The sequence below is a fragment of the Anolis carolinensis genome, chromosome 2 (assembly GCF_035594765.1).
Source record: "Anolis carolinensis isolate JA03-04 chromosome 2, rAnoCar3.1.pri, whole genome shotgun sequence".
Classification (NCBI taxonomy): Eukaryota; Metazoa; Chordata; class Lepidosauria; order Squamata; family Dactyloidae; genus Anolis; species Anolis carolinensis.
The window spans coordinates 110,473,485-110,545,573 of NC_085842.1; the positions used below are offsets into that span (position 1 = coordinate 110,473,485).

The 72,089-nt window shown below is 38.7% G+C and overlaps 1 long non-coding RNA gene across 1 annotated transcript; it reads right to left on the bottom strand.

Moving 5' to 3' along the window:
- Positions 1 to 1,709: 1,709 nt before the first annotated feature.
- Positions 1,710 to 18,506, bottom strand: LOC107982428 (uncharacterized). The gene is made up of 3 exons (XR_001729959.2): positions 17,509 to 18,506; positions 9,865 to 9,972; positions 1,710 to 3,443 (listed from the first exon to the last, which is right to left on the bottom strand). It is a non-coding gene; the product is annotated as an uncharacterized LOC107982428 (long non-coding RNA).
- Positions 18,507 to 72,089: the final 53,583 nt, after the last annotated feature.

A 72,089-nucleotide genomic window follows, 5' to 3' on the forward strand; every position in this document is an offset into this window, starting at 1 on the left:
TTTCATCTATCCAGTCAGTTTTCACAATTCCTCAAAGGTGCATAATCAGTCATCTCTCCATATGCACTGGCCTAATAACATGATGATTTTCATCTAGAAATTTTTCAAGAAATCAGAATGTAAAATGACTCTTATTGTAAGGTTTTATTTTATAATTAGACATAATTATTAACTAGTGGCCTGTATAGGATGCACTTAGTCTGGAGTGGACCATGAGATTTTAAGTGAAATAGATGCTTGTTCCTCTTTTTCTTTACATTTAGGTGAAGCCAAATGATTTTGGTATTTGAAACTAAGCAGATGCCTCTTCCTCTCATGCAGGTGAAGCCAACGGGTCTGACATCTGAATGTTAGTTCAACACACAGAAGGATGGCAGGGCAGGGCATGCCACCAATACAGCATTATCTTCCTGTGTCTAACCACTGCTTCCTGCTCTTTTGTGTCCTGGGGCAGTTGCTTCACTCAGTAGGGCATGCTCAGGCCTTAATGTGTAAGCCCTGACATTAGTTGTTTCGCAAGTCATGAAATTCTAAGATTTTTCTGAAGAGTCAATTTGCACATCCCATTTTGTTTAATATATCCCAATACCTGTGGGATCAGTAACCACAGTTTTAACAGTCTTTATCCAACAAAATATGTCTTCTTTAAGAATGGTCTAAATCCTCTAGGAGATTCTACGATGTACCAGCGGGTACCATAGAATCACCTGACAGAGGACCTAAAAATTCCTAGAGAAAATACCTTTAGGAATTTTCTAGGTCCTCCACAGATACTCTATGGTAATGTCATTTGGAAATCTTTTATTTTGGTAATTGCTATTATCCATGGTTTCCTATTTCCACAATAAGTTTAAGAATGTATCTCACATGGATATACATACTACATGAACATACTATGAAAATGCTTCATGTTTTTCCATAACGTTTTTGAGTAATATCCAAAACTTTCATTAAAGAACACCATTCAGAATATTAGCTATGGAAAAATAGCAGACAGTTAAAATGCTGTGACAAGATAATAGAAGTGCTTTATGAAGAATCCAGCAGAGAGCTAATTGGTTTAATTAAGGAGGAGAAACCTTCTGAAGTGGTTTTTAGGGATGAAATCATAGGCACACAAATAACTTTAATGTGCAGAAGTGTTCTGAAAACATCAGACAACCAATATACAATGGAGAAACTTTTCTGGGTGTTTTTTTTTTTGATTTGGTACACATTGAATAATTAACAAAATCTGTAATTATGAATTGCATTTTAAAAAACCAAGTGCGTCAGTACATTGAGGGATGCAGGCAAGTCACACATACATGTCTTGCAGCAGCAACACATGACTGAGTTCAGTTTACATTGAGGCAAAAGTTCCTCCTCTCAGCATCAGCATCTTTATATTGAGGCAGGTTTGTGCTGGGAATTAAAGCAAGGGTGATAATGATGTGTGTCCCCAGATGTTAGACTGGACCTCACAGCTATATTGGCCAGGGGCTATAGGAGTTGAAATCTAAAAATACCTGTATGCTTGTATGATTTCCAGCCCCTGGCTAAGGACTGCATCCCATGGGAGGGGGGCAGCGGGGGGGGGGGAATCATCGTAGTATTTGGTTCCATTCTGTTTGTAAGGAAACAGATAATATTTTCATGCAAGAGGATTACTTATAAGAAAAGGAGCATTGAGGCTCATTTCAAGTCTGCCTACAGGAATGCCTACTCTCAATGTAACTGAAAAGAACTAACACAAGCGAATCTGACAGTTCCCAATTCCATGTGTAAATAGGTGCGTTTAGCCACTTCCATGTGCTTCAGGTGCTCTGAAGGCAACTGCTCTCTGACTCCAGAATCCTCAATTACCAATGAATGGGCTACAAGGGATCATGTCTGTAAACTGTTTTAAAGTGTGTAGAAATGGGGTCCTGATGAGGTCCTAAATAAACAGAGTAAGAGGGCAGCCAGAAAGGAAAGCCAAGCAAGAACAGTATTGTTTAAAATATGGCTTTAGCTACCTTGAACCCCATTTGGAGAGAAAGGTGGAATATAAATGAATGGACTTTTAAAAACCTGGAAGATATATAAGATTTTGTTAAATTTGCTCCTCTTATCTTCTTTAAAAAGTAATGGAAGGAACTGAGATATCTAAATCCATTTTTTAAGTTTCAACTGGAATAGATCTATTGCATCAATTACCGAATGGAAAATCAATACTTGTCTAATTCCAACTAGAAATAGAGATTGTTTGATATAGTCACTTTCTCTACTTATAAGACTTTTTTTTACTGTTCTTCAGAGAAAAATAATAACTAAAGTATGAAGCCTAATCGGTCATTTCCAAGACAAAAACAGCACAACAAATCTATTACAGTAAAATAAAAGTAGTGTTGTCTCTATCTATTTCTTGGAGACATAGTTGTATCAGTATGAAGCCTGAACACCTCAAACTTAATGTACCTACTAAGAGGATGATAAGACTGTGTACCTCAAGCTACTTAGTTTTTAAGTTGCATTTTAATTAAATGCTTTTGAAGACTGCGGAGCCATTTTCAGCCGTGAGGTGATAGATTTTCCCAGCCACTGCATAGGTTTGCAGTCAATACAGTTTGAAGACAGATTGAAGCAATTTAAGGGAGAGAGTTAAAGGATTGCATATTCCCCACTGTTGTGTTATTAGCTGTCTTCAAGGCTTGAATTAAAGGCTTTGAATCTGTACAAATTTGAAAACTTCTATCTGAGGGACAGAGTAGTAAGTGTCTCCCACCCTCCCTGCTAATGTGGAACAGTTCTCTTTTATGGGCAAAGGCTTGGTGCGTGATGGCACATTTGGTACTTACTGCCTTCATGAGTCTCAAGATGGCTTACAGCTTGTTTTATAAGTAGCATTGTGCTAGGTAACTAGAAAAGTAGAGGAATGGGTGCCACGAGAAAACTCTCTTAATACTTTCAGATTTGTTTCTTTGTTTTTTGATGCAAATGCTTTGTTTCCCACTATTTCCCCTTTCCTTCGGGACTGACAAGCTTTAGACAATTAAGAGCATGTTTAATGCCATTTTGAGTAGCTGGCACTTGTAAAATCTTCATCCTTTAACTTTGTTCTTTGATATCTTTCCATCTCTTTTGTCTGCAATATGGGTCTAAAAGAAGTTTCCCTTGGGACTGGCACCATTGTTCCTCTGTCCAGGGTTGCAAACACTCATACATCTTAGTTAATTAAGAATGCTAGAAACAATAAAAATTACAGGCTTTCTCTAACTTTGAAGAGTGAGGTGTCAACTTACATTATTACTGAAGAACTGTATACTTCCATATGAACTTGCCTGTGTTTTGAGATCCTTAGAGAAAGGCCTTCTTTCAGTTTTATTATCCTTTGAGTCACATTTGATGGGGATGCACAAGGAGGCTTCCCCAGTGGTCACTTCCAGTGTTTCAGTCATTTTATTTATGTTTTCCCTGTGAATCTGGAAACAGAATAGACGTCAGTCACTGTAGAAGGCTGGATGTTTGTTGCCTTACTCCTTACATATGCCACACAGCCATTAAACAAGGGCATATGATATTTAATATTTTAATGGGAGCACAGCTATAAAGTGAAAAATGGAATTTGTAAACAACTGTTGTTGCAGCAAAAATGTACATCATTACAGTGTTTACTGTATGCATTCAAATGAAGGAAAATAAACTTTAGAAGGGATCATGATGGAACTATCATCTTTGATGGGTGGAATGGAAATCTTCATCAAGTGTCATGCAGTACTGTTTTGACCTATGTTATACAAGTACTTGTATCTATCTCCCAATCTAGAGGGAAGGATATGAACAGTCTAGTGTGGAGATGATCTGAACAGTCTGAGGAGGGCACCACTTAATAGAGAAACACCATGAAGGGACAAGGTTACAAAGCTTCTCTTACAGCATAGGTGCTGCATCTCAGGCTACATTACACAGAGGGCTACCTGAAGGCATGGGAGCCCACTGGGCAAAGCACCCTCTTTTTTGTGTATCTTTCTTTGTCAGGTTGTCCTGGCAGGGGTATTATTGAAATATCTGCTCTCCAAGGAATGATGAATAGTTGTTAAACACCATTTATATTTCAATATATACTCCCTGGTGATACTAGGTTAGAGGCACTGCAGGAAACCTAAAGAGTGATTTGACCCAACATTCTAGCAATGTTTCGTGTACCACGGCTGGGAGGAAACAAATCAGGAGACCCCAAGGGTGCTCACTTCACAGCTAGCAGGATTTGTAAGATTCCTGAATTCTATTGCATTGCACATGTGAATGTGGATGCAAAGGCAGTTCTGAAAACAGCAATGGTAGAATTGCATGCAAAGCATCATTCTGCCAGTGAAGAGAAAACATTATAAATCAAATACATATAGAACTTAACCATTTATTACAGATGTTGTTCAATTTTGGATGTGGTTCTTAACGAATGGTAAAGTCATGAATAGCCTTAGGACATTCCAGAAATGCAAGCAGTGTGACTAATGCAACGCTATATGAAGAAATAATTTTTGTGTTTCTACTTACCAGAACTAAGTTTATAAAATTCTTAACTTATATGGGCTTTAAAGGTTCTTGCTCTCAGGGGTATGCATGTATCTATGAGATGAATTTAAAGTGTAAAAATAATATATTGGTATGAAATAGAATGTTCAAACTTCAGATTTCCTTTCTTGTGCTTGGCATGGTTACTAAAAAATATAGGAGTTGTCTTTATTTAATTAGGAAAATATACAATTCAAAGCCATCCTTTGTTTTTTCCTTCCCTTTCCTCTGCTAATAACTACAGCACATTATCTGCTATTGGACTTCTGTTTCCCCTCTGGGCAGATGGATATTGAATCCCATTGAGGACAGCTTTTGCAAGATTGCATACCAATATTTGGGCTTTAGATTTTAAGTTGCCAATTTGTTGAGTCCTGCCTATTCCTCAAATCCAACTTGTCTAAAACTACCAGCCTTCTAACTTCTTCCTTTCCAAGCTATATATATGTGTTTCAAGCTCAGCATAAGCCTCTTGTTTTTTTTTCTACCGTCAGCCCTCCATATCCATGGATCCTGCATCCACTGATCCAACTGTAGCTTGAAAATATTAAAACAAATGAACAAGCAAGCAAGCAAGCAAGCAAAAACCTAAAAAGCACATCTTGATTTTGGCATTTTATATAATGGACACCATGTTGCTATGCTATTGTATATATTGGGACTTTAGTGTCCATGGATATTAGTATTCATGGACCATACCTCAGTGGATACCTGTGGTGGAATGAAAAATCATGCGTAGTTCACATTTGACCAGTCCACACACTGTCTTGCCCGAGAAAAGATATGCCACTCAGATGATCAGTAAAGAACAAGAGGTTTACTCTTCAAAATGCAATCATATGAACAGTTGCATTGACTCACATAATATCCTTTGAGAGAGATTCAAATAGTCCTTAGGTGTCAATGTAAAAGGTCTTCTTCCAGCAGCCCAGAAGCAAACCTCTCTTGGTAAGCTCTGGCACAGAAAAACTATATGTAACTGTTGCCAAAACTCCCAGGCTCAGTTAGCTTCCTAGGGGTAACCCAACCAATAAGCTCTGTGCTTTGCATTTTCAGCTAACACACTCACCAACTGATTTTACATGCTCTAACAATACCAAGAGTCCATTGACTTGTACTTGCTCTTGTTCCCTCTATCTTCCTTGTTCCAACTCGTCCCCCCCGCTTCAAATTGGCAGTACTGTGTCTGACCTATTTATCCTGAGCTGGTTGCCTTGAGAGACCATCTTCTATTGATCTTTACCCAAGGACCAATTTCACAGTGACTCCCAGGACATCAATCCACTTAGTGCTAAATTGCCCCTGCTCTCATCAGTATAAATTCTAATGAAATTCACCTTCACAGCTATTAACTTTCCTTAGTAACTGTACCTACACCCCCTGTTAGCATAGGTTGCAATTCTTATTGCAGTCTGAGGATTAATTTGATACACTTGCTCTTATGTTTGATTTCAGACTGTACTTAATAAAAGTGCAAGACATACAACCATCCATAGCTTGAAATGCCTGTCTTTTAAAATTAAATACACTAGAATCTCGCTTATCCAACATAAACGGGCCGGCAGAATGTTGGATAAGTGAAAATGTTGGATAAAAAGGAGGGATTAAGGGAAAGCCTATTAAACATCAAATTATGTTATGATTTTTATAAATTAAGCACCAAAATATCATGTTGTACAACAAATCGACAGAAAAAGCAGTTCAATGCACAGTAACATTATGTAGTAATTACTGTATTTACGAAGTTATCACCAAAACATCGCAATGTATTGACATAATTGACTACAAAAACACTGACTACTAAAAGGCAAACTGCGTTGGATAATCCAAAATGTTGGATAAGTGAAGGTTGGATAAGCAAGACTCTACTGTAATAATAATAGATAGTTTCTTCACTCAGCTTTAAACCTTTAAAGGAGGGGGATGACGTACTGATAATATGTAATAAAGCATGTTCTGTCCCCCAGAGGTTTGGTTTGCATTTTTTCACAGTTGCAGAAAATAGCACCTGTTTGCGTTTGTTCCAGGGTTGCTGCAGATTCTGCAGCACTCTGATAGTCAACCATTAGCAGAGTTTGTAGCCTGTTTGCAAAGCTTTGCTGCTTGCAGCCTGCAAATGTATCTTATTGTTCTGGAGACTGCCCCTTTTCCTGGGGAAAGAAGGCTCCATTTTGAGAAGCCTCTTGCCTTCTAGACTGAAGAAGAAAGAACTTAGATGTGCTTGTGTGGCCAAGCCAGGCCAACCCTGACAAAGCCATCGTAAGTACTGACCTGCCTTTAAAACCAGTGCTGAGCATAAATAGGGAAAGACCTGTTCTTTCTAAAAATAGTAGCTTAGCACTGGGGCAGAGAATATCTCAGGATTTCTCTGCCACTGGAGGAAGTTCTACCTACTTCGCCTCAAAAACTAGCTTGGAGCTTAGATAGTTATAGACCTGCTCTTTCTGATAGCTCAGGGCTAGGGTAAGAGGATCTCAGGATCTCTTCACCTTTGAAGGAAGTTAAACCAGCAACTAAAGGGGAAAAGAAAGAAAGGAACATCTGCAAGGTTTTATAAGTTGTTTATATTTGCAACCTTAACTACGTGTGCCAAGTCTGCCATAGACTTTGTGAAAATTTTGTTTGATTGTTCAACTTGAAGTGCCTTTGGTTACTGGGATTGCCAGAGCTTCTAAGGCCCCTCAGTTCACCTGGGCAAAGGAAGAAGCACATCTCAAAGCTTTAAAAGGTGCCTGGGTGTGGCGGCATAAAGCAACTGTATGTATAATATAGGGGATTGGTATGAGGGAGATGGTGAGCAAGCTTCAAGGATGCTGTCAGGATCAGACCAGTGAGCACAGAGCAAAGACAGTCACTATCACCACACACTTTATATCTCTGCCAAAACAACCATGCATATCCCTTCCACTGTGGTCTTTCTTCCAGCTCCCATATTTTCTTCATCTCTTCCCCTGCCCCCGTTCGTGTGTTCACTATTTCCCTCACTCTACCATGTTTTCTTTTGTTGTTTTTCTTTCTTTTAAAAATGCCAGATGTGCTGCAGAAGATACATGGCATCTTTATCATTTTTCAAGACAGCTTCTAGAGAGTCCATGAAGGATCAGAGGCCATTCTGGGAAAATAAATATGATACACATGAGTGCTGCTTTCTCTGTAGCATGCCCAACTTTTGCTAACAGTTAAAAGATTGCAAGATGATGGAAAAAATGTGTCTCTGTCTATTAAGGACAGAAGAATGAGTGAGAGACAGAGACAGAGGGCCAGGGTGAAGAAAAAGAATGAGGCCCACCTGCATTGCCATATAATCCAGATTATCAAAGACAATAATCCACATTATCTGCTTTGAACTGGATTATAAGAGTCTATCCTGCCATATAATCCAGTTCAGATCAGATAATCTGAATTTTATATGGCAGTGTAGAAGGGGCCACTGTCACGCCCAAGGCTACGGAGCACCAAGAACCAAACACGGAGGCCAATAACTATCTAATATCTTTATTAAGGAAATATATAAGAATAATAAAAACAAGTAGAAAATGTAGTCCAGAAGCAGACCTATCAAATGAGGTCAAATATAGTCCAGAAATGTTTTGTCCAATAAATGATATTAGAGTTCAAAGTTAAATCCCAAACCGAAACACACACTATTGCCAAGCAATAGTGTGGGGAAACGTCCAGGGTCTTTCAGGGTCCAAGGTAAAATCCACAACAAGGTACGAGGGCAAGACTTGATTCTTGGAGCAAGGTCCGTGGCTAGGAGCAAAGCGAGGCAATTCTTGAATACTTGGAAAGACAAGGCAGTTCTTGAATACTTGGATTGGCAAGGCAAGGAAGCTGGGGTTGCAGACTTGCGAAGTCCACACTAGACTGGAACACCAAATCACTCCTGAAGCTGCTCTGTTGACTCCGCACGGATCCAACCGTGCCAGGCACCTATATCTGGGTCTCGTTTTCCCGCCAAACAGGTGTCCAGCGTTCTCTTTCCCTAGAGAACGGAAAGCGAAACCCAGTTTTCTCCAGATGTGAGACTCCCTAGATTTTCCCAAGGGAAGCATGGCTAATCAGTGTCTTGTTTAGCTGCGATTCTCAGACTCCTGCGAATCTGCTCCCTTTCTCTCCTTTCCGCAGTATAGGACTGTCTCCTGGCAAAAGGAGGCGAGGATTGCTCAAGGTCTTTTTTAATTGCTTCTTGGGCAAAAAAATCAACATCGGGCATCTGAAAGGATTCCGGCTGTTGTTGATCCGGAGAAAACCCCATGTTTTCATCCTCATCTGCCACAGGGACACTAGGAGCGGGACTACAAGGCCCATGAGTCATCACAGCCACAGAGCACATACTGGGAATAAGGTTACGGAACCACAGATTCAACTTGAAATGATCAGAAATTTTGCTTCAGAAGCATTGTGAATCCTCCACATCTTGAATGGAGTCCAGGGATTGATTTTGATTTCTAATAAACTTTTGAAGCCATTACCATAAATGTGAAAAGCTACTGGCCTGTCAGCTAAAGGCCTGAACAGAAAGGTTTGGGAAATAGGGACAGGTGATAAATAGTCAAGAGGCAAGGAAACCATGAAAACTGCCACTGGGTGAATGTTGCAAAATGGAATTAAAAGACTGGTAGAAATACAGAGAGAGCCAGAAGTAAAAGAGATGTGAGTCCTAGTATTCAAGAACAGCATTTCCCCATAGCCAAGCATGCCACAGTTACCTGTTGAGTCAAAAGATGCTTTCTTTTAAAATTTTTAAACATGATTTAATTCAAATCATGACTGGGAGTGTTGGTGTTTGGGGACTTGTAGCCAACGACATAGGGTGAAAAAACAAGAAGAGGTCTGGGCCATTTTAATGATGAATGAAGAAAAGAAAATGCATTGAAGAACTGACTTCTTATCAGTACACTTACAATAGAATTAATTCTATGACATCATAGGTTTTAAGGTCAAGCATGAGGAAATAAAAGCAGTTGGAAATCATTCCAAAAGCATAAAACGGGGAGTCAAAGGAATAACAAAGAAGAATGCTTCAAATCTCCTTTTTAACCAAAAGAGAGTAATCCCATGAAAATCGGGTTCATTCTTTTTCAGAATTTGAATTACACAAACCAAGAAAGCATAAATTAAATATGTCCAACCCTATAACATGGTTCTGATTTTTTCCAACACAACAGAAAACACTTTGGCATCCAAATAATTAGTGAAGAGTCTGAAATCAATCATAAGATTAAGGAAACTGTATTTGTGTCTTAACTTCCCAATAAGGAAAGATAATGAAATCCCTCCCAATAAGTTATCTTTCTGTGATAAAGATAATTAACCATACCTTACCTAATTTTACATTGACAGTTGAGACATGGCTCACCAGTATGCGACAGAAGAATGGTCTGAACATCAATAGTGTGCCTTCTTGACTGGCTGACGATCCATTTGATAATTCTAGAAAACACAAGTTAGTGCATCAAATGTTAGTTTAATGAACTCCTAATACAAATGCGATGAAAATGACAAATTATTCACAGATATGGAGGAGACCTTTGTATTTTGATGCAGAAACATCTGTTGTCAAGGTACACAGTCAGTTTCACTGCTTAGTCTAGAAAAAAGGAGAACCTTTTGTCCTTTTTTTTTTTTGAATTTACAGAAATGGAATAGAAAGATATACATTATTACAAATGAATAAGGTTGTTGTCAGTTCTATCCACTGTTGAAGGCACACTGGAAAATTGGATTATTTTGGGAGAATGACTTCTCCCCAGAATATCTAAGGATTGTATGGGAAGCTTTCAAAAAGGAAGAACACAAATGTCTGCACTTTTATGTTTGCTCTTTGAACAATCTGCTTGCCAGTCATCTTTGAAGAGTCTGTGAAGAACCTTGAATGTAACAATGTTAGCTTCCCAGAGCTCCATGAAATCATGGATGGTTTCCGTTCAAAACTGAAAACAGTAAAAGGGAACCGGTTCTGTGGGGAATCAGGCCAAATCATTTGGGACAAAGTGTTGCCAGCCAATAACAGAAAATTCAGAAAGAAAGCATATAAGATATTGGCACAATGCACCGAGTACCTAGAAAAATGTATGATGTTAAAATATTGCTTTTAAAAATGGCAAATGTCACTGTTCATTGTGATGTGAAATGGAGAGATTTACAGATTATTGCTGCAGTACTTCACACTGAAATTGACATTGACAAGCTGATGACTACTATATTTTACAACAAATAAGGGAAGAGGTTGTCTCCAAAGAGCAGAACATTGATCAGAGATGGGTGACAGTTTTCAGACAAATGCTAGAAGGGAGCGGTAGCCAAATGAAGAAGTTGATCTCTTTCTTACTTTATGTCCCTGTGAAGGGGTTTTCAGTTTAGTTGACAGACCTGAAGACCAAAGACAGAAACAGATTGAGTGATAGCATTGTGAAGGCTAAGCTACAGGTGAAACTGAACATAATATGATTTGTGGAGACCTTCTAGATGTCTTAAAAGGTAGCCTGGATCTACTAAAAACAGCAAGCGGCTGGCTCAAATAGAAGAAAGCTGAAGATGAGCCAACTCATATTCAAGGTTAAAGCACCATGTTATGTTTCTAGTTTGAGGGAGTCTTACAGGCCCCCAAGGGCAGAGAGAGAAGACAGAATAAGTTTAAGAGGTTTATAGAAGTAGCATGTATAATAAATGAAAATAGATAAATAAATTAATAAAAAAATAAAACTTTATTTATAGACCGTCCTCTCTCCCCAGGGTGGTTTGCATACAAAAAGGGCAAACTTTCAATTGCCAGAAACTTTCCTTGGGATTTACCTTTTATTTTTTAATTTAAAGGGATTTTTGATGTTTTTAAATGACGACTAAACGGTGTGCCAAAAAAAAACCCCCACCAAAAAACAGAAAACAAAACAAAACATAATAAAAACAAGCCAAATAAACCAAATAAAGGGTCATGTAGTCTCTGGCCTCCAAAATCTATTCCTCTCCCCCCAGATTGAGTTTAAACAATTTAAGAGATGAATTTAAAGCAGTAAAAATGAATTTGACAGGCAATAGAATGCGTAGAAATTCAATCTCAGTTTGAAATTTTTTTCTCACACTGAGTTGACAACCTTAGCTAGGAGAGGGAAGAAAGATCAGAAAGAGAATATAATAAGAGAGGGAAGTAGTGGCAAGAAGAAAAAGGTGGTAGCATAGGGAGCAGAGAATGAGTATGGGGGGGGGGGGAGATGAATAAGGAGTGAGGATGTGGGTTCAAAGTGCCCAGGTATGTATATGCAACAGGGATGGAAATAACAATATAAAATGTAATATAATATAACAATATAATTTTTATTGACTATTTTCTTATCTTGTGTACAGATTTACAGCATTTATGTACTTAACATAAGCAGTCTAGCAAATAATAAGGATAGGGAACAGACATTAACAAAGGAAAAGAGTAATAGTAAACATTGGCCTAAGGGGATGGAATCTTTCTGAGTCAAACAACCTTTCTTTGAACAAAGTTTGTGTTCCCTTATAGGACACTTTTAGTGGTCAGTCGAAGAAGAAGAAGAAGCACCTTAGCTTTTTAGCCAGATGGAGATTGATACTACTGTGATTGTTCAATAAAGGCAAACCAATCCTGATGCAATGATACATTACACTATTTAGCTGTGTAGGAAAGTTCTTCCCTTATCCAAGATTTCCAGATTCTTTTTCAACATTCATCCAGGGTAAGTTTTCTTAATTTCCACTATTTGGATATCTTCATTTAGGCAGCCATGAAGGAAGTAATTCAATTCCTGTGCTTTAAATGTCTGTCGACATCAACATACATTGAAAGGATTGTTGAGAAACCCTGATGACGAATTCTAGACTGATGAGAATCTTTGTAGTTAGCGACTTAACACCACAAAAGTCACACGTGGATATTTTGCACAGAAAGCAGCATTTTCTGCACTGAAAATAACATTTAAGCACAGGAATATTAATTCCTGCATAGAAAGTCCTGTTTGCTGAACATAAAATATTGTAATTGGGAATTTATTCTGTGTAAATGATTGATTTGCATAGAAAATGGCATTTTATACAAAGGAATTAATATTGCTGCATTGAAATATTATTTTCAACAAAGAAAATGCTGTTTTTGGCATTTTGGTTTAGCTATCAACAATATATATTAGGAATGGGGAATCCTTCCAAAATATGTTAAACTGAAGTCCCCTCAACCTTAGTCATCAATGTCAAGGTGTGTGGGACAGGAAGCTGTCTGAATAACACGTGGGAGTCGCATGTTACCAACTGATGAAATATGTTAAATTAGGATACGTCCTTGGATGAATCATTTTGTAAAATTACTAGTAGGTCCAGTATCTTATCTATTGAGTCATATATGTAGTAACCCTCTGCATATCTCTATTTCTCAAAAGACATCCATAATTGCAAGCTTATACATGTAGGCACTGAATATACAAACATCAGTACAACCGCAGGAGTTCCTGAATTTCTTTAAATGACTCTGCTATCCCTGAACTACAGGCATGTTGGTGATTTATAACCAAGTCTGCATACTGGAATACAAATGCAGAAGTAATTTGTTTCATAAAGATCAAGAAGACAGAACATATTGTAAAGAACAAAAATAACTTTCTGGCCTTGCATCACACATTTTAGTGCAAATATTAAGACACAAATAGTGTTCAATTCAGCAAGTATTGGAGAATGTCATGCCACAGTCTTTCTTTGTTCTGCAATTCTGGACAGAAGACTAGCTATTCTGTCACTTGGGTCTCAACTGTGCTGAGTTTCATCTTGATACTGATTCCTATAGCAGTAACAGGAAAAGCTAATATATTCTTTACTTATTTTGTTGGGTTCTTTATCTGGCCAATGATGTATTACACTGGCCAACACACCTTTAGTTGTCTCAAATGTTAGTCCACTTTATATGGATTGATTCCACCTGATTCCAAAAATAGCACCAGTTTTCCACTATCAGCACTAAGACCTCTTCACATATTGGTGCTTTTGGTCAGGGCTTAGCCGGGGCCTCCCAAACACCATCAGACGATGCTCGATGGGCCCCATCCACATTCCTCCCAAAGTGGAGAGGAAGCACTGGAAGGCACTTCCTCCTCTATCTCGGAGAGGAAAGTGTTTTTTGCACTCTCCTCCCCTTTTCCCCATATGATGGGGGGAAGAGTGGTGGGGTAACGTATGTTGCAGCCCTTTCTCCCATTAGATGGGGACAGAAACAGGGTGACTGCCAGTGCAACAGCATGGCTTATGTGAGCCGTGTGAAGAAGTCCCTTTGACTGAGATACAGAACATGGCCATCTATCAGTCATCATTTGCTCACCCATAGAAAACTATGATAAACATATGTAAGAAACTTGAACAGATGTGGTCTATCCAATGCAATTTTCGGAATTGGCATCCCAGATAACCCCAGGAACAGGCCTAAAAACCAAGACATCAAGATTTTGTTTTTGGTTGGGCTGTGTGGTAGAAAAGGATAGCTGAAGGCAAATAGCTGTATAATAAGTGCTCTCAAAGCTGATGCGATTAGATTTTTAAATGAGTTGTGGTATTACTAATGCTGACTACTTGAGAGAATACTGGAAATGAGTGGATAATTCATTGCCATGACTTTGTCTTGAAGCCAACGTATACACAGGAGCTCAATAGGTCACTTTTTCAGCACAGGAATCCCTTCTTGATAAGAAGTTTTAGGGAAAAAGTAATTCTTGTAGATGTGTGGAAAATCAAAACTACTCAGAAAGAGGAATCATGACATGAATGGACCTTCAATTCTCATTTTTGATAAATGGTTTTATATTATTCCAAAAATGGATAGAATGATTTGATCACAATTGACAAAGGGGAAGACTGTACAATGTGGGAAGTAGTACTTTTCAAATACAGGCAGTCCCCATGTTACAAACAGGGTAGTTTCTGTAGATTTGTTTGTAGGTCAGAACAGGTACATTTTTAAGTGTAACAGCAGCCACATATAGATATTGTTTAGCTTTGGATAGCAAAGGATAGCAAGGGGAAGGGTTAACACCCTTGTGGTGTTTGTTTTGCTGTCTGTACCTCTGTTCAAAAGATTTCATCTCACTTTCTGTCCCTGTGATAATTGGATTTTGAAAATTTTGCCTTGTTATGGAAACAAGGATTGGTGATAAAGCTTCAGTGGCGAGACCTTTCTCTATGATAACCCTTTCAAGAGTGGATTTCCCTCCATAGGGGTAGATTTCTCTCACTTCCTGTTGTCTCATTCCATTTGTAACTATGAATCATTTATATGTCAGATGTTTGTAACTCGGGGATTGACTGTACTACATTGTTCACAGGGAGAAAGAGGCTTAGCTAGGAAGTTGGCTCATTGTAGTTTGAGAAAAATGGTTGAGGTGCAGCATGGATCTTTCGTCTTTCAATGTACATTCTGAATCATTTAACAGAACTGGTTTAAAATTAAACAAAAAAAGGTGTCCGATATCAGCATGGTGAGCTCCATGTATACTATAGGCTTCAGCTTTTGCTTCACCGCGTCACATGGTAATGCTCAACCTATTCTCACATTAGGCTTTCTTTGAAACCATCTGTTTCAAGCCTAACCTTTTTCTTGGAAGATATTATTGCCCAACAGGCAATCAATTATGGAGCATAGCCTATGAAGGGTGGACCTAGAGCCAATGGTTTCTGTGTTACATCTGTATTGCACTGCCTCCTGAGTACACAGAAAAAGGGGCAGAGGAAGTGATTTCTGCTGCAGAGGAACAGAGAAGAAAAGTGGACCTATAGTTTTGGGGGGAGAGGCACATGGTGATGAGGGCTGTAGGAAATGAGGTCTGGTTGCCTTGGCTCTCCAGGTTGTCTGCTACAGCCTTGCATGGAAGGTTTCTCTGAGTCAGACCAAAATGGGTGGTGGTGTTAATTGTGAAGGGGCACTGAAGCCTATGAAAAACTGGTTGACCTAATATTCAACTGATATAGATTAAGCATCTCTTATCTGAAATTCCAAATTCCAAGAAATTCCAAATTTTGAAATTGTCCACATGGGTAGCTCCTAGTGACAACTTTGCTTTCTGGTTATTCTATGTACGCAAACTTTGTTTTATGCTCCAAAGTATTCAAAATATTATATAAAATTGCCCTCAGGCTATGCATATAAGTGAATATGAAACATAAATACATTTTGTGTACAGACTTGGGCCCCACCTCTTAGATATCTCATTAAATAGGTATATGGAAATGCAGGTGTTCCAAAATCCACAAAAAAAATCCAAAACACTTCTGGCCCCATGCATTTTATATGAGGGATACTCAACCTGTAGCAGCACTCACATTTCCAACACAATTGATGCAGATGCACTGCAGAATACAATCTCTTTTGGAAGCCAGTCCAATAGCCATAAACAAATAGAACAATGTTGCAGAATGCTGCCTCATTCCAGTTCAGGCCATTAATCCCTCCAGCCTACTGCTGTCTACATTAATTGACAATAGCTTTTCTGACAAGCTTGGCTCTATTATTAGGCAGAATGAAGCAGCTGTCACAAATGCAGAGAAGAAGTGACAAGGTGTTGGAGAACAGAGCTGAGCATGCCATGCAATCTTTTGATGTGGCAGTGGAAATGGTTAGTTCGGTCATTTCTGTACATGGAATGGGGACAGGTGACATGTTACCTTTTAATAATTTTGTGCATGAAACAAAGTGTGTGTCCATTGAACCATCAAATCGCAAAGGTATCATTATCTCAGTGATTCATGGATTTTGGAGTGTTTTGAGATTCTGGAATTCCAGATAAGGCATGCTCAACCTGTATTCAGGAAGGTATACTCTGACATATATAACCTCACAGGAATACTCTGCCACAGGAAGTTTCTGAAACTTTGCACACCATGTCAGACTGCACAATTTCAACAGAAAGGAGGAAACCATGAAAATGAACAAAATCTGGCTACCAGTATTTAAAAAACTCTAACATCAGGACAATAAATAAAAAACAACACTCAGAAGTCAGGGGAATTCCAGACAAGAAACAATCAGGACCAGTTAACACCACCCAACAAAGGATTCCCCCATGCAGGAAGCAGCCAGGCTTTGAAGCTGCAAGGCTATTCAATGCTAATCAAGGTGGCCAACTGTAACATTCGCAATTGTAACAGACAAGAATTCTTTCTCCCACCCTGTACATTCTAAAGATATCTAAACCACACTTGCCTAGTTTCCAACAGACTTCACAACCTCTGAGGATACCTGCTATAGATGTGGACAAAATGTCAGGAGAGAATGCTTCTGGAACATGGCCATACAGCTCAGAAAACTCACAGCAACCCAGTGATTCCAGACATGAAAGCCTTCGACAACACAATGCACAGAATATTATAGGATAAAATCTGCTGTGATTTTTCAGGAAATATTAGTATGTCAAAATATGTGTCTGTCTCTGTAGAACTATCCTTTGCACTCATTCTTTTTTGTGAGCCGAAATTGCCAGTTCAAGAAACTATATTCATCAAGCCACTAAAGATTTATGATTTTTCTTTTTTGAGGACAATGTCTGTTTCTCCTTTTAGTTCCACTCAATTTATTCCATAAAGACAATATAGTGCAATTTAGAATTTATGACTAGAAAAAGCATTAAATGCTCATTCAGAGTTTTGTCACATTTCTTAGGAAGCCAGAGGGCACAAATACAGACAGCTGCCAAAAAAGGATGGGAAATCAAAGGTGTCAAAATAATTATACCACAGAAGAATGAAACAGGAGCAGCAGTTGGATGTGAGAGAATGGTTGGAGGAGGGCTGAGTTTAGTTTTAGACTGTGGTTCTATAGCTAGCCTCCACGAGAAGCCCATGGTCTGGTCTGCGTAATGGTGAAATGTGGCCCTCCAGATAACAGTCTGCTGTTGATGGCTTCAGAAAGGAACTCTTCACCATTCAGCAAAGTATTACAATATTCAGAACTAAAAAATGACAAGTGTATATACTTACATGGATGCAGTACTGTTGTGTTCCTTCAAGTCATTTCCAACTTCTGGTGAACTATCATAGTTGGGTTTTTGTGTTGGCAAAATTTGTCCAGAGGGTTTTGCCTTTGCCTTGTCCTGAGGCTGAAAGAGTGTGAGGTACCCAAGATCACTTGGTGGATTTTTAAGTCCAGGTGGAGATTTGAGCTCTGCTCTCCCGAGTCCAAGAACCTTATCATACACGCCAGAGAAAATGCCTGTGAAGTAGGCAATCTGTAGTTAAAGACAGCTAGATGGGGACTGGATATATTCTGGATTCATACCCACTCCACCCCATCCTGTTCTTTCCATCTATACACATAATAAAAGTGAAAATCTGTATGCATGTATGTGGCACGGGTGTCCATTTACACAGACAGGCTCCTGCCTCCACAATCAGCTACAACTCCCAGTGCTGAGGAGCCACCAATGGCCCCCCTTCTTCCAAGGAACATTGCAGGTTATAGCGGGCACCATGAACATGTACACGAACCCTGCCAATGTCCTCCACAAACACCATACTGCTCACCACCCAAATAAAGGCTTTCATTTGGGGACAATTTCATCCTAGATTTTCTTTTTTTCCTCCACCAAAGACACTTCCCAGTGTTCCTTTCTGTCTCTATTGGTGTGGAATTTGCATGACCCCACCCACTGCCTCTCCCTTAACCCTTTTCTACCCTTTCCTATGGCACACAGCAAACAGAGCAGAATTGATCAGCAACTGAAGAACTAAACATACTGGTGGGGTTTGGGGGAATGACTCAACATGATGGAAGTTGTAGTTCACCCTGCATCAAGACACAGCACTGTGATCACCAACAACAATGGACCTGGACCACATTTGGCATGCGGAACCCTCATGATGAATAGAACATACTAGAGGGATTTGGGGGAGAGTGACCCACCATAGTGGGAGTTGTAGTTTACTCTGCAGCCAGAGAACACACCTAACCCCATCAATGATACATTTAGAAAGCAAACTTGCCCAACATGACAAACTTTAACCATTGATGGAGTTTCTGGGGGTTAACCTGGCATGATGTGAGTTCACCCACAATCTCATGCACTTTGGACAATTAAAAAATTGACTTTTTCAAATAACCCAGGCAATACTGGGTACCCAAGCTAGTGTCTAATAAAACAATGTGCCTTTAATTTATCATGTAGCTAACGGATGACTCTTTCCAATTCATCCAATCTTCCCTATGTTTTTGTGATCCCATTTTTAAAAAGTGTTTCAGCAATTTTGCACAGCTCCATACTTTTGTCCCACTGGAAAAGCATTAAAAAAATTTTTGTTCCTACAAATCTGCACAGTTTCAATTTTTAAAAAATTAAATAGGGAACAATTAAGGGAAAGCAGAAGACATTTATAGCTTTACTTATGGTCTTTCTCTGACTGCCACTGGAAGTGTACTGCTGACCGTTTCAGCAAAGGAGAATTGAGAGGGATAAAAAGACTGCCCCAAAACATGCCTTAAAAGACACATTACTAGCACAGAGGATGAGCTACCATACATAAAAAAGGCGAATGAAGTTTTCCATTTTATAAAAGGTATGTAAGGTAGATTCTTTGCTTATGAGTGTCTACAGGTTATCTACGAAACGGACCTTGCATCATATGATAGGACCCATAGGCACCAGTAGGTAAACGGCGTCAGAGACTGTGTATATGATTGTGTGATACGGTCCCTAGTCTAATGCTCAAGCCACTGCACCAAGGATCCCCAAACTAAAGCCCGGGGGCCACATGCGGCCCATCGAAGTCATTTATCCGGCCCCTGTGGTGGTGGCTCCCTCCACCGAGGAAGTCGTGTGCGGTGCGGGGGAGGGAAAGGCACACACCTTTCCCACCTCCTCCCTTGCCTGGTGCACACCTTCCAAAGCTTTGCTTGTTTATAATGGTATTTTAATTATTATTTAATAATTAATTAATTATGAAGGGGTACTTTGCCAGTGCTTTTGGTGCACAAAGGCAGAAGGGGGTTGGACTAAATGGCCAAAGGGTCTCTTCCAATCTTTATTATTATTATTATTATTATTATTATTATTATTATTATTATTATTATTATTGACACAAAGACACAGTATAACACAGCAAACAAGATATATATGCTGCATTTCATATCACAAATTCACAAGTTGAACACTTCCCAAACGTTTAGGACTGTGTGATGTATTATAATTATAATTATTACTATTATTAACAACATTGAGGCTGGGTGGCCATCTGTCAGGGGTGCTTTGCTTGTGCTTTTGGTGCACAAAGGTAGAAGGGGATTGGACTAAATGACCCAAGGGGTCTCTTCCAACCCTTTTTATTATTTTTATTATGATTATGATTAAAATTGAGGCTGTATTTGTTCCCGTTCGTTTCTTTTTGCTTCAAAATAAGAGATGTGCAGTGTGCATAGGAATTAGTTTATAGTTTTTTTTTCAACTGTAGTCCGGCCCTCCAACGGTCTGAGGGACCGTGAACTGGCCTCCTGTTTAAAAAGTTTGGGGACCCCTGCATTACACTCATGGATGCAGTAACTGTGCTTCTTTTGCAACATGTGCCTTTTTACTGCCAAACTAATGACATCTTGAAGTTCAAAAAGTTTTTAGCATTTTTAAATACACCAAGCTACTGGATTCTGCTCTGACCACTCTTTTCCAAGTACCAGCTCTAAAAAGTTTTACAGTATGAACTTTATAAAATATTATATATCCTGTTCTTTCCAAGGCCCTATCTACATTGACCATTTAATGCTTGCTTCAAACTGTGGGGGCCAGACAATAAACTTCCACAAAAGCATGCAAAAGAAAGCCTTTAATGTTTATCAGTGCTTTGTGGTTTGTATAATCACTATCTAGGCCTTAAACTGGTTCTAAGATTTCCTAGGAAATCATCTGCACAATGAGCCCCTCTCTTCAATACCGTTTTGAAACTGCATGAAATAATCAGCATAGATGCCCCTCAAGAAAAAGGCCCACAAAATATTGAAGATAACATTTATAATGCAATCTAATACATGCTGACCTACCACTTCTTTACATTAAAAAGCCGTATGAAGAGGTCCGTAGAGAGTAGTTATGTTCAGTGAGATTTATTTACAGGTAAGTTTGAAGTCCTGAAGTTTGAATTTTTTAAGATGTAGTTTCCCCCCCATTTTGGTGAAGTTTACAGATTCTAGTCAATGTTTTGTGTAAGCATCATACTTCAGAAATATGAATAAAAGTCACAGGATAAAGGTCGGTAAAATCAAAGCACCACATATCTGATATATATTTGGATATTTCTGCTATCATAATTGTGTGTGTATTTTTTAAAATCTTGTAAATATAGCCTTTTCATTAGGTAAAAGTAAATATAGCTGGACTTCCTCTGGTTGTGGAGAAAGATACACAGAAGAGTGCCAAGACAGGACCTTCCCAAGGTAACATTCATAGTGTGCATTCATAGCCAAGTCCCTACATGTAAACTTCAAAAGAGATCATTGACAAAGATCTTTGCCCAGGATCACCCTGACTGACATAATTTTCAGTCTGTGTACTCTTTGTGTCAGCTAAGTAAAGAACAAAAGCTCAAATGTGTGTATGTATTTATTTCATTTCTCACCCAGCTTTCAATTATATGTGCTGTAGTACAGAGTAAATCATTAGCATAACCATTTCCAAATGTTTGCAAACTGTGTTCAAGAGGGAAGAGACATGCACAAATCCCGGCTGTTCCTATCACGTTCCTATGGCATTCACTCTTTATGAAAAGAAGACAAGTTTCTAAAAAAGAGAAATTCCCCTCTGTGTGGAGGCTCTCGACATTGGCCAGTACAATATATAGGGTGTTTGAAAAAGAACTCCCTAGTTTTAAGTTAAAACACATTAAAACTAGGGAGTTCTTTTTTCAAATATGCATATTTTGTCCTCAAATATCTACCACTGGAGAGAGACACTGAAAATCATTGACACCTAAGGAACATCTACACTGTAGAATTAATGTACTTTGAAAGCAATGTAACTACCATGCCTCAATGCTATGGACTCATGATTACAAGTAGTTTTATACGTTCTTTAGCCTTCACTGCCAAAATGTGCTGGTGCTTCACTAAACTACAATTTCCAGGATTCTATATCATTGATGTATGGCAGTTACATTGCTTTCAAAGTACATTAATTCTACAGTGTAAGATTTGGAGTTCTGAGTTCAAATCACGTGGAGAGGCTGGAGTGCAAGCTATCAAGAGCTCCCTACAGTGATGAAAATTGTGATGGAGAAGAATGGTCTATGATAGTGGTTCCCAACCTTTTTTTGACTAGGGACCACTTTGACCAAGGACCACTCTCCATGAGTCCCCTGGGTGAGAAAGGCAGGTAGAAATGTTGTAAATAAATAAATAATACCATGTCTGCATTACAAATCAGTTTTTGGTCAACTCTAGATTTTGTTTGGTTATTTGAGGTGCTGATTCAGAAAGGAGCAGAAATGAAATAAATAAAGAGGAAGGAGGTTGCGGACTGGATTTTTGTTCTTGTGGCTTGAGAACCATTGGTCTATAAGGAATCTCCACCCCTCAGCTCTTGTTGAACACAGTTTGTCATCTCTGAAGCAGGCTTCAAAGAGAATGGCATCTTCAAATAATAACAGGAAGAGAAATCTAACATACTCTTAAGATCCCAGTGGAAATGGCATCTGAGCCTGAACATTCAGTTCTTACAAAGAAATAGAGAATCAATTTCTACCTGCTACCTCCTAGCCATTTCAAGAATGAGTTCATTAAAAAAAATACACACATTTTTTTCATTTCATAGAACAGTCAGTCCCTTGCCCCCAGTATTCCTTTAAATAATAAGTTTGCAATCCAACTCAACAATTTCAGCTTTAAACTTCCTTTCTGAATGACCTGTATATGATTTGGGAAAGAAGCAGAAATTTGACACTTAACGATGGAATAGTAATATCATATATTTCAAGTATTCATTTGTGCTGTGCCTTGTGCTCTGTTGTGGGCTCTAAGGACAATGACAAAATAGTATGTATTGTAGCACAGGCTAGCCTGTAACATGCAGGGTTTTTTTTCTTTAAAAAATAATTGTAATTAATTATTATTTTTAAGAAACAAAAAAGTAATCTTTTTAAAAATGAAATATAAAGGTGCTTAATTATATTTTATTATGATGACAACTAATTACATTTATACATTAACTTTCCATTTTGTAGCCATTGCTACAAAAACAATTCCCTGTATAGAGCCTCAATTGTTCAGTGACAAAGATTTGGTTTCCAATATAAGATGTTTTTCTGGAAAGAAAGTTTGGTCCTATTGTTTGTTCTGTCTTATATGAAGGTGATGGGTTAATTTACATTTTAAGAAAGATTGCACTGATACTATTACAACACAGCAAGGTAACGTTCTGAAAAAAAGGAGGAATGATTTATGAGACTTAGAACTGGCAGAGGAAAGGTCTAACTTTGTTATCATAGAAACTGATTGTAAACTGTTCCTGCATGAAATGTATTGGTTATAGAGTCCAAATGTGTTTTCATGATGCCATGTACAAACACACACACGCACCAAGAAATGGAAGAATGGGGAAAGCAACAGCAGGTCAAAAGCTGTCTGAAACAGTTTGCTGCCTTATCTGAAGGAGACAATCCTCTTCTCTTCTATGTATACAATGATCTTACATAGTTCATTGCTGATGAGGGGACAGAGATTTTCCTGCCTTATTTAATAATGGCTCAAACATTAAGGTGTCTCCAAGTTAAAAAGAAGACATGGACAAAAGTTTGTTACTCACTGAGCAGAGGATGAATTTGGACAAAGGACTGCAGAAGAAACACAAGGACCTTTGCTTCAGAAGATCTCTCTCTCTCTCTCTCTCTCTCTCTCTCTCTCTCTCTCTCTCTCTCTCTCTTTCACACTCCCACATCTACAACTTGGACTTTTGTTGCCCTTCCTCTTCCTCCTCCTCCTCCTCCTCCTCCTTTTGCTCCTCTGCCGCTGCTGTTGATTCTTCTTCCTCTTCCTCTTCCTCTTCCTCTTCCTCCTCCTCCTTCTGACAGAACCAATCAGAATTTCCCAGCCAGTGTGGTCATTAGTGATACTGGTTGAAGGATTCTGGGAACTGTAATCTAAACAAAACCAAATTTCTAAACCCTTTGCTAATACTATTTTCAAAACATGTTGTGCTTAACTTTAATTAATTAATGCTTCCTACCCTGACTTTGGTTTATTAAGCACCATCTTCTCATCCCATTGGTTCTTAGGACAGGAGCAAGAAAAGCTACATGAACAACTCTACAGAAGTTCATAGGTTTTTTCCCTCTTTACAAACTCTTTAAACACTGTTTTGGTCCAATATGTTAACTGCACTCTGGGGTCTACAGACATCTCTCCCTATTTCTATTCATGACCATGAAAAACAAGTATAGGCAAATGGTCCTTGCTGCTCCCACAGGTCCTAGCCAATTTCTCACCAAAATCTTGCAAACCATCAGTTCTCATATGGATTTGGACAGAACTACTGCACTAATGATGTTAATCATAAAAAAGGAAATAGCTACTTTTACAGTGGCTTTGGCTTGTCTCTGTCAATTAGACATCATAAAACGCTCCGTGGTCTTTAAGACATCGATCATCTTAATGATAATGAAAAACGAGTAATGCAAAATTAGCTGTTTCCTATGGGGCTTTGCTTGTCCAGTATGTGTGTTAGCCCCCAAATGAGGAAAGGAAATATTAGAGAAAAAAAGTGATCAGGAATTCTATTTTTTTAGTAGAGGCCTTAAGAAAACACCAGACTTTCTGATTTGAATGTTTTGCCACAAATGGACATTTCATGCTTTCCTGACAGGTCAGAACATTCCACCCTTGTAACTGGCTAATGAGGCACAAGGTTTGAGTCAAGCTGCAAAAGAAAACAGTCAGTCATTCACTGGAAGTTTCTTACCAGGGCATCACTTTCAGACAGCTCTTTAATAGTAGTACAGGCAGCTTGGAGGCAAGAAAATTAGAGACCTGGGAATGGTAAAATAGATTATCCCAGCTTGTTACTAACTATAGCTTGCAAAGGCTCTCTATTGCTCATTAAAGCCTTCGGCTTTAATAAGACAGATCCTCCTTCAACCTCTGTGCTACATTGTAGCAATTAAAACATTTGAAGGAGATGAGGTTTACCTGTTGAAAGCCAAAACCCCTTGAAAGAACCCCTTTGCAACACCAAGCTTGATTTACAAAGAATCTTTTGCAAAAGCTGATTTGGAGCATCACACAAGTGATGATGGTGTTCGTGGCACGTCAGGAATGCTCCTTTCTGAAATTTAAGCTGCAGCTTAAATTTGACAATGAACATACAGAAAACTGGTTGCCCAAGAGCATTTTCCTTTTTCAGGAACCATGCTAGGAATGGATTTTGCCAAGGCCAGATTCTCATCAAAACATGCTAAATCCTGTGTACTCAGCCACGTTTGTGGTGTTGAATTAGGGTTATATTCCAACTCTGTTGTTTCTTTTTCCATCTTCCTTTGTAGTTTCTTTGTTTTCTCATTCAAGGACTACTGTTCTGATGGAATATAAGGAAGATCGAAGTTTTGTGAAGCTGTTTTTTGTGTATTTCCATTCCTAACATCTGATACATGTCAATTTATTGTCTGGTGCTGAGACTCACCTGTTTGCTCAATGTAGAATGCTGAAAGGCACTGTTGACAGAGGATAGCATATATCATATTAGAAGATGGGGAAATGACAGTGCCCCTGATATTGAGAATGATGTCATTAGGTCCTGTGACAACATTTCCTGAGTAGAGTTGGCACCTGGATTTGTAGCAAGGTCTCACACCCATCACAAGAACATCACAAATCTTATGCAGACAACACCCATAGTGATACACGCAGAGATAAAACAGTGCTGCCAATTAAAAGTGTATTTTCTTCTGTTCTGCCTTACAGGGATATCACAGCATGTTCAAATTAAGCAGGTGAAGCTTATTTTTGAATTTGTAGTGTAATAGTGATTTCTGCTTCTCCACCAATAATGGAAATCTTTCCGTTTGTACAGCCCACAGACATGGTATTTATTTATTTACAACATTTCTACCCCACCTTTCTCACCCAAGGGGACTCATGGTAGAGGTGAGGTCTACCATGTGTTATTTTTAGTTATTTTTAGTTATTTGTGTTAAATAAGTAATTTAATGCGCACTCCACCATTCTCCAAGTACAGGACCTAAAGTGGCTTATGACACAGATTAAAGTAAAGTACAGTTAAAATCATGAGCCAGAATGATACAGTGGTCTGAATTTGGGATTACAATTCTGGAGGTCAGGGTTCAATTCTACCATGGAAACCCACTATGTCACCTTTTGATTGCCATAAATCGGAAATGACTTGAAAGTATACATCAAAAACAACAGCTAAAGTCAACAATAACAAGCAAATCCCAATTAAAATAATTAATTTGAAGACAATGGGCTATTTGATTATTTTAATTGGGATTCACAGTGAATAATTTTTCAAAACAGAAAAACACTTGAAACAATATTAACAAAACTCTCCATTTCTAGCAACCAAAAAAAGTGTTTGCCTTCCAGTGAAAGGAGGACTTGGGGAACAGTTCAACAGCTTGTGAACCACCACCAAAAAGCTCATAACTAAATATGCCTATTATGATATTGGGGCAGAAAGATAGCCTTCTCCTAATGATTTCCAAATGAGAACAGGGTCATCAGGAGAGAGAGTCTTTCTGACAGCTTGAGCCTAAGCTATGCAAACCAGCACAAAGACAGCCTCATATACAGTGCATTACAGTAGTCTAAAGGGGATGTAATTAAAACCTGTGTCCCCAAGGCCAGATCAGACATCTCCAGGAGCAGGCACATCTGTCATACTAATTTTAACTGTGCAAATGCACTCTTGTGGTAAGCTGCTTTGCATCCCAACCCCAGCAGAAGGGCAGAATATAGATCAAATAAATAAATAAGCTTATATAAATAAAACTGGGGCCAGAAAAACAGGAACGGTGGAGAGGCAGCATGTTAGACTGCCATGGACAGTGTCAACATCAGTTCTAGGAATGGATCTTCTTGCAGGGGTCATAAAAGAAGAGCAAGGCGAGTAAAAACCTGCTTAAAAGATAGGAACTCTGGTATGCTTTGATGGCCAACAGATCTGCAACCAGATAGATGACAGAGAACAAGCAAATGTGAATTTGTCATCATGGGAAACAGTGCATCCTGCTACCAGCTCCCCAGAGATAGAATCTTCAGACTCTTAGCAAGTGCATTCCAATTATTCTTAATTCTTATTAAGCTGCATAGTGGGAGAGGTGACCTAAGCTAACATTGTTCCAAACCAAATAGGGTTGTTTAGATTAAACTCATCACTTTGAACTGCACTTAGAAACAAAGCAGACACTTGCAGAATAATATGAACTACTGGACACCGATGACACTGTAAATGAACAGTGCCACATTGAGTCATTTATTTGGACAACAACTTCCACTAAAGCCATGTTTCCTGGAGGATTCTTGGAGATGTAGCTAAAAAAGGCAAACTTTTCCGTTTTTGTTCCGCCACAACACTGAGATGCTGTCTGTATCAATTTCTTCCTTTCCCATTTATTTTTTAAAGTTTGCTTTGCATCAGGGATTTTATTTGAGATAGTAAGCTTTTCAACTTTGGTGGAATTTCCTCCAGGAATCTCCATCAGATAACAAAAACAGGGCAATTAGACAAGAGTTCAGTGTCAATTTTTTTGATGTGCAGGCATTTATCACAACAGGTAATACAGGAGAGTCCCAAAATGCAGTCACTATCTAGAAACCAGTTCTAATAGTCAAAAGTAATTTTTACAAAGCTATTATTTGTTTATTGAAAAAATAGGCAGGGAATATTTTATAATACAGCAGTGGTCATTCACAACAGTATATTAGTGCTGGGAAATTTCACACACACAGGGTACTAAGAGAATCCTGGTTAAGTTCAGGGGTAATTACCAATGGCATTGCCCTTGCCAATTAAAAGGTCATGACACTTCAACCCTGTGAACTCTGAACTACTGCTCCACTGTCTATATATATGGACCTTATCAAACACAGTCTTTTCTATGTTTTCTTCCCATTTTTCCTCATTACAGAAATGGAGACCCACAGAGCCCATCACATGACACAGGGCAACTTTTGTTGAGACTCTGGGGGGCTTCGCTTCGGCAGCGTGGAGAAACGAAGCTCAGAGTGCCTTTGGCACAAAGCGGAGAAACACGGTGGAAAGACGGACCTGATGGGGGAAGGACATGGGATGGCAGCAGATGGACCTGGATAAGAGGGAACAGAGTAAGATGATTCCCTCTACTCCCCCATACGTTCACCCACTTTCCCTCCTACCCATCTGGTGAGGTCCATAGGGTGAAACAGAACTTGGTACAAAAGTTGGGTGAACATCAGATGTACCAAGAACCATAAATTACCCTCACATCTGAGGTCAAGAGATTTGGCTGAAAAGCAAGGAATTAGTGCAAAAAACTGAAAAGTCACACCATGTGGTACATTTTCCCACTGCCAACAGTTCACATGGCATTACCAACTAGTCATTAATTGTGAAATGAAAAAGGACTTTATTGATTGCTGAAGTATATGATATATCCCAAGGCACATGGCAGAGCTAGAAGATTAATATAAGGCTCCAATTCAGTTGTTTCAGAAAGCAGTGGAAAATGGTTTAAAAAGCTTTAAAAAGCAGAATTGCTTGGCATAAGTTTTTGCCAAGTGTTTGTGTGATATTGACAGTCAAAGCACAATAACTGCTGGCCAGCAGTGCAGAAAAAACAATCAATGCATATATTGAATTATGGCACCAAAATAACATCATCATCTAAATTACTGAACTAGCTCTGTATTTTGAATGTTGTTTGAAAAGCACAATCCATCTGAAAGGGAAGACTCCCTTTAAACTTAATAAAAGATACTACCTTAAAAATCTCTATTCTAGATTGTCACCAAGGTGAGACAGAGGAAATGAGATATTAATGAAATGAGTTTGTCAAGACAGGAAAAGTATTGGCTTATTTCAAAAAAATCTTATTTTGTAAAACAACCCAAAGGATTCTGCATCTAGTGTAAATAAACACAAGAAATGAAAAATTAGCACCTTTAACTTGGACAAGAAAATAGGACGTTTTGCCCAGGAATGCTTTTTACAGGCTGCACTTACTTGTATTTGCCCTTGTTAGAGCACATAAATGCCACCAGACTGATGCTTACATAGCCACAGGAATGTTGCAGTTCTTCTTGATGGAAACATACATGACCAGATTAAAAACAACAAGAACCACAACAACCCAGTTCTCTCATGCTCTTGCACTTCATATTGCCACCACTGATGGGGCACAGAGACAAGAAGAAACACTACTCTAAAACAAGATATCATGCCATTTAGGGCTTTAAATATCATCACTGGCACAATGAATTCAGGATAGAAATGAATTATCAGCCTGTGCAACTTGTTCAATACTGGTGTTATATCTTGTCACCCTTGCTACTGCATTTTGTATTAGGTGTAGTTTCTGACTATCTTCAAGTGTAGTCTCATACAGAGTGCCCTGCAGGACTCTAACTACTAACCAGAAGGTACCAATGCATGGCTGCTGTGGCTTCATTATCCCTATCCATAGTAGAGCAAAGTGGAAAACTGAGCATCCCTGATAGGATTTCAGAGGAGTTGCAAAATTCATCTATTTCATGTAGTCTTTGTCTATATGAGTTAGGGCAAATATGATGTCCTTGGGGTTTAGCTTTTTGTGTTAGACTATTATATTGTTATAGGAATGTATTAAATTGAACTGTCATAGGTTGTTTTATTTCTGTGTAGCTTTTGTCTTTTAGTTGGATCCAAACCTAGCTGGATTCCCTTAGTTCTCAAAGGGAGCAAAGGAATTTAAGCCATGACTAATTTGTCCCACTGATTTCATAGGGACTGTAAGGTCAACTGACTTAGTCTGGCTACAGCCTTTCGTGTATAAAGTGGTTTTCTATATTGTTTCATTTCATGTAAACAACTCTTTGAGCTTAAGAAAAGCACTGCTAAAAGTCATAAATGAAACAAAAGGCAACAGTTTCATCTGTAAGCAATTTTGTACAGCTATGGAATCTTCTTTGAGCACACTTATTATATACATGCAAAGAATGCACATATTTCCTGCTTTCAATGCAAACTGAAGTTTTGCTGTAATAGCCTTCAAATTTTTGTATCTACAAATAGTGAAACCATCTTATTTATTTTTTTAAACTTATTTTTAAAAGTTAGCCAATTAGACTATAGTGAAAAAGTATAATAGAACTCAAATATTAAACCATCTTGAATTTGAGAAATATTGTACATTTGAAAATAGACCACTTCAACTATAATGAAAAATACAGTTAGATATACTCACATTCAAATATATAGCAACATCAAATCCAAAAAACCCGTTTTCATTAAAAAAACAGAGTTTTTGTTCTAATTGTGCACATCTTGCTCTATATACATGAAACTACTATCTCTAATCAAGAGGAATCCCAAAAGGTATTCATTCATTTGAGTACATAGCAAATTTTATGTTCAGATAGATAATGAACCTGAGTAATGAAATGAGCAATTTGTTTTGTTTAAACATTCAAGTGTAGCCTAGAGCAAATTCAGAGCACGAACAACTCTTATCCTTTTTCTTATACATATTCCTTGCCAAACATATACAGGATTGAAGATCATACAGATCTAAGACTGAAAATTGTGAGTCAGATCACAATGAGCTACAAAGCCATGCCAGGCATTTGTACCAGCAATGAGAAGCTACAGGGGCCTCTGTTTTGTATTGATTATCTTGTAGAGAACTCCGACACACTGATCATTGGCTTTTTTGATGTAATATTACCAATGAGCTCCTGCCTGTAAAATATGTTGCCTGTTTTATTGATATGACACTGTCATACAGATCACACAGTGCAGCAATTTCCATGTTGCCATCCCCGTGTTGTTTATGTGCTTATCAGTCACATTTAGGCATTCATGTTCTGGAACCCATTTGTTATCATTTGCTTTGTTGCACCAGTCTTGTATGTCCCTTATTCAGCTTTACTCCTCTTATGTCTCCCTGTATCCTCTGTTGATTAAACCATAAGACGGGGTGAGGGAACTTATGGTCCTAACAATGCCCTTGGAGTACAAGTTGGAGCTTTCCTGACTCCTAGCCTTTCTGACTGGGTTCTATTGGGAGTCTGTGTTTGAAAATCCAGTTTTTCCAATGCTGCTCTAGGGATTTGATTGTTGCCTTGTTCTAGATCACAACAGAATAGGCATTAACCCTGCATTTTTAACTTCCATAGACAACATCAATTGGACACCACTCTTACCCAAAGTTTCTGTAGAGATTTCCTTGAAACACATACAAAACAACTATCCACTTGAGGTTAAGATTAAAGGGTTTCCCTTTCCCAAATCTTCTCCCTTCTTAACTGAAATTGCTTTTACTAACTAGCCACCTAGTTAGGGGCAAATTCCCCCTTTGCAGCACTTAGGGGATGGGGCCTGCCGAGCACCATCACAAGCCCTGCTCCATTGAGCCTCCAAGTGCTGAGGAAATGTTGCAACTACAGAGAGGTAAGTGTTTTTTTGGGTGACTCCTACGGAGCTACCCACATTTTTGGGCCCTTTCCCCCATGTGATGGGGGAAATGGCAACGTGGCAATGTGGGTTGCTGCCCTTTCCACCATCTGATGGGGACAGGGACAGGGTGCCAATGTGCTTTGTCCCATTGGCCCCATTTGATGGGGGAAGGAGGGAGGGTGTGCAGAGTGCCATGAGTGCCCCACTTACCTTCCGTTTTGTTGGTGATGTGTGAAGAGGGATGTATACAGATTTGAATTAATGTAAATCCTCCCTCATCTTCCTTTTGTTTTGGTTAGCACTGGTTTTCCATTTTGTTGTTGTATTATTGTTGTAAAAGCACAAGTCATGGGGAGGAGGGAAGAGGGGATTATAATGTGTGTCTACAGCTTAGACATTTTATTTTTTACCATAGCTCGACTGGGGCCAACTACAAAGAGGATCACATAGCATCTTGCCATGGCAGTTCAAGTGGAATAATTGTGCAGTGTGAATGCACATTACTTGTAAATACTACTTTTCATGTGTATGCTATTTGGGGAGAGTCTGGGAGCTATAATCCATGACATAAAGGCATTGGATCCTGTTTGATCTTGGAAGCTAAGTAGGGCCAGCCTTGGTTAGTATTGGATGGGAGTCCACCAACAAATATCAAACTGTCTTGAAGGGGAAAACACAAACACACACACACACACACACACAGAGTCCAGCAAGTAATTTTTTCCAAACTCTTGCTAGATATATTTAGAGTACACACAAAGCACAATAGTCTAGCAAAAGGTAGACATGGGTTTAAGTGGCTTTGGAATGTATGACTTGCCTTCACCTCTATGGGAACAGGGAACTGTCAAGTAAACTGATGGATGAGTAGGATACTAGTCCTACAGGACAGGTATTCAGATGAGGATCAGAGCAACATGGAAAAGCAGGAGAGAACTGATTCAGGGGACAGAGGAGAGGCAGGAAGTTGAGCCCATGGGGTGGGTGGGGGCAGGGGAAGGGAAAAGGTTGATGACCAAACTCTCATGTGTTATGTGACTGATATAGTGGATTGGGAGGCATTTATTAGCGCAAGATAACTTACTGCCAGAAGGAAAGAAGGACACCGCCACATGAATCCAGTTTCTTGTACAAGGGAATTGGCACAATGGTTAGAAAAATTACAAGGCTGAGTGTTCATCAGAAGAAATGCAACAAAGTAAGTCTGAGCCTGAAGGGCTGGATCACCAACAACATTAAACAGGTTATTTTTCACTCTGTAGTATTCACTCCAATATGCAAGTGAAGTCCAGTGGATTTCAAATTAGGCATTGGAATAGTAAACATAGCATTATCTCATAAGTTGGAAACATTGCCCCTTTAAATTGCCATTTTCTGAACTCCAACTCCCACTGGGTGTGGGTAGTACAAAAAAAAAAGAAAAGAAAAAAGAAAAAAGAAGAAAAAAAGAATAAGTTTCTCAGGATTGCCTCACCATCTGAGAAGAGTCCCTAGAGCTAATTTCTATTACCTAATGATCTCTGTATCCTTTCAAAATGGGAAGTGAAAAAAGAGAAGACATAATTGAAGCACCTAATTCATACCTTTAAACATAGAGGTTGCTCTTCAGCTTCTTCAGAAGCTCTTCCTCTCATCAAGGAAGCAGTAACTTAAAATGTTTTACAGTGTTCCCTCACTACTTTGCAGTTCACTTTTCACGGATTCACTATTTCGTGGTTTTTCAATAAACTCTAAAAGACTATTATAAATCATAAAAAATTGCAATTTGCAGCCTAAGGAAGGGAGGAAGGAGAAGCCAAAGGGAGAGAAAAGGAGCCCAAGCGGCAACGGGAGGAGAAGGAGGCGATTTATCAACACACGATTGATTGATAAAGACTTAAAATAGTGTATAACTACTAAAATAATGTATAAATATTAAAATAAATATAGTGTTCGTACTTCATGGATTTTGACTTATTGCGGGTGGTCCTGGAACCTAACCACAGTGATAAGTGAGGGAGCACTGTATTTCATTTCAGGAAAGCATGTCTGCTTTCACGGACAATATGGCTAAGGTTTATTAATAATGTTTTCTTCTTGTTATGGATAGGCTTTTCAAAATATTAATTGTACATACAAATGGTGAACAGATGGCAGCATCAGCCCTTCCTTGTAAACTTAATTTCTGCTTTTGGTATTGTTCCATTATTTGGCCAGAGGCCAAAAGGGGTGCTAGACAGAGAAGGATAGTCCATTTTAAAGGGGGGGCATTAAAGGAGTAAAACCATTTCCCCCTGTTTTCTTATTATTCCCCCCACCCAAGTCATGTTGTGGAAACAACCCTTGTTTATGATATGGCGAGGGACCAGGGGGCATAACCAGAAAAAAACAGGATAAATGGTTTTCCTCCTTCAGCCCCCCGCCCAACTATGAAAGTGGCCATCCTTCTCTGTCTAGTGTCCCGTCTTGGCCTCCGCCTAGATAATGGAACAGTACCCTGCTTTTATTTATATGTGCATACTGGTTACTCCAGTATGAAGCACCTTGTCCTTTATTTCTCAAAACTTTATCCCTCACAATCCTTCATCCTCCTCCTTTGGCCAAGAGGTTTAACTCACACTCGATGCTAGTGGATGTTACACCTTTGTGCACGAGTTAGTGTAAAGCAGTTGCAACATCTTCTACAAGAAGTTGTACAAAATTTGTACAATGGCTTATGCAATTGCTTTGCGTAAACTAAATTTTCCACAATTGTATTGAATAAAACCTTTGCATTAACTCTGTAATTCCACAATTGCTAGCACAATGGACTTAACAGTAGTATAATTGAGTACAGGCCAAGGATTTTGAGCTTTCAGTTCTACTTTTAAACAAACTACAATTTCCTGTTTTGTTCAGTCCAGGAATGGGAGAGGGGTGCTCTTTACTCCCCAGAGGTTGACCTTTAGTGCACATCAGATCTAACCTGCATAGCTCTAAACACTCAAAATTGCTTGCCTGCAGATCTCAACAGATCACCCTGACAGCATCAATATGATGTTGCTTGTTATTGTTGTTACCTTCAAGCCATTTCTATCTTATTCATTGTGAAGTGAATATATACAGGTGTCTTTTTTTGTGTGTGTGCAAGATTTGTTCAGAGGGGTTTGCCATTGCCTTCATCTGAGGCATAGTATGACTTGTCCAAGGTCACCCAGTGGCCAAGAGGGATTGAATCCTTGTCCAATGCTCAAACCACTACACCACACTGTCACTCCTGTGAATTTGCTGCAACTGCATGGATGTCAGAAAGTTCTACATTTTCTAAATTCTTCATATATTCTAAAGTTCTTTAAATATTGCTTATATTTTCCCACAGTATTAGTTTTTTCTTGGTGATGGGAAGGAGATGAATAATCCTACAATGATCCCATCCCTACTTCTTGGAATATGTCTTGGAAGTTAATACTCATGGTCCTCTAGGGACACATCTACACTGACCACCACGTTCCCTTTCCTGACTGCCTCTTATGCCTTCAGAGTACTGGTGTGCATCTCACCCAGAAATTGAAAAAAATACTGGGGTTTCTGGAACTGGTTTGAGACCCACTTCCATGGTTAATGTGATCACCTTCCTTGCCTCCAACTTGTTCCAGACATATTAAACTAACATTCACACAGTGAAACAAGTTTCTCCCATACTGATTCCAAACCTACCTAAGTGGTCAGTGTAGATATGCCCTAGATGTTGATGTTTGAGTGAAACTGATAGAGACAATTCCTGCAGAACAACAAATTATCTCCACAAGGGCTTAATAATATGTATTGATTGAGCCGATAGTTTGAGAGCATTCCATGTTTGGTGAAGTGACGGCACACTTATGTTTTTTTTCCAGTGCCTCAGTAGAAAATAAAAATAAATCTACCTGGAAATAAGCCCTAGTGCAACCCGCTTGAGGCTGATTTCTGAACAAATGTTCAGTGGAGTGCACTGCACGGCTAATGCGCTGGCAGGCATGGCTCAGTTTTGCACTTCTAATCCAACCTTCTGTGAGCTGGGATGTATTAATGCTGGAAGAGGGGGAAGGGGGGGGGATGGAAAGGCAGATGGGAAATCCAATCTGCAGTAAATGCCATCACACCCACATTCCTTTCAAGCTGGCCAGAGTGTTAATGATCAAATGGAGCATGCTGGCTGAACTGCAGTGTGGTCGAGGGGTCAACCACTCCCATTGAAAAGTGCACAGTGATTTGCTAGAGGAAATGTGTATACAAGGCTTGTATTAACTTAATAGGAGGCTTTACAGCTTAGGGGTCAGCATTACTACCTACTGCTGAAAGAGCTAAGGAAAACACCCTCATAGATTAACCCTTCTATTCAAAGGCTATTAAGAAGGTCTCTTGAATTATTTATATGTGCATAGGAAAACCTTGCAAGATTGTTTGTGCAACATGTGGGAAAGGATTGCTGAAAAAGCAAACAAAACCTAACAATGAAATCCTACCTGGGCATGTGAAATTCCACAGATATCTCTAAAATAATAATTCGAGACTGTGGCTAAAGCATAAAACTGAAGTTTGTGGTTATTATCACAAATCTATATTTATCTGGTTCAAAGTAGCTGAAGAAGGCTGAAGTCAATATGTCTTGTTACGGTATTTTAATATTTCTGTTTTCTTAGTATTTTTTTCTTGAACTTTCTGTCTAGTAGTTTTCTTGGCAACATTTTAGCTGATGAAGAGGTGTAGAGATCTTGAAGGGTAATATAAGGTTTGTGCTCTTTCTCTTGGTCTAATGATGTTACTACCTTAGCAAGGGTACATAGTTTTGTTTTATGACCATTAATGTGACTGACTTTAACCAGGAGTGGATTTTTAGTGCTTAAAACAGATCATTGGGCTTAAGTCTTTTTAATGTATGTACATGGGATTTGCTAATGTGTGTTCTTGGTAGTTCTCAGGGTTCTTGGATTAAAATAATGATAAAGTAATTCAGAAAACCCAATTAGTTCAAAACATGGCAGTCAGATTGTTTATGGGAACCTCTAGGAATGAACATACCCAAGCCACTTCCATGGCTGCCAATTAGTTTCTAGGCAAAGTACAAAGGATTATTATTTAAAGTACAAAGGGTTGACCTTTAAAGCCCTACATAGTGTGGGTCCAGGTGACCTACAGCAGGGGTTCTCAAACTTTTTCAGCCATGGAACCCTTTTTGAAGTGGAGGTTTCTCATAGAGCCCTGATAAATGTTTATATATTATATAATATCTAATGTATACATATGAGGCATAGGCTGGGCCAGTGTTTGTGTGAACTAATTCACACAGTTCAAAAAAAAATTGGAAAGAACAATACAATATTTAAAGCGAAGAACAACCTTAACCATCATAAACTTAACAGTAGTTCAGTGGAAAACCCCAGGGGCCATCCAGTCCAGCCCCCTTCTGCTATTTAGGAAAAACACAAACAAAGCACCCCCAACAGATGGCCACCCAGATTTAGTAATAATAATGCTGCTGCTGCTGATGAATAATAAATGATAATAATAGCAGAGATCCCAGGGGCCATCCAGTCCAACCCCCTTCTGTCATGCAGGAAAAATACAATCAAAGCACCTCCTGAGCAGAGGGAGGGAAATAGGGTTTGGCAGCAAGGAAAAGAGTCTTGGCAGTGAGGGAGGAGTGAGGAAAGGATCTGTGGCCCAGGACGCTGCTGCTGTTTCCGGCAGCTCAAAGCTTTAATTTCCCTGAATTTCTTAGGGGGAGGAAAGAGGAGGTGGCAGGAAGTAGCATGGCACCACGTAGCCCCTCACTACCCCCTGTGGAGTTATGCTGCTTCCTACCAAGGGCTCCACAGAGCATAGTTTGAGAACCCCTGATCTACAGGATTGCCTTCTCCAGTATAACCCACCCCTTAGGACACTTTGGTCCTCTGGGGGATGTATCCCAACCTGCCAGACTACAACTGGTGACCGTCACCCCGAGGACCTTTTCATCAGCCACCTCACAACTGTGGATTGACCCGCTGAAAGAGATTCAACAGGTAAATGATCTGTCAGAATTTAAAACACAACTGAAGATCCATCTATTCCCATACGCCTATCCAATCAGCTTTTAATGAAGAATTTAAAATTTACATTCTATTACTATTTTATTTAAATTTTGTAGCATCCATTTTAATATATGCATTTTATAATATTGTGTTTTAATATATGCATACTGTATTTCATGGTGATGTGTTTTTAACTATGTTGTGTCCCACCTCCAACCATGAAGAGTAACAAATCAAATTAATCATCATCATCACCATCATCAAAGACTATCCTCCAGCCTAAAACTTTGCCAGAAAGCTAGTTCACAGGGAGCATAAATGTATGGTACCATTTTAACTATACTATAATGAAGAAAAGTTTAGCCCCAGCACTGTGGCTGGTAACCATTTTATTAATTTCAGTCCTGACCAAAGATATTTTGATGCCTGAGACAAAGGACCAAAATGATCAAAGATGATCAGTACTGATACAGTATCGCTATGTAGTATGCATACAGTTCTGTCATTTATCATCTTTGGATCCATTTTCATTGCACAACTATAGTTTTATGATTCCACTTCAACTGTTTTCATGGCAGTTAGAATAGTATCATAATAGAGCACTGTGTAGTTTGAAAGTCCCCTTTTTCTCACTCTAGATTTACTTGTATCCCATTCTGTGTAATGACCCTGAAAAATTTCACTTATGTGCCATATTTCCCCACAAAAGATAAATGTTTAATTTGGAGCACAACCACTTAGTTTTGAAATGCTGCTCCTATAGTTCCTAAAAATAGTACCAGTGAATTATATGTTGAGAGGTCTAACTATCTGGCAAGTTCTCCAATGGATTTGGAAATTGTCCATAGCTCTTTCTAATTATGTTGCTGTATACAGGAAAATCCAAGTGTCTTACAATTGTTTTCCCAAATGTATCCAAATTCTATGAGGTGAAAAGAAAACAAGTTATGGTGTAAAAGAGCAGTATCAAAATATTTGACAGTTTTGGCTATAACTTTGTTAAACTCACCCATTTACATTATGAACATCCATTGAAAAATAAAGGCAACCTATAATTTTCCTCTCAGCGATTACTAATAACAAAGGATCCAATCTGAGTTCGTTTTTCTTCAAATCCCAATTTCTTGGGATGTTCAGAACTATTTTTTTACATAGTGATTGATTTATTTGCCTGTCAAAAGTGTTGCATTTTTTCTAAAAATGAAACCCATTATTGATGTCCTCCTTTATTCTCTGTTTGTACACTTTTATTTTCTATTTCCATACTCTGTCCATATGCCCATTTTCTATTTACTTAGAGAAAACAGATTTATGCACACTAGAAAGCTCTTCTCATCTTGGTTGTAAATTAAGGCATCAGCAAAATATAATCATGGAAATATAGTGCAGATATTCTTCCTTCTGTTCCTGGTTTGTATAGTATGCCTTCCATTTCACTCAAGTATGATCATCCTGTGCAATCTCTGACCATAATAGGATTTGTCCCATATCTTTTAACTATCCAGTGCAATAATCCAAGCCTAAGCAAACTCCATCTGCCAGAGGACATTTTATTGGTGACAAGTTCACATCTCCCATAGATTTTCTTGGTAGAGCCTGGTAACCTCTTTTGTCCTGACTCAAACACAACACTGCAAAGAGGACAGAATGTATCCATTCATCATTGTAATATTGCTATAGAATTCTTCAAATATTCAAGGTATTATCCAAGATAAATAGATAGATAGGCAGGAATCCCATGAAGAACTCTGAGTTCACAGTTGTGTTTATGAATCAAATATCATCCACACACTTGAGGGATTATTTGTCCTAAATTGGCAACCTGATATCTGGATGTTTTGGATTACAACTCCCACAAATTCTGAGACATATGGGAGATGTAATCTACAAAAAGCTGCATACCAGGTTGCTTCTTCTGCCCCCCCCCCCTCACATTCGGGTTGTTTGCTTGCGTAAAAGAGAATGGAGAGATGTCATTTGCTCCTCCTGAACAATGAAGCCTCACAGAGCTTTGAGCTGTGTTCATTCCCTTGGAAACTTCTTTCTGCCCTCAAGAGTTAGAGAAACTTTTCCAGGATATGGATTACAGAACATGAGTTGAGTATTATTCAAAAGACAATGAAGATAAGTAGAATGTTTGAATTGGTATAATTCTGCTCAGCCTTTCAGTGTAATACTTTTGGTCTATAGCCAAAACTGACTGATTTGCTTTCTGGTGATTTATGAATAGATAGTTTTGTTTACAGAAAATTCCTAAATCCTTTTAGCAGCCATTGTAATCCAAGGAGATTTAAGACAAAAATAACTATATTATCTGGGCACAATATAACAGATCAGAAAGACACAAGTTTGAAGGGAAAGAATCTGCCCCATTTAAATGTAATGCAACATCACTGAAACACAAACCACGAGAAAAAAGAGCTAAACCTCAAAGAGTTAATACAAGAGTTAATGAATTTGGGATCCCCCAGGTTAATGAAGTCTTTACAGAACAATTGAATGCTCAGTATCAGAAATGGTCCCAAGGATAATTGGTTCACAACCCACAACAAACTTCTTGTGAAAAATGTATATAATTGGTTTTTGGAAGGTTATATCACATGCAGGTAATGTCAGTGGATAGTCAGGGATTGCAGCCTCCCTCCCTCTCTTGCTCTCTCCTCCCCTCTCTCTTCATGAAGCAAAATATACCAGGAACAAAACCCACACAAAAGCAACTAACCCAAAGTTCCTCAATTCTGACAAGAGCAAAGCAGATAGCAATCTCCCAAAGCGAACAAGAGCACAAGGCACGAAGGCTGCTCCCTTGAAGCTCTAAAGCCCTATACTCTCACACTAGCATTCCCTTTGGCCCTAGCGCTCTCTATGGCACTAGCTCTTAACACAAAATGCTGCTTGCATGTCAAAGCGAAACCAGGCCAAATGATGGCTTTTAACTCAAAACACTCTTAAGTTGAGCTGCTCTTAAGTCATGGTTCCACTGTACCAATATATAAAATTTCTTGGGCCAAAAAGGGTAATGAGTGGAAAAGCTTAAGAAACTCAGTGTAGCAGACTCTTCACAGGCTTGCTGACTTCTATATCATTTTGTTGAAGCTGTATCTTGAATTAGATGAACTGTGCATTAAATGGCTCACAGATCTAGAAAAACTCTTGGAACCTCTATTTTGAATGGTATTCTGGCAAGTACTTTTTAGAGCTATGATGGCAACTAATGCAGCTGAAAATAATTTTGCATACATATTGGACCCAAGACAATTTCCATTGACTAAACATAATGGAATAGAACAAATGCTGAAGATGCTGGCAGCGTGGAATGACTATAGCCCATATGCTGTGATCTTGTTCAATCATTGCTCCCTTCAGACAGGAAGTAATGGACCATACTAGAAACAGCATTGGGCTTTTCTACAAGCAATGTATTGTTATGATATTTGCCATCAGAATGAATCACTAGGAATGATCATGATTGATAGTTCCTGTGGACAGCCCTAATCGACCAATGGATCATTTTACAGATTTGGGAATCCCAAACTATATCATGTATGGACAGAGGATCTTCCTGTAATGGCTGGGAAGCATTAAATAGTTAAACCTGGTTTAACTTACCCAAGGATAAATGCGATCAATAAACCCTAATTTTTAAAAAGGAACCACCCTTTCTGTGAGTAGAGTGGAAAAAGTCAAAAGCTTAATCCTTCCCAGGAGTAGCACTTAAAAGTAGCACTGACCCCCCCCCCCTCTCTATTATCTTCTCCATAGCACTGCTACTGGACTTTTTGAATGCCTGGATGCAGAAAAAGCAGCAGTGGCAGCCTCAGATAGTTGTCCCCTTGAGATTTCATTGGTCTATTTCCTTCTCTATGGAACAACTTGATTGATTTATCCATAAAGGTAAAGGTAAAGGTTTCCCCTGACGTTAAGTCCAGTCATGTCCAACTCTGGGGGGTTGGTGCTCATCTCCATTTCTAAGCCGAAGAGCCGGCAATATCCGTAGACACCTCCAAGGTCATGTGGCTGACATGACTGCATGGAATGCCGTTACCTTCCTGCCAGAGCGGTACCTATTGATCTACTCACATTTGCATGTTTTTGAACTGCTAGGTTGGCAGAAGCTGGAGCAAACAGCGGGCGCTCACTCCGCTCCCCGGGTTTGAACCTGAGACCTTTCGGTCTGCAAGTTCAGCAGCTCAGCGCTTTAACACACTGAGCCACTGGATTTATCCATAGGTCATATCAAAATTAATTAATTAAATCAATTAAATTAATCAAACAATTTATATTCTGTTAAATTGACATTTCATTTCTTAACCTCTAACCTCCTTATTCCTTATTTATTTTATTCATTTATATCCCTCATTTCTCCAATAATGGAACTCAAAGTGGCAAAAACATTTAAAAACAATGCAGATTGCAACTATTAAAAAGTAAATGACAAAGTATAAACATAAGAATAAGATTAAGAATAAGAATAAAACTTTATTTGTATTCTGCCATATCTTCCCAAGGGCGGATTCCAACATACAATGGCAAACATTCAATGCCTCCATAAAACAAACAAATACTGCCATAAAATCTAAGAAAAAACCCACATATGAAAATAACATTAAAACCTAACATCAAATTTAAGCATGATGTGTTTAAAAAAAGATTGAAAATATATACAATTAAAACATTAAATGTTGAACAGTGAAACATGAAAATGTATTAAAAGACCATATGCAAATCTTAAAAAGAGCAGTGCACAACTATAAAATCCTGAGGGTGTAAAAATGCTTTGATCTGCGGATAGAAGGAAAGAGATGGCGGAACCATTGTGACCTTTCTAGTAACAGAGTACCAATGTCTGGAAAGATCCACTGAGAAAGCCTTCTCCCTTGTTCCCACCAAATGAGCCCAAGAATGTGGTGGGACAGAGAGAAGGGCATCTCCAGATGGTCATGGAGCTCTAAGGGGCTCAGAATACTCCCCTTGTATTCTGTTTGCTTCACTATTGCCCTGTCTGAGATCAAATGCTGGAAGAATTTCATGTTGTGGAAATAATTATGTTTAGCGGCATTACATAGACTTACCAAATAAGGTGTTTTATATTCTGTCTGCTGAGAATGACATTGCTTAGAGTCTTGATGCCTAGGCCACTGCTGAGACAAGCATAAGCCAAAGCTTGCTGAGAAGCGGCAGTGTGCTTTGCAAAATGCAGCAGAACTATTACAGGTTTTATTTCCAATATTGTCTGGCACCTTGTTAATGGCATATGCAGACATGAGTCAGAATTACTCTTGTATGTGCTTTTTTTTGGGGGGGGGGGGTTGTTGAATAGTTTGGTATTTCCTTTCTCCTTCCTGAGCCTCTCCTAGTCTTCCAATAGACTTACTATTACACCCTCACAATCATTCTGCACTTGGTGGAGGGTGTGTGTGTCAGAAGAGCATGTGGCTCTGCCTCTGTAGTTAGGTGTTAAGTGTGTGGCCCATCAGGTGTTTGTGCCTCCAACTCCCAGAAGCCAACTTGTTCAATGGAATGGAATTTTGCTGAGTGTTGTAAGCTGGCCTGAGTCCCTATGGGTGAGAAGGGCAGGGTAAAAGTGATGTAAATAAACTTTTTAGGAATTCTGGTAGCTGAAGTCTAAAACAGATGGAGGGCTGCAGGTTGAAGAGGCCTGTAAGGATTGCATCATCTGCTTTGATCTGCTGGGATTTTACAGAAATCTTAACACATGGGTTAATCATTTTCCATTGGGCTACAGAATCATAACCAGATGTTTCTCCAATTCCACTCTCCATTAGATATGGAATGACCATGGTAGTGGAGAGGAATGCAGTGGCTCTCTGGTAAGTTTGGGGAATGGTGGGTGACTAGCTGGAAATGTAAAAGGGCATGTTGCAACCTGTAGAAGCTTGGGATTCTATCCTAGCTCTCTACACAAACACACACACGAGCCTGGTTCATCAGCCTCTAAGGCCAGTTGTGAGGAGAGCCACGGGATTGAAATGGAAGGATTCTGTTGTGGGGAGATGACAATGTATGTGGCCCAAGGATCTTTCCTACTGATAGTATGAGAAATACTTTCTGTAAGAGAAATGTTCTCTTACCTCCAGGAGACTGATTCATCCTTTTAAAAGATTTACATGCCACTTCCCATATCTAAGGCTAAATCTTGAAAGATATCACTTCTGTTAAAACTATTTCAAAAGTAAACTGAATGCAGATACAGAATTCCTGTGCTCAGTTTTGGCTCAGTTTAAGGCAAACTAAATCAGCATAACTTGGCGGTAAAACTCTTAACCTATTAAGCAATTTTTATTTTATTACTTTCTGATTATTTTATTTGATTAATTATTATTTGATCACCTGAACGTTTATATGGAAAATCAACTTGTAACATTTAAGATATCAGTGAGATTGTTATTGTTGTATATTTTAATGTCATTTCTGTCTTTTGGAGGCCCCAAAGGCAAACCGATCATATGCTTTTCTGGGGCTGAGTATTTGCTACTTAAGGTCACACAGTGGGTTTCCATGTCTGAGGAGGAAATCAAACCTGGTCTCTAGAGATATAATCCAAAGCTTATACCACTATACAATAGTGGCTCTCGCCAGTAATATACCAGAACCAAAATAAGCAAGGTAATCTAAATAAGAAATTTAGGATAAAAGTTTAATTACTTTGCAGAGACAGCAAAAACAAGGGCAAGCATTTTCTTTCCTCTTCTTCTTTCTCGCTCTGTGTAAAAAACACTATGATGTTCTAGGGCAACAGGGGGAAGATGTAACAAGTTATTAACTTTGTATTCTTAAAACTAATATCTAAAAACTGGAAATGTGATATGCCTATCCAAAACCTGAGAAATAACTGAATGGTATTTTTAATGCGAGATGAAAAAGTAAAGGCATATCAGTCAGTGAAAGTCAATTGTCCATCCAAGCACAACTGTTTTATATCAAGTGCCTAACATTTTTATTAGAGAAATGACACAATAGGTGGTCTCTGAGTTAATAGATCTAAAAATATAATCATGACATGCAATTATTAAAAATGTGTGCCATAAAAGAGAGTCAATGCAGGGTTAGAAAAAATTATGTGTAGGAGGGAAGAGAATTGCCAAACCTGGTTATAGAAATGCTGGATGCTGAAAAAAGCTAAAAATAGATTGCATTGAATAAGCAATATAGGAACTTGCAGACGTTGCTGGATCTATAGAAGGGCACTTGCATGCAAAGCAGACTACCATCTTTATATATGCACAAGCAACGTAAGTTAAATGTAAAGGCTTTTAATAAAGAAAAAAATCAGAACAAACCGGAAATTCCTATCTATATTTCAAGATGAAAAAATCTGTTAGGTTCAATGAACATAGAAGCAATAGATTATTTGAGTCTATTTTGTGTAGTTCAAGAATTTTGAATGTCATCTTGTACTAAACACTCCCAAGGGGCCCAGATAATGTTTTATAAAGTGAATAACACTTTCTTCCTATTAATGGAAAGATGTTGAACTACCATGATCTTGAGCTAGATCTTGAAGGCTACAGCAACATAATTAAGAAAAACAATAGGAATGCAATTCCTTGCCTATTTTGTTCATGAAAGAAGCAAATGTTCATGTTAGCAATTGTCTTTCTCCTGTGAGAACACATTTGAAAACTGCAGTTTTTGGAGACCATCTGTATTTTGGGGCTCCTTTTGTCCCAAATTCACACATTTTTTCAGGAAACAGATTTTTTTGGTGCAGGAAACAATAATTTCTGTACAAAAAAAATTCTGTGAAGAAATATTCTTTTCTGTAAGAAAAACATGACATCTTTGCACTAAGTTCCCCATTATTAGCACTTTTTGCACATGAAAAGAGTTGTTTTCTGCACAAAACAACTATGTGCAATTTTTGCATTGAATAAGCCTGAAGTGCAAAGGTTCTCATGAATCCACGATTCCTCTGACAGTTGAGAAACTACATTCCTCTGTTTAATTGAGAAGTGACTCTCCCTTGCATGAACAATCATCAATATAAATGGGATTTTCAACAGGAGGCACATCTACACTGACCACTTCATGTGCATTGAAGGCATCTCAAAAATGCAGTATTCAAATGATGCATGGGGAAAATGTGCACAGGAATGCCATTAGGGGCCTTAAGCCATGTTAAGCAGAATCATGGGATACTCAGAAAAAAGGCTTGTAACACTCTTAGCACATGTAGGTGTAAACCACATCACAGAATAAAACCAATGAAGGGATGGGTTTCCCGGAAATTTGTACATGTGCACTGGGTCAGGAGGGCTTTGGGGAAAAAACTTGAATACTCCAAGGTGATGAAACTGTGGATACTGCATATCCTCAAACCAGAGTAAAACCGAATCCTTTGGTATGAAGAAGCACTGCTTAGGCCTCAACTTAGTTCCTGTGCTTGATTGCGATCAGATTGGACGTGCTTCTTACTCTGCTGGTTTACATTACTTCATCTGTGTAGATGTGCCTAGGAATTTTTACACTTTCCATCAAACTGGAGATTGCTTACAGGAGAAAATGTGAATATCAACCATCAGCAGGGAAATCGATTCCTTTGATTCCAGTGGCTTCTTACTGGTAAGTGCCAATTGGAGGAGTCTAGTCCATAGTCACAGTGGTACATAGTATGTAATGGTCACACAGATTTCCACTACGTATTTTTGTGAAAAGAAAATCTATAGACCCCATGCAAAAACAATTACGTGTATTTATGTTCAGAACAACTATCTGAAAACTTTTAAGATGTATGAATACTGGATGTGAATGACACAGTAATATTCATTTTCTCTCCAGAATGGAGAAAACTGAAAATTGTCCACCCTCACTTGCAAGAACAAATAGCTGAATACAGTATTTGTACTCCCAAGTCTTTCCATCACTGACACATGACAACCTGGTCATAAATGTATTTTAAATTGCTGATAAAAAAGTTTAATACTGGCAGCTCAGGGCTCAGAAAGTATGACTGGCTTGTAACTAGGGATGTAACTCCAAAGGTGAAAAAATGAAGTCAAACAAAAAATGAAGAAATGAAGTTTTTGTTTGTTTCCCAATTTTTAGCACTGTAGAGAATGAAATACTGAAAACCTTTTACACCTTGAATATTTATATGCAACTTTGTAGGAAGTTTGCATTCCCTTCTTCTTTCAGTATTCCTAAACTGTATTTCTAAATGCTCACCTGAAGTTTTACATTACACTAACCTAAGGAATTTGGGGAGTGAAGGAAAATTCAATTAGGAGAAACATTCATTTTGTCCTCCCCCTATGTAGTTATATGTCTGAATTGTCCTAGTTTGCTTAAAGGCTAGAGATCAGCACCTGGTTGCAATAGAACAAGGCCATCACGTATGAGAATGGTGCCGAGGCACCTGCGTAAATCACAAAAACATGAACAAAGTATATTAAAGAATGTAAACATGAGAGAAAAGACAATAATAATTACAATAAATATTGATAATAAATAAATAGGATACACACAGAACTAAACACGAGTGAGACCCTTCCTTTCTGTATTTCTTTGTGATCAGTTTCCTGCACCTGTTCCAGGAGATTATTCAGTGATGTGATTCAGTTTGAAAGGTCAGTGTTATCTACAGAATTTTCAGATGATGGAAGCTCTGGTTCAGCAGAAGTATTCTTCTACTTTGCAGCTAAAGACCAGAAGTGGAATATTCTCTTAAACAGTGAATGCACATGGCTTACCAATAATTAGTTATTTGGACTAAAAATAGGAATGTGAAGGGAATCCAATTTTATCTTGAATTTCATTGGACTTGTCTTTGTCAGCACATCTTGGACTGTTGTGTCAGACTATTTAACACTGCAGAACTAAAGCAAGTTTAAGTCCCATTTTGGAAGAAAAGTACAATATAAACAACAACAACAACAACAACAACAACAAACCATCAAAGCCATAAACACCTGGACCATACCTGTCATAAGATATACTGCTGGCATTATAAATTGGACGCAGGTGAAACTGGACAATTTGGATAGAAAAACAAGAAAACTTATGACCATTCATCATTTACTTCATCCTTGTAGTGATTTTGACTGGCTATATCTGCCTAGAGGATCTGGTGGTAGAGGAATTGTACAAGTAAAACAAGCAGTCAAAGAAGAAGAAGAAGAAGGCTTGGCAGAATATGTAAAGGAAAGTGAAGAACCTGCTTTGATTGAAGTCAAAAATCAGAACAACAGACAAAAAATCAGCACAAGAAAACTGCACTACAAACTAGACCTGACATCTGGCACAACAAAGCATTGCATGGACAGTTCCTTAAGAAAATTGAAGGAAAGGTTGATAAGGAGAAGACCTGGCTATGGCTCACGAATGGAACACTGAAAGAGACAGAAGGCCTGATTCTTGCAGCCCAGGAGCAAGCCATCAGAACAAATGCAATTAAGGCCAAGATCGAAAAATCAGCCAGTGACCCAAAATGCAGACTGTGCAAGGAAGCTAATGAAAATATTGATCATATCCTCAGCTGCTGTAATAAAATCACTCAGACAGACTACAAACAGAGGCACAACTATGTGGCCCAAATGATTCATTGGAATTTATGCCACAAGTACCACCCCCCCAGCAGTAAAGAACTGGTGGAATCACAAACCTGTAAAGATAATGGAAAATGAACATGCAAAAATATTGTAGGACTTCTGAATCCAGACTGACAAAGCTTTGGAACACAACACACCAGACCTCACAGTTGTGGAAAAGAAAACAGTTTGTATGATTGATGTCACCATACCAGGTGACATTTGAATTGATGAAAAACAACAGGAAAAACTCAGCCGTTATCAGGACCTCAAGATCGAACTGCAAAGGCTCTGGCATAAACCAGTACAGGTGGTCCCAGTGGTAATCAGCACACTGGGTGCTGTGCCAAAAGATCTCAGCTGGCATTTGGAAACAATAAACATTGACAAAATTACGATCTGTCAACTGCAAAAGGCCACCCTACTGGGATCTGCACGCATCATCTGAAAATGCAATCACACAGTCCTAAACACTTGGGAAGTGTTCGACTTGTGATTTTGTAATATGAAATCCAGCATATATATCTCATTTGATGTGTCATACTATGTCTTTGTGTAAATAATAATAATAATACATTATTTATACCCTGTACCATCTCCCAACAAGGGACTTGGAGTGGCTTCTGATAATAAAAAAACATAATAGATATATAAAACAAAATAAATGTATTAATTCACATGTGCAAAATTCACAGCTCTATGTAAACCAAAAGAGGAAAAACACAAACATAAATTCACACTTTGCTCAGCTTCAAGTGAAGTCTGTGAAGGGTTAAACATTTTCTAGACAGCAGATTTGCAAGTCAGTAATGACAGTTTAGAACTCTGGCAAAACAATTCACTGCTGTTAGAGTAAAATTATGTATACAAAAGCTCTAAATGGAAGAAGCTCATGAAGTACTGTAGAAAGGCAGTTGCACAGCTCTTGACATCAAAATGATCCACAGTCCATATGTGGTACAAATCCAAATTCCACTTGAAGTTAGCATGTAAATATATGCAACTGTCTCCTCTTTTCATTATGAGTAATTGGAAAAACATTTCATTTTATTTTGACTGTGAGCAAAGGAAACAACTTCCATATAGCTGTGTCTAAATTTAGTGCACAATCAAAATATGACTTTTTCTCTAAAAATAAATGGCAATTTCTTGTCCATGGCCTCCTTAAAATGCAAGAAATTATACATCAATGATTTATATGCTTTTTGTGCATATATTCGTTTCTCTTCAACTCTCTCTCTCTCTCTCTCTCGGTGTAGCAACCCCTCATTCCACTTTGAGAAACATAATTTATTTCCTTGAGAAATGCTTTGAAAGGTCATTGAGAGGGTTTAAAATCTTTAGGGGGGAATTATCAATAATTTAGTGAAGACTTGAAAGAATAACAGTGAGAATAACCAAAACTAACAACCTCTGTTGAAACAACCTTATTTTTAGAGTATACTGCACTGTTCATGTGTGGTAGTGAAAGAAATGCAAAAGCTCCTTGTTTTGAAAGTAAACTCTCTGGGAGACAGCCTTCCTTTTGTTGCCTTATTGGAACATTTGTGTAAAACTTGGTAAGGATGGTTTACACATGTTCACATAATGTAATTTTTTCTATAGCAGAGAAAGCTATCTCTCCAATATTTATTTCTTTGTTATGCCATATTTTTTCTGGAGTAGGACCCAAAGCAACTCAGAAATGAAATGTGGTCTATATTTGACTGCAACTCCTTATGGGCATCAACTCCCAGTTTTTTGTTTTCTTTGCCTCGAAGGAAATATTTTCAGGTTTCAGGGAATCCTTGAATTAAAATTATTATATCTATAACTCAAAACATTTATTTTAAGAGATCACTACCTATCACAAAATCCCTAATGACCTCTCATGAAAACTTAGGATTCTGGGAAAACATGGTTGAGAATCCCTGCTTTAGGGGCTCACACTGAAGGCACATCTATATATATTTGATGACCAAGGTTGGACCTATAAATTTTTATCTCCTATTACTTTGTAAAATAGAGCCAAACAACTTTTGGTTTCTGCTGTTCTCACATCATTTATTTATTTATTTGCCCCATTTATACCCCACCTTTCTCACCCTGAAGGGGACTCATGGTACAAAAATTGCACTATGGCAGGCTTCTTTAAAAGCATCATTTTTTAACTACTCACCATTTTGGGCAATCCATATTTTATTTTATTCAGAATGCTTTTATCCTGCAAAACATAGGGGTTTGTGTAAAAAAAAAAACCCCTTGTTTTTAATGCAAAAACAAAACACTCCCCGCTACATTTTGAGAGCTTATATTTGATGTATTCTCATTCCCCTGGGAATTTTGCATATCATCTTGCTTTGGATATCCATTTTTTTAAAGTTTGAAATTACTGTAATGCAATAAATTTGAAGAAGAAAGGAAAATTTCATGTGGGAAAGAATTCCCTTTTTGTGGGAGGCAGTGACCTTTTTTTTGTTCTCCCTGTTAACTACAGTGCTGTATAACCATCTATATATTATATACCCATTAAAATGATAAAACATCTAAGTAGAAGGAACTACATTCATCCCATGTTTTGCTTTTATAGCAATCTATATTTATCTATCTCTATTTCAGTGTAAGAGATAGAAAGGCAAAGAGAAGGGCAACTGTAGCAGCTGAAATTCGACAGAGGTGGGAAAGGATGAGCTAATTCTGAAACTCTCTTGTCCTTGTACTGTGGTTGCTGCACAGGGCATCTAAACATCAGGAAAACTGACACACTTCATCAAATGCACTGTGATAGCTTGCTATCCTATCTGAAGTTCATTGCTTTTGCAAGTTTTAGACTGACAACCTTCTCAGGACTGCCATTCTTTTTAAGGATGGAACAAAGATGCCTTTTAAAAACAGCCTGAACTGTTCCACATTTATTTCACGTGCTGAACAGCCACAGAGGGAGTTTTTGTGCAAATATTATTGCTCTCCCTGTACACCGTGAACTTGAACATCTCTCCACATTTGCACTCCATGGAAATCCAGTGGCCATTTGCTTGAAATGGTTCCTTAGTAGACAAACAGTTCTTATGCCACATTATATTATGCCAAAGATCGTCTCCTTTAAAGACATATATGTACATATTTGTATTGTTAAGAAAAAAAATCACTAATATTAAAAATAAAATCACTAATAATAAAAATATTTGACTGAAAGATTGGCAGTTGAGACCATAGAACATAACAGAATTCCATCTCTGCCTATGGAGAAAAGGTCTCAGGAAGAGAAAAAGATTTACATGCTTCTTTTGGAATCCAGAGCTTGGAAAGTTACTTTAAGAGTAATTATTACATCTACCTTTCCAAAGTGTCTCTGTTAGGTATGAGCAAACTTCAGCACTCCAGGTGTTTTGGATTTCAACTCCCAGAAACCCCAGCCAGCTTAATGACTGTTAGGAATTGTAGAAGTTAAAACACCTGGAGAGTTGAAGTTTTCCCATGCCTGCCCTACATGTGCAATCTTTTTAAAAAAACAGTAGCTCTTTATTTTCTGTCCTTTCAATACCCCCTCTAAATAAATTTTGAAAGATAATCTCAATACTTCAAACTCCAACATCATAAAAGACACTATCCTCCTGCCCACTTCACTATCTAAATTCTCAGAATACAGCATGAGGCAGCAGCACAAGACATAAGGTGGCACTTCAACCATAGTATATACCTCCTCTTTCATTTGGTGAGCGCACACCCTAAAATGATAAAAGTAACTACATATTGTAGTGGCAGTTGATTCTATTTCTCATTACAGTACAGTAGTACAGTAGTACTGTAATATACTTTAGTAATTGAATAAATGAAACTCATCACAAGCAACTAATTACACCTAATTTCCTGTTACTTGCACCTCAGGTTCTGTCATCAACTGTTGTTTGTTTTCTGCTACCCAAGCTCTTGCCAAATCTGCCAATGAATTCATTTGCTTTTAGATGTTAATCAGCTCTTCACTCAAATGCCATTCTTTCTTTTCCAAAGTAGGAACTCAGAGGAAAACATTAAACAATGGCATTTAGTTTTGCATTTAGAGTCTACTGAATTCAGTTAAAGATATTTGTACTGGTACACAGATTTTACACAACTAGAAATACTAGAACAACATTTTATCAGGATAACAAATGTCATGAATTCCCTATCTTCACAGAATTCTACTGATTCTCTAGTAAAGCAGTACACATACAGACATGATGCTATGTAGGTGTTAAGTTGATTTAGCTGCTGTGCCACCCTAAACAGAAGCAGAATTTTTTTTTCTGAAAAGCTGTTGTCGTTCTGAAGAAGCGTTTTCCTCTCAACAATGACACTACTCTCATGTTTTGGTTAGATACTCTAACAACACAGCCTACATGTCTTAGAAAACAACCAAGAGAGTTCACCTAAGGACAAGAAAGATGTATGCATGTGTAGGTAAATCATCTCTTTCAATTTGTTTCTCTCTCACACACAAAGATTGACAATATGGGTGACAAAATACAATATAACGTATTTCCAATGTGCGTTCAGTTGCTAGATTAAATCTAGGACACAATCTGGTTAAGCAGTTTCAAAGAGCTCTTCATCTCAATGGGAATTGTTTCCACACATATTAAAGGGAAGAATTAATTCACTTGCTTAATATCATTGATAGCTTTAGATGAAGGGATGCCATCAATTAAAAATGTATATAGCACCATCAGTGTACATGGCACTTTACTAAGTAAAACAACAATTGTGAAACAGCTAGCCCTTCCAAAGTTGTACAATTTAATATGTCACGCATACTCATATACACATGGTAAGTAAGGAGTAATATCAATCTATAGTGGGCCCTTGGCATCCACTGGGATTTGATTCCAGGACCCTCATGGATGCTAAAATAATGGATGCTCAAGTTCCATTATATACAATGGCATAGTAAAAGGGTGTCCCTTATATGAAATGAAAATCCATGGATATGGAGAGTGGACTGTAATGTAAGTAAAAATATAATCTGGATAGAAAGCCAAAATCCAATGCATTCTAATATAAAGCAGGTAGACAAATATGGATAATACAGGATTCTAAATCAATGTTAAACTACAATTCTAAAAGCTTTTGAAGACAGGAATGTTTGAAATCGAGATTTTTAAAATGGTGGGGGAAGGAATGGTCTGGAAATGTTCACAGAGGCAATTCAAGGAGTATGGAGCAGCAAGTGAAATAGGATGAAGCTGAACCCAGGAAGAGGAAATCTTTGGTTGGGTGTCAAGCCTACAGTTCCTAGAAAGTAGATCCCAAGGAGTCTGGTAAAAAGATGTGAGGGCTATAATTAAAGTACCCTTGTAAGGCTTGTACTGAATCCTAAAAGGTTTCCAGAAGTCTTTATATATGGATTGTTGCAGTCATGTATGAAAAAAACTGAGGTTCTAGAGACTAATCTCCATTGACACTGCAGTCATTAAGCAAGCATACTGACTAGAAAGCTAGTCCTATCAAATTCACTGGCTCTTTCTTTTAAAGAAATGTAACTAGAGCCAATGAACACATGGCCACAACATATTTTAAAAGCATCCCCACCCACACTAAAATAATAGAAACTCCATTGCTCATAGAAAATAAGGGAAGTGTCTCCTAGGCTGCATCCATAGAATGAAGAAATACAAAAAACAAAAAAACACAAATCCAAACAAGAATTGTGGTATAAATTATCCAGAGAAACAATGAATTATCCAGAAACTATTTTTAAAGAAAAGGTAGCTGCAAAGCATAAAAACGTGACTCCAACTGCAAATTGGGGCAGCTGTCCATCCAGTTCATTATTTTTATTTCTTAGATCCATTCCATTATCTTGACAGGGTTCAAATCCCCACATGGCCACAGAAATGCAGTGGGTAACCTTGGGCAATTCATACACTCTCAGGCTCCTAAGAGAAAGGCAAAGGCAGCCCTCATCTGAACATATTTTGACCAAGAAAACTCCTTATGGCGGGAATAAATTGGCACAAAGGAACCATGTTGTGTCCCCATCAAGGTGACAATGGCACTTTCCTGGTCAGAAAGATACCTGGAGTGATTGGAGAAGGGAAAAGAAGGGGAAAATTCCTCCTTGTGCCACTCATATGCTCCCACCAATGTTATTCCATGTAACGAGCAACTGGCCCAATACATATTATGCCTACTGGCTCCTGTGACATATGACCTCATCAGATGGGGAAAATTTAGCATCCTAGAATGCTTTCACCATGTCTAATGGATGGAGCTCCATGCTGGCCATCACACAATGTCATGATGCCCACCCCCAATTGGAGTGAAAGTATTGCCGGTTGCTTTCCCCACAACATAGAAGGCTTTCTTTCCATTTTGTGCTGACTTCCATGACTCCAATGGAGTCAGCATGGGCCTTACCGGGAGGGTGACACTTCCCCCATGTGAAGGAGAAAATGTTGCTGAGAGGGAGCTGGGCATGAGGTGTTGCTCCACTCCTTTCTCGATGAAGCCAGGCAAAGTAGAATGCTTCACCTGGCCTTTGTGATGAAGCCCATAGAGAATGGAAGGGCACAGTAAGGGTGCAGCACTGTTGGGCAATCAAGACTCCGACTTTATGATTCTATGATAAACACAATTAAAAGCAGCAAGGCATATTGAAATTAGCAAGGCTTGCAACATATCTAAGGCATATTAAATATTAAATATTTCAGACTTAGGGAGTTTGAAAATATTTAGGAGATTATTATGTAGATAGAAACACTGTTCTTACCTACATTGTAAAGAAAATTGGGTACAGGAATATTATAATACAATGGTACGAGATTTTGGCTTTTTGCTTTTTTTAGCTATTCAGAATCAAATATGTGTGCCTAATTTTTAATTTTGTGTGTGCATGTGTGTATAGTTATATATAAATAATTTTAGCATATTTGCAGCATGCTGGCCTATTGGAGGGTATCCAAATTTTGCTCTGAGTGGGAAGGGGAAGCTAGGAGGGAATCAGGCTAATGCAATATGCTCTTGGACAGTGCCAGCCTATTTAAACGGCTGTTTATTGAGTAATTTATCTCTGGCACATTAGGAGGTCTTTAAACAGATCAGTGCTAGAAGGGAATAATTGCTGTTCTTCTGATTAAATTGAAAGGCATACAGATGCATGATTAACAGAACACAGTATTTATATAGTATTCTTATATCACATAAATAGAGAGGTTGTGTACAAGACTAAGGAAAGGGCTTATGAATCATTCATTCAGTTTACATGGCTGAGTGAAATCTGGCTCCATCTTTGGCGTTGTTATCATCCCCAAATTATCAAATCAAGATGGGGGAAACAGGGGAAAAAGTTAGTTTTGCAATCACAAACACCTGACAAAGCTTTTTTTATCAGTTTGCTGCTTAGAAGTTATGCTTTTTAAAAATAAGTTATTCAAAATGAAGTCATAAGAGTGATTATTTGTCCCATAGTCACAGGACAATGACACATTGCTTTGTGTCACCTTGATGTGTTTTGCTCTAAATATAATAAAACCAGAGTTCAGATTTCATTCTTAAAGTTTAATGAATCCTGTTTTATGTGGGCATGTCATTATTTACTTGAAACATCACATTTTACATTTTTGCCTTATTATGCTGTTTGCACTCCTTCGTCAGGTGACAGGAAAATCTTGAGGAAGCTAAATTCTGATAGAGTTATAAAATAAATAAACTCTGGCAGAAATGTAGCAAAAGAATTCTTTAAGGATGTTATCACACAAAGGTACAAACCAGCATAGAAGTAGGAGGCACAACACTGTGTGTATCCACTGCTGGTTTGCCATTTCTCCATGACAAACATATCCCCTACTGATGGGAGAAACCTGTCAATAGCCACTGATCATGGAGCCACAACTTCCCTGTGTGATAGTCTCCAGCTGTCTCTGTGCTGACATGCCAGCACAGAAATGATGTCAGGGAGTGGAATTGTTCTGTTCCCACTCTACCAATAATTAAAGTTAAAAAAGTTAAAGTTACATTTACATTTTATGGACATTGAAATTCCTTAAAAAACAAAAACATGAGCAGGTATGAACTGTGGGAGGGCAGAGTTTCCTTCCAAACAGAAAGGGGGTGATTATTCTGGTAAGTTGCCAGGATCAGTGATTGCATGGGCGGCTTCATGCAATGAAGTACTCAAAAGCTTGTTTTTGTAAGCAACTTCATTCATTGCAATATCTAGATTGCATCTTGTTTAATGTTTTCCCCCACAAAACCCATTTCATAAGGAAAGTATTACTCCTTAAAATTCCAGAAGGCTCTTTCATGAGGTCATTCTTTGTAATATATATTCCTACTGCCAGAAAGCAAATAGTGGACTGCCCCAAGGAGCATACCAATTTGGTTTCAGCACTAGTTGACTTAGTGATTGTAGGTCAATGAAATTACCAAAGGACATGTTTGTTTAACATGTGTTTGTGTGTTTCCATATTTATTCAAACATCCATAAGCTGGGACAGCTGCAGTCCTAAGTCCTTTAGTGAGATTTATTTCCCAGTATGCTCAGGATTGCAACTGGTGGTAGAAATGGATGCCTGAATTATGTATGCATGTGTGAGGGTTGTCTCAGCCTGAAATCTGAACAAGAGACTTGAGGTCAAATGATGGGCAGCTCAAGCACTGCACCATCCAATTCAAATGGGTGCAATTGATTAATTGTTTAGTTTGAGATAAGGCCATACTTTCTAGGTTACCAACTACTCCTATGTACTTTCCATGTATAACTTCTTAGGCCAAGTTTGTCATAACATTGAGTTGATATAATTGTGCCTTTTTTCTTTACACAAGTATTAGTTGCAGCAGGGAAGGCTAAGTAGGGTCTTGGAACATGGGATGTGTTCCGTCCCCCAGGACGATGGTTTGCCTTACCTATTGGTCGTTTGTTTGTTTTCCCTCCTTTGCATTTTGTTTCAGCCTCTGGCTGCAAAAGCCCAGGAAAGGTGGCTTGGAGTCTGCAAGAGCTGGCTGCAGTTTTCTTTGCAATGATTGGTCAAAGAGTACAACATCTTAGGACCGCCCTTTTTTACCAGGGTCTAGTCTCCTTTTTGGAGCCTCATTTTGGCTATAGTCTTCCAACGTGCTGCAGCTGTGCAAAGCTAACTGGGACAAATCATCCTCAAAAGCAGGCCAATCTAAGCCTATCCAAATTAGATAAGTATTGAATTATACTGATCTGGAATAGGAAATCTAGTTAGAGGAGCAGGGTTATTCCGTCGCTTCTAGAACTAATCTTTGCTGTAAAGATAGGGAAGGAAAGAGTTTCTCCTTCTAATATAGACAGCGTGATTAGGGTATAGTGGTTTTATAATCACCTTTGCCTTCTGGAACCAGGGATAATTCCGCAACTAAAACCTATAGAAATTTGTTTCATTTTCTGTAACTTTAAGATCTGTGCCAGGTTTACAACCTTGTATGAATAAACATCCTTTTTTGAAGTTTTCCAGACTCAGTCGTTCAATATCTTTAGGACAGCTTATAGGGATTTGCAGTTCGCCCGGATAAAGGACGGCACGTTTCAGCTTTATAGTTTTTTTTTATTGTCTGGCGAACGGCACAGGATGTGCACCTAAATGCACATCTAAGGAAAATTACAATTGTGATTTGTAAAAGATTGCGATGTTATAAACAACTGCATAATACAAAACAAGGGATGACTCCCATTTAAAATCATATATACCCTGAAATATGTTTTAGTCGAGGCTCAGACTATTTTACTTCCAAATGAAATCAAGTGAAAATAAATATAATTAACAAAAATCATTCCTCTCTGGAGAATTCTTATTTCTGTGTTGCACAGCTGCTACCATTTTGGAACTGTAAACAATGATGGCCATAGCATGCTGAATTTCTCTTGGTGGCTGATTAAGACAGCTGTTTCTCAAATCAGAATAAGTTCTGGGCAGAGTCCAAAAGGTCATAGACAGAAACATTATACTGTTTGAGAATAGCCAGGGAAACCAAATTTCAACTGCTATAAAATGAGGGGAGATAAGGAGGGCGAGAGAAAACATGTAAATAAATGATCATCTCCCTAATGCCAAATGGATATTATGTTTTTATTTTCAGTGGAGTTCTGGAGAGTGGTTAAGTTTCATTAGCCAATGATGAAGCTTTGCAGTAAACTTTTAGCACCCAGTAACAATGAGGGATTGTTGAGTGGCATCTGCCCAGACTTCTTTGTAAATGTCCTTTGAGTTCCAGGCAAGATGTTGGAGTTACAATATCTCAGAATGTTATGCTTTATTGTGTCCATAAGCCTCACTTTATAGATGACGGCCCTTTGTTTGAAAAGCTGTTGGGTTGTGGTTATGTGTTTGAAGGTGATCTCTTTGTGGAGGGCTGTCCTGTCCAGTTTGGTTTCAAAATAAATTGTGCATTGGAAGATCAGGGGTCTTGACATTGCTGCAGTGTTCCCTCAATGCATTTCAGTTTATATTTCTCTTTAAATTACTGGTATAGCAGCCAGCACTTACAGTTTGTTAAAAATTTGTAACTGGCCCTGTATTTAGCAAGATTACATAGTATTCTTGTAAAACTAGGAGCCCCCAGATGGCGTAGTGGACTAAGTGACTTGAAGGTTGGGTTGCTGACCTGAAAGCTGCCAGGTTCGAATCCCACCTGGGGAGAGTGTGGATGAGCTCCCTCTATCAGCTCCAGCTCCATGCGGGGACATGAGAGAAGCCTCCCACAAGGATGGTAAAAACATCAAAACATCCGGGCGTCCCCTGGGCAACGTCCTTGCAGACGGCCAATTCTCTCACTCCAGAAGCAACTCCGGTTGCTCCTGACACAAAAAAAAAATTGTAAAACTACCATATGAAATCTCTACTTATGAGCATCCCTACTAATAAGCTTTTCAATGTGTAAGCAGTTGCTCGGCTGGGTTTCCTTTTAACTTACGAGCACCTTTTTAACCTACGAGCAGCCAGAGGGAGCATTTGCGCAAGAGGGAGTGAGCACTCGCATGAGGAAACAGGGCTTCAAGGGAGCATCCTCACTCCCTGCATGCCTCTGCCTGCATGCCACATGCTCTCCTCTGCTTTGGGAGATTGCTGCCTGCTTTCCTGTTGCCTATTCTGGGAGATTGCTACGTGTTTTGGAAACTTAGGCTTAGTTCATTTTAATAGACTTTATTTATACCCCGCCACAATCTCCCAGAGGGACTCAGGGTGGCTCACAAACCACATTTTGCATGGTTTTTATTCTTGGTATCATGCTTCATGAAGGGGGGGGGGAGAGAACAAGAGAGGGAGGGAGGCGGTACAGTATGAAGAAAATGATGCTTCTGCCTCTTCACTTTGTGCTTTGTTTTGTTTTGCTGTTTTGCCTTGCTGTTACATGGGCCAACACATATTTTATTGCCTCAGATGTGCTTCCTTGCCACTATTTTGGCCTTCTACTGTTTTAAAGTTGATCTTTCTTTGTTTATTTTTGCAAGTGAATGTGCAGGTTTTGCCTTTTTGTTACACGGGCCAACACACATTTTATTGCCTCAAATGTGCATCCTTGCCACGGTGTCTGGAGAGAACCAAGCATTGCCTATCTCTGAACATTTTTCCCATACCAATTTTCATAATAGATAGTCTAATGTTTTATTTTTCATCATTTTAATACATTATTTGTTATTTATAAAGTACATTTTCTTATTTAAAAACACATAACAAAACCAGGGGGGGGGCAGTACAGGGGGACTGAATGGAAGAGCTCGGTCACAGAACGAATCAAACTCTTATGTCAAGGTATCACTGTATTCCTCTATATAAGTCGACCTCATATATAAATTGAAGGCAGGTTGTGGGGAAAAAACCCCCGTGGATTTTGATCTCATCTGTGGATAAGACAAGGGTCACACCACAAAGAGGGAAAAGTGCCGGTGTCATAGAATCATAGAATCATAGAATTGGAAGAAACTACATGGGCCATCTAGTCCAACCCCCTGACATGCAGGAAAAGCACAATCAAAGTACCCTTACAGATGGCCATCTAACAGTCTCCAAGGAAGGAGCTTCCACCGCACTCTGAGGCAGTGAGTCCCACTGTTAAACAGCTCTTACAATCAGGAAGTTCTTCCTAATGTTCAGGTGGGATCTCCTTTCCTGTAATTTGAACCCATTGCTCTCAGTCCTAGTTTCCAGGGCAGCAGAAAACTAGCCATTTCACATATTTATACATGCCTATCATGTCTCCTCTCAACCTTCTCTTCTGTCCCTGGATGTCACTACCATTTTCCGACCTTGCCATTCAAAAAGGGCAGAAGGAGTGCAATGGTGGAAAGAACAGAGAGGTTTTGTGCTTCCTTGAGTTCTTCCAGTACATACTAAGCTCTTGCCTATATCCACTCTACTCAGAGAAGGTGATGGCTTCTTTGTTGAAAAGAATTACTGTACTCAAACTGACCCATGGATAAATCAACCCAGGCTCTTTGTGTTGATTTTTAAACAATCAACACAATCTTGACTTAAACTTGAGTATATAGGGTATATTAAAGCCAGTCAGCACACCACAGATGGCTCAGTCAAAGGAAGTCCATTCAGCTTCCAATCAAGACACAGCTTCCAACCAAAACCACATTTGAACATGTGTGCACATATCTTGTCTATGCTGCCCCTCTCTCTTCCCCCTATCTCTGTTTACATACAAGTGTTTACATGTTGTTTCTATCCCTCTCTTACCAATAAGTGAGATTGCAAAATCAGAAGCAGGACTTCTGTCACATGTCCTTGTCAAAGCCTCTCTCTTGCTTGTGGAAGAGGGTTCGCAATGTCATCCTTGTGGTGTCTCAATCAGAAACTGAACCAATCTCTTTTACCTGCTCTGATTTCTGATTCTTTCGATATGCTGATGTCAGGTCAGGAGATACAACCAATGTAGTGTATTGATTAATAGTTCCTAAAATAAACTAACATAGACAAATTTTATGAAAATCCTTTCAGTGATACACTTCCTTTTTTTTGGCAATGTGTAAGTGACTATAATATTTCTTCATTAAGAAACAGTTATTTCTTTAAAAATGTTAGTCATTTGCATGGGCTCCTTATAGATATAATCTGTATTGCTACTGCCTTTTATTTCTTGACTTAGTAAGCTCTTTCTACTATGTATGTGGTATTGCATTGTATTCTATGTTAGTCGTTCATACGTTTAGGCAATGATATTGCTTATTTCACATAGACTCAGAGGTTTCTTATTACGTTCATGTGACACACATACACACTGCAGCCAACACACTAGTGTGTCACGATACACAGTTTGGAAATATCTGCTCTACAGCATTTTACCAAAGTAGAAAGAAATACCTGCTGATCATAGTATTGAATGTAGAGTATAAAATAAAACCATTATTTCATCTTTCCCTTCCAAGTTAGTTCTTCTTTCTATCCCATTGTAAGCCTTGCACAACTGAGCTACATGGGGGTAGCCACAATGCCAGATATAGTGCAGATGGTGGATGTGTAAAACCACATTGGAGAAAGAACAGTGCTCCAGCCTCTTTGACAGAGGACAGAACCTAGCATTTCCAAACACAGTCCTGTCAGAAATCCACATGTGAAAATTACTTCAAAATGCTTGGGGATTTATGAATCAATTGTAATTTTGCTCTTACTGCAAGAAAACAAAGGGCTGTTGTTGTTTTTTTTGTAAAAAAAGCTTACTATTGCAATGTACCATTTTTGAAAGAGTTGGTGAGAAAATGTGTGTTAATTAGCAGGGCTTGGCTGCATCATGCTGCTCCATCAGTAATTCAACACGATGACAGAACAAATGCTTATAACCCACTGGAATGTCTTCTAGAAATATGTAAGATATTAGGGTATCAACAGTGGAATTTGAATATTCTCTGAGGAGAAGTATGACTATGTCAGTGTACATTAAGCAGCTGCACTTTCTTTAAATTGTTATTTTCTTAATTTGTTTGTAATGTACTTGATGGAAATTAAATTAGAAGACCAAAACCACATTTGTACATAGAATCATAGAATCGTAGAGTTGGAAGAGACCTCACGGGCCATCCAGTCCAACCCCCTGCAAGAATCCAGGAAAATCTCATTCAAAGCACCCCCAACAGATGGGATATGTGCACATATTGTCACAGACAGAACACCAGCGAGTAAAACAAAACTCAGTTTATTGAGGTTACAGAACTAGAAACGCCCGTAGGAAACAAAGAACAGGGCAAACACTTGACTTCAGTGTGATAAGTAACAAAAAACAGCTCAGTCTGAGCTTAAACGGTTCAAAGGGATAAACCGGGTTAAACAGAAGTATAATCCGGGTTAAATCAACAGTGCTTACTTCAGCCTGGCAAACAATGCAAACAAAAGAGGATCAACAGGAGTCAGAATGTAAACAACAGACTGGTAGCAGATTCCTCTCTGCTACTCAGAAACAGCAGGAGAATTAACCAGGCTTGTTTATTCCTTCCTGCAGCGAACGAAAAGCGTGGTCGTAGTCAGGATTCAGTTTAAGGTTCAGCGGCCAACGATATCCAGGTCCAGGCGCAGCAGTCAGGGTAACGGCAGTCAGCAGGGTCCCAATCCGGTCCAGAGGTCAATAGCCAAGCGTAGTCGTCTAGAAATCCAAAGGTCTCACCGATAGCCAGCAGAAGGGATAATCCGGAATCGAAGTCAGTCAGTCCAGCATCAATCCAGTGCGAGTAGATATTGCCCGTCAAAAAGATGACGGAGGTCCAAGCTATCGAGATTAAACACAAGTTGCACAGAGAAAAACCCCGCACAGTTCCTCCCGCCGTCGATGCCCAGTGTCCTTGGTAAACTTACGTATCCAGTAACGAATCACACCCATCTTCAGGAAGTTCCCCAACAAAAGCCCAAGCGTCCGTCCAGATTACCTTGCCCAACGCAATTAGACATTGGTCCCAAACCCCAATTTATCCCAGTTCAAGCTCATCATCGCTGTCAGCTGCCATCCCAATTCCAGGTGCCCCAACATCCTCATCCTCATCAGAGCTTAAGCACCTTTGACTACGCCCCACAGCATCCCCAGCTGTGGATCCCGCTCCATCCCTCCAGCCAGTCCATGGGTCTGATCCTGCAACCCGCCAATCACCTCCCATGCTTACATTGCCTGTTTCCCCAACACCCAAATCCTCCCTCACACGAGTCCATTCCATGTCGTCCTCCTCCGAGCTGGCCATCTCTTCCTCCAAACCCTCAGAAAAACCCTCAAATGAGTCCTCATCTGTCGGGTCTGTAAACAAATCCCGGAGCCGTTTTCTTTCACGCTCCTCGAAAGAGTCTGACTCTCGAGGAGTCTTATGACCCCTTCTTCTATTACCGGAGCCCGAAGGCTCAACCATAACACATATCTTTGTCTATGCTGTTCCTCCCTCTTCCCCTTATCTCTGTTTACATGTAAGTGTAGTACCACTGCATATAACCTTGAATCATCTGATGATTATGGAAGCCAACTATGGTCAGGCTTGTTTAGTAACTGGATGGGAAAATATCTAAAAGGATTAAAATGCATTTTAAGGAAAGAGAAATTAGAAGGCTGAAAACCCATGCATATATGTATCTGTATATATTTCTCTCTCTTTATCTCTGTATAGTACCACAACACAACTCTGAACATACCTGATTTCATCTGATGGTTTGGAAGACAAATCCCAGAGAACTGCTGCCAGTTAGAGAAGATGACAGATGACATACAGTATACCTCTATGTTCCTATATGTATGTTTGAAAAGTCTTTTTAAAAAATCATTTTTAATTTGTAAAAATTTACAGATTGTATCAAATCTGTTTTTAAATAATTTTATTTATCTGATTCCTTTGGTAGGTAGGTGAGAAGGTGATTGATAAAATCAATCAAGCAACTCAGGTTAAAGTTGTAAGATTAGAAAATCTACCTTAATCATATTTGCTAAATTTTCTTTAGAAAAGTAGTTTAATAAAAGGCTAAACATTCACATTTATGTATTTATTTAAATATTTCTATATTATACCTCAGCCTCTAAGGCAATACACAATTGATACAAATCTAAAGACCTAATTGTTCTGATATAAAATTAAGACAATATTTTAAAATCCACTTTTAAATACCAACCACGGAAAAAGTGAAATTAGGACCTCAATACATTACAGAATTTTAGCATCCTAGGATGCTTGCAGAATGCTGGAAGGATAGAGCCTGCTGGACCCCATCACCTGACATAAGGCTACTTCTGGTGGGGCTCCGTGCTTCCAGCATCTTGCAAGCATCTTAGGACGCAGCCCAGAGAACATGGGAGTCTTCCCGTGTTTTCATAGGAAAGAATGCAGTGAGTGTAGGGGGAAGACAGACAGCAATGCTTCCCCCATGGGATGGGTAAGGGGGCGATGCGGCGATGCAAGGTGTGGGGCGATGGTTTTCTCTCTGCCTGGCAAACCCTGCCCCCTATCACCCAAAAATTGGATGAGGTCCTAAGTCCAAAAGCAGATCTAGATTTCAGGGACCATTGACCAGAAAAAATGGTGTAGTCTTGTCTTCCCAGCAGCTCAGAATTCTCCCACAGAATCCAGAACAATCTGTGACTTTGATTCCATGTAAACAGTTGGGCCACTTTTAAAACAGTCCTCCAGGTTTGGGTTGCCCAGAGACATGGGTTGGTACTTACTGTCCCCTACTGTTTTTGTTGTGGCAGACTTTACTCCAGCAATGAGCAAACCATGTCATGAACACTGACTGCTGCAATGAGAATGGGAGGGGATGGCAAGCACGACTATTTGGAGGGATCCTGATGTTTCTTGACTACACATGTCACACTTTTTATCTGCAAAATGGTGGAAGAAATGGAATCCATGCATAAGCTTTTGCTTCTTCTGATTATTTTTGTAGATCTCTTTGCTGATGGAAATGAATACAGTGAATGCACTGCTTTCCTGAAAGGATTCTACACATTTGTTTTTTTTTAAAAAAAAAAAACTACATAAATTGATACCCTTTTGCTCATGCTTTCAACTGTGAAAAGCAGCGCAGGGAGAGTAATGAAGTCAGCCCATGATAAAGTCTTTTGTCCTAGCAACCCCTCTATCTTCATATTATGGGCTCATTCTATTTTCATTCCTTGCACAATGTTGCATTATATAGCTCTAATTTCAAAAGTATTTCAGCTGGCTTTCTTTTGATTAAAAGATCATGAGTTGGTTCGACTGTAGATCAAAGTCCTTTCAAGGGCTGACATGCAGAATGAACTCCAAGTGCCCAATTTATTAAGATGCTGATGCACATGAAGATGGCTGTACAAGGAAAAGGGCACAACTTACATGCTATTTCTATGTCTGCACCTTTTTCATTGCAGGGGAATAAGCCTATTAGTGGATTGTTTCTTTCCGCTGATGATTATGCAATTCTTCTTGTTTTCAGAGTACAAATTGTTCTAACAAACAATTAAAATAGAGTATGGTACATGGTTAAAAATTACAGAAGATTCTTATTCACAGGCAGACCCAGGGATATGGAAGAGAACGCTATGTCATATTGGGATGAAACAAATAAAGTTCACAGTCCTCCACTCCATTTATTCTATTATAGGTGCATTGACCTAAATTAAACTGTCAATATTGAAAATCAGTTTGATTTTCCCCAGAGTCTAAAGATTGCAACCAAAGTATGAATTCTTCTGCGTACTTTGCCTGGTATTTTGGTACGGCATCGTGTTGCAGAATTATGAGGCAGTGGTGTGGTTACATATTCATCCTGAACTCCTTGGAAAAATAAGGGTGAATTAAGGACACTTAACTGAGGTGCTTATTTAACATCAATCACGGCACACACAGATCTGCACCTTTTTGAAAGACTTCACTTATGAATGATACCACGGATGACATCAAAGTTGATAAGCAAAACAGTTCCTGTCCAATGGGAATTTATTCAAGTTGTGTATGAGGGAATTTTTATGAATAAAATTTCACTGTTCACTTACAATTATTAAATATCAAATTAATTAGTTAGACATAAATATTCCCTTATGTGTTTGAAGCCACTGAGAGTTTTGAAAGCATGAAGAGACTGAAAGCAAAATGAAATTAATAGTAGCAAATTTTTGTAATTTGTTTGTGTCATGAATATTGAGTTAAACCAATGAATCGATTTGTTTGCTAAAAGCCTCTGAGTAAATTAACAAATATCTTCTATGATAGCAGTAAATACGACTGCCTTCCTATATCCATTTTCCATAGAGTAAATCTGATTGAACTCATTGAATTTACTTCAGAGTGAAAATGTAGAAGTTTCTAATCTACATCTTTCTAATAGGACTTCCTCTCCCAAAAGTGATCCTTGATTCAGATTTCCACATTAAGAAATTAATATTTATGATTTATTGTTAACAGTTGGTGCCCCTTGTGGCACAGTGGATAAAAGCCTTGTGTCGGCAGGACTGCTGACTTGAAGTTTGGGTTGCTGACCTGAAGGTTGCCAGTTCGAATCCACAAAGAGAGCAGATGAGCTTCCTCTTTCAGCTCCAGCTACATGTGGGGACATGAGAGAAACCTCCCACAAGGATGGTAAAAACATCAAAACATCTGGGCATCCTTGCAGATGGCCAATTCTCTCACACCAGAAGTGACTTGCAGTTTTTCAAGTCGCTCCTGACACGAAGAAAAAAAATGTTAACAGTGCAAGTGAGAAGGAAAGCAGTTTCACATTTTGAAACCAGCATTTCTCAATCCAAGCATGAAAAAAAACCAGTCTACAAGGGTTTGGATGATTCTAAATGTAGGACATAATAACTGAGGAATGCCTCTAGAAATTCTGAATTCCCCAGTTTTATGTTTGCTCAGGAAGGAGAAAAGGAGAATTTCTTGTTTGTATGGGGTTGTTATATCCTCTTTCCCTCCATTTGTTTTCTTTTTAAATAGCTCTCCCCCCTTTATTCTGCTTTGCCGATTCTCTAGCAACTTTTATGGTATTGGCTTGTTCATTGCCCTCTTACTACAGCTGTTTTGGACACCAAGGATACACCCCAAAACTGATGCCTGCTCACTCTGTATCCTAAGCTGTCTTGAAGCCTTCATGAGAGTTTGGGAAACAGATATGAACACACACAAATCTTTAAGTCAAAGAACAAACATACACTCTTAGTTCAGTTCTTAAAATCAGGTTTCAATTGGAAAACAGCAAATAATACTTGAGCGCTAGCACACTCCTCCAGCTTTTATTATAATGGATTAAAACAGGAAAAAGAGAAGCCTGGAATTTCACTTGCAACTGGAATAGCAGATTTGAAAGCTCTTTGTTTATTTAAAATATTCTCCAAAGTTTACCTGATTTGCATATGATTCACTAATATCAATTATATTAACCAATATTCTATACTGGCCACTTAGTTACATACGCATAACTAAGCACACTCACTGCAGCCAAGTCACGTGACGAAGGTCTGCTTAGCTGCTAACTGAGGGTGCTTCCAGACTGCACCAAAATGCAGGTTAAATAGTGAGACAAAAAATCCCAGGACCTGACAGCAAGTCCATACAAAGATCTGTCAGTCCCGGGAAATGCTCTACCTTCACGCCTGCATTTGAAGCGGATTTTACAAGTCTGCAAGATATGGGGGGAGGGGGGGGGGGAGAACGGGACGGGCAAAGGACTTCTGGTGTAAGTTTTTTTTAGTCACTCTGAGATGCACTGAAACTCATATGCGCTCATATGGAGATCCTAAGATACACAGATTTCTTATCTCTTGCTTCACCCAATTGTAAATTCAAGCTTCGTTTAATATTATAAGCATTAGAACACAGGAATGGTTGCAGAGAGATCTAACTCGAATTGCTTTCTAACTCTGCTTCTGTTTAGGAACCTGAGTGTTTATGGTTCCATTATTTGACTGCCTGATCAGCTGTTCCGGACTTTTAAAACATGCACGTGCCATGGAGAAGTTCACATTGTGGGACTGGAAAAAAGTCACATGTTTTCCATGGCTGCAGGGATATACAGTCATGCAAAGATGTCCATTTTTGGGGCAGAATCGAGTTTTAAGTCACCTTTTAAACATGAGCTTTTCAGCTGTTAACCCAGTTCCTCTTGCATTTTCCCTAAACGCTATTACCACCCCTCCTTTTATCCTGGTTTTCTCCAGGTTTTTAAGCATGTGTAGAAAGCTCCTAGATGCTAGGAGGATGATGTTTTCAACCATCTCCCACCAGCGAGGGAGGCTGTGACAACTGGAAGCAGGATCCCTGTCAGAAATACTCACTGGTAGAAGGGGGTTATGAATCTGTAACTGCAGATACTGACTGCTAGCCAATTGTTGGCTATTTCTGGATGTCTTCATTTTTTAAAAAGGCTCTAGCCATTTTATAAATTAAACACTGAAGAAAATAAACCAAAATATGCTATCTACTTTTAGGCCACTTGTGTATTTCTATTTGAATCTACATAATAGACACAGATTTTAGTCCCCAAAATTGGCAACGCTTAAGCAGATGGAGATCTCAGTCAATTATGTATTCATTCTAAGTCTGGCTACATGGACATAGCCAGACACATTTCTGATCCCCTGTAATGGGCAATATCACAGCAAAACTATCCACCTCATTGGAAAGCCATGGCAAAGCATCCTGCTTTGCTGGGCTTCCACAAGGAAAGAGGGAGCAGTGGGGTGAATCTGTCTTCCCATGCACAGCCCCCTCTCCATAATGCTTTCCCCATCGCATGGGGAAATGTTGCCCTCAAAGAGAGGCCCCGTGCTGGCTCCATTGAAGGCAGCACAACATGGGAAACCTCCCATGGATGTCACATGATGATGTGTGGTTTCCGTTGTCAGTCCATCCTCCAGACAGAGTGAAAACATCCTAGGATGCTTATTTCATCCTATCTGATGAGGTCATATGAATCTTGCCAAGTGAGGACTTTGTTGCCAAGAATGGAAGAGAACACCCACCTTTACAAAAACCAAGAAAAGACATGGAGGTGTAAGGGGAACTAATATTTGTGCATGTCACTTAAGCCCCTTCTACACTTCCATATAATCCAGATTATCAAAGCAGATAATCTACATTGTCTGCTTTGAACTGGATTATATGATTTTACATTGCCATATAATCCAGATCAAATTAGATACAATCTGGATTTTATAAGGCAGAGTAGAAGGGGCTAGTCAGGGTCTTTGGTTGACATGGTTGCCTCCTACTTTAGATTCATGCCTTCCTCCATTGCCAAATGTTGTGATGATGGCTAACAGCATAAGTGTCCTTTCAAGTAGCTTCTTTCAACCAGGTGTCCTCAAGCAAACTTTGGAATATTTCCCCATTTAATGTCTTCTCTTGTGAATTAATTGAAATAAAATTCTTTCCTTAGTTGTTTTCTTGGCAGAAACCCTCTGCTTAGCATAGAGCACCATGGAAACAGCCTGCTCAGATCAACATTACTTGTCCAGTTGTTCCTGTCTTTAAATCCCACCCACAAGTGATGTTTGTTGTTGTTGTTGTTGTTTTGCTGGAGTACATTTAACCTTGGTGGGTCTACTTTAGAAGTAGTAATTATGAGACAGCTACATTCTTCTGGTTGCTTTTTGCTCCACTCTGCTGCTGTAGTTTCTAGAAACACTGTTACTTCCATGTCAATCCCCTTTATCATCCCCTATTATTAGTTGTAACATGTAGCTCTGTTCTCACCATGTAAATCTGAATGATCTCTATACCACTCTTTCATTTGATCAATTACCTGAGTAAGGTATTGTGTTTCTGTTAGATTGAACGCTTCTTAGGGCATGAACCCAGTCTCTTATGAGTTGTGTAATGGTTCCATGTATACTCAAGATGCTCCATAAATAATTATAATGCACCAGGTGCAAATTGATTTTATTAATTAAAACTGTCTAAATATAAATGTCTCTTAGATGGCTACATTTTCTATATCTGCTTTATTTCTGCCTGATCTTTTGGAGTGCTAAATACATTTATTCAAAGGATCACCAACTAGTGTGACAGATTAATAATCCAGGGTACAAACTCACCATGTATTATTCTGAGGGGACTGGAAAAAAAAGAATGAATTTTGGGATGAACAAGCTAAGCTAATACCACAACTGCTGCCATTTGATTAAATCAGTCTCAGAAGACTGGAATATTAAAATGACTATGGTGTGAAATTAAAATCTTATCATTTACTAGGGGGAAAATGTTCCAGGTACACAGACAACTAGTTATGCAGGAGTGTAATACATACAAACCACAATGTTAGAGCGACCCTTGGAGAGCCAATAATTTTGCAAATATAACTTATTCAGTATATTTAGGTGAACACACACACCCACACACACACAGCATTTAGCCACAGTTCTCAGACATGTATTTGCATATCTTTCTTTACACAGACTTCCCTCCTGCTGGAATATTACCAATTTGGCAGTCTCACAAGGGTTCCTATGGGGTAACATTGCTATCCAGAAGCATGCAAGTAAATATAAATATAAGTAAATATAAATATTAGACGTGGTGTGTAAGCAGGTGGGCCTTGTGGACAGAATATAGTAGGGAATATTTGAATTTAAATACATTTAATGTCAAACTGCATATATATTTTAAAATACAGGGAGCGGATAGTCATTGGGTGATTCCTGGAGTACAGAGATAGTGATCAAGAAAGGCTCTTCTTCTGTCTCTTCCTCACATCTCCTGATATCTGGAGATCTCCAGAAGTCCCTGCAAATGGCACCTTCATACCACAACAGGCTAAAGCAGGGGTTTTAAACCAGGGGTTCACAGGGATCTGTGACAAGATTTCAGGGGAATCAGTGAGCTTGAGTTGAAAAAAAAAACTATACACAGCCTAGTATGGACATAGCATGATTTTTATTTTGATATAGCATGTTCTGGTGCATTGGATAATTGCCAATGGCAGAAATGGTTTTATGGTGTGGGAAAACTCGAATGTCTAAATGTTTGACAAAAATGACTGTTTGAGCAGATGATGTTATGTGTAGATTGTCAAGTATTGACATTGTTATAAAATACAATATTGAACAATCCTAACATTTAATTTATAGACATGCTGATGCTGAGTGTCATAAATCTATCTATACTCTGAGAAAGGGCCTGTGGTTTTCACCCTACTGACAAAACCATGGAACAAAACCATGGATCCCTTTGTCAAGAACCCCCTGGGCCAGAGGAAAATTGTTGGAAACATTTGTGATGGGTCATTGTGAAAGTTTGAATTATTTCTCTCCAATGACAAAGAAATTGCCATTTTGGAAGGGTGGTGGCGCCAATGTCGGGAATTTGGATTGTTGCATGGTTAGTAAAGAATTCCAACTTTCACAATGACCCAAAAGATAAGCTGTGATAGCCTAAATTGATATAATTTTGCTCTTACATGAAATGCATTTATGGGATTTCCAACAAATGTTCTTACTTGTGAGTTTAGACACATAGACTTCACTACAGAAGACCTGATCCAAATGAGTGTTGATTGTAGAAAGCCATTTAATTTAAGTCCTATTGATTCTCTGGGATGTAGGCACAGTTAATTTCAATTCAGTTGGGGTCTGTATGTTGATGCCTTTCCTATTTTGTACTTTGTGATTGATGTGCCAGATGGGTGTTTGTATATTTGTATGTGAGATAACAGTGATGATTCCTAATAGCTACCTGGATTAAAATTCACTGTTATTGTTGGATCACACATTTCTTGTGAGTCAGTCTAGGTTATTGTGTTTTCAAATCATTTCTGATTTATGGTGATGCTAAGACAAACCTATCACAAAATATTAACACCAAGATTAATTTAAGGGGAGTTACCACTGCCTTCTTCTGAGGCTGAGAGAATGTGACTTGTTCAAACTCACCCAGTGGCTTCTATGGAGGAGCAGGGATTTGAAAACTGGGTTCTAGAGTCCTAGTCCAAAATCCAAAACATTATGTTGGTTCTCCCCATATATATTCACCCAAATGTAGCAGAATAGTTATGAAATCCTCACTAAAAATATAAAGAACGTTGTTTTGAATGTTTTTTATCTATAAATGTTCCTATTTCTTCTTTAAGCACAACTTTACATAGCATAAGTATTTGCAGTGAAGATTCACAGACGTTAAACTAGTGGTTGGCTGCTTTCTTCAAGGTATTGAGATCCTTTAATAAAATACAGATTTTGCTATGATGCAGCTTACAGCAGGCAGAAGACAGCCAGATATATTGACAAACCTAATTCATGCTGCCAAGCTCAGAAAGAAAAGTTTACTTAAGAACACTTTGAATTTCTCCTAAAAGATAGCCAAGCGAGTCTGGGGAAAGCCAAGATCCATGAATTGACTAATGTGCTGTTGCAATTCTAGAGCTTCTCATAATTAGAAGGGGAAATGCAAATACTGTATGTGCATATTGAGGTTGTCATTAACATACTTGGGAAGAGAACCAACATAAATTATTTGTGTAACAGGGAATCTTTAT